The following is a 72,089-nucleotide window of genomic DNA, read 5'->3' as shown; positions in this document are numbered from 1 at the left end:
TAAATAGTTAACAAATGTAAACAAACTGACTGCAATACAGAGAGAATAAAAAAATCAATAAAGTGCAAGAGTAAGAGACCTTAAATTAGTCCTTGATTGAGTTTGTTGTTGAGGAGTCTGATGGTGGAGGGGTAGCAGTTTTTTCTGAACCTGGTGGTGTGAGTCTTGTGGCATCTATACCACTTTCCTGATGGCACCAGTGAGAACAGAGTATGTGCTGGGTGGTGAGGGTCTTCGATGATTGCTGCTGCTCTCTAATGGCAGTATTCCCTGTAGATAACCATATAACCATATAACCTCCTATACTCTATACTATGATTTATGAAGGCCAGGATACCATATGCCTTCTTAACCACCCTGTCTACATAGGAATCCACCTTCAATGAACTCTGTACCATAACCCCCAGGTCCTCTGTTCCTCCGTGTACCTCAATGCCCTCCCCTTAACTGCATATGTTCTATTTTGGTTATTTTTTCTGAAATGCAGCACTTCGCACTTGTCTACATTAAATTCCATCTGCCATCTTTCAGCCCACTCTTCCAAACAAACCAAATCCTTCTGTAATCCGAGAAAACCTTCCTCACTATCCACCACTCCCCCTATTTTCATATCATCTGCATATTTGCTTACCCAGTTAATCATACCAACCTCCAAATCATTAATATAAATGATTAACAACAAGAGACCCAGCACCGATCCCTGAGGCACTCCGCTTGTCACAGGTTTCCAACCTGACAGACAGTTGTCCACCATGACTCTCTGCTGACTATCTTTCAGCCATCTCTGAACCCATGTCACTATCTCTCTATTAATCCCTAGTGACTGAACCTTCCCTATTAACCTTGCATGCAGAACCTTATCAAAAGCCTTACTAAAATCCAATTAGATCACATCAACCACCCTACCTTCATCTACTTTTTTGTCATCCCCTCAAAAAACTCAACAAGGTTCATCAATCATGACTTTCCCTTTACAAACCCATGCTCGGTGCCCCTAATCAATCCTTGCCTATCCAGATATGCAAATATACTATCTCGAAGATCACCCTCCGTAACCTTCCCCACCACCGAAGTCAAACTTACTGGCCGATAATTACTTGGCTTACACCTACTGCCTTTTTTGAACAATGGAACAACATTTGCAACCCTCCTATCCTGTGGTACCACCCCCTCCTCCAGTGATCTTTGAAAAATCACTGTCAGAGCCCCTGCTATTTGTTCCCTGACCTCCCTTAAAGTCCTGGGAAAAATCCCATCAGGACCTGGAGACTTATCCACCTTTATTGACTCTATAAGCTCCAAAACCCTCACTTTACTAATCCCTATCCTCTTCATAACTAAGCCATTTGCCTCACTTATCTCATATAGCCCAATGTCCCTTTCCCTCGTGAATATAGATGAGAAAAAAAGCATTCAATATCTCTCCCATCTCATTCCTAACATAGTCCACCAGCCTTATCATCCAGTGGACCTACTCTATCCTTAACCCTCCTTTTACTGTTCACATATCTGTAAAAACCTTTAAGATTCACTGTCACCTTATTAGCTATGGACACCTCATACCTTTATTTTGCCCTTCTAATTTCCCACTTAGTTCTTCCTGCAATCTAAATAGCTATCATGCATCTCCTCAATTCATTGTTTCTCATGTTTAGCATAGGCCTCCCTCTTGTCCTGAACCAACTTCCTAATTTTTCTAGAAAACCACAGCTCAATAGTGGGGAGGGTTTTGCCTGTGATATCCTGGGCTGTGTCCACTACCTTTTTGATATAGCCAGTTAGCATGCTTTCCAACACACATCTGTGGAAATTTACCAGGGTTTCTGGTGCTACACCAAACCTCCACAAATTCCTGAGGAACCAGACATGCTTTCTTCATGATGCTTCATGACCAGTGTGTTGGGTCCAACAGTGACTCCCAAGAACTTAAATTTACTCACCCTCTCCTCCTCTGATCCCCCAATGATCACTGGATTGTAAACCTCTGGCTTTCCCTTCCTGAAGTCAACAATCAGCTCCATAGTTTGGTGATATTGGCGACCATTCAGCCAAGTTTTCAATCTCCCTCCTCTATGCTGACTTATCACCTTTCCTTATACCACCCACTGCCATGGTATCGTTGGCATATTTGTAAATGGTGTTATTGTCATACTGAACCACAATCATAAGTGTGAAGTGAGTAGAAGAGGGGACTAAGAACGCATCCCTGTGGTGCTCCAGTACTGGTGGAGATTGTGGAGGAGCTGCTCTAACCAATCCTCACTTATCCTTATTCCTTGAATATATTCATGATCAATATGTAGCATGCATCCTGCTCACAAATGCTGAACAAATGCAATTATCTGATAGCTCAGGATTTGAGGTGAGAGCACTCAGAAGTACATTAGAATGTTTCTGCAAATTTTGTACTGTACATAAAACACCATTTTCATTTCCTATAACCTGTTTTCATTTTAATGATTGAATTATTGCTGCATGTCAGCAGAACATACTGTTTTAGTTTGATTTTATTTAGTGTTGTTAAGCCTCAATATGTATCTCCACAATACAGACAATAAACATATTCTGCAATTTTTTCTTTTTAACAAACAGTTTAGGTTATATGCACTGTGTATGCGATCCCTACAGTGTGAAGAACTGATGCTGAGTCAAAACTGAGAAGAGCATCACAGAATTACTTCAGAAGTGTTATCTGAGATCATATAGGGCATTGCCCTAATAATTTTGAATTTTATTTTTATTTGAGATGAAAATATGCCTTTCTAGGATCTAATCATATTGCAAGGGAAGTGTCCTGTCAATTCCCTATGGAAATAGAACTGGACAGTTGTGAATATTATCAAACTTCCCATTGAATCTGCTGAGTTCCTCCAGTAGGTTGATTGTTGTATCATATTTGCATAAAATACATAAGACATAAAAATAGAATTAGGCCATTCAGCCTAACAAGTCCTTCCACCATTCCATCATGGGTGATTTACTACCCTTTTCAACTCCATTCTCCTGCCTTTTCCCCATAACCCTTGATTCCCATCCTGATCAATAAACTATCTACTTCAACCTTTAATATCTCCCAATGACACAGTGGTCCGTGGCAAAAAAAATCCACAAATTTACCATCATCTGGGTAAAGAAATTCCTCCTCACCTCTGTTTTAAAGGGATGTTTTTGTATTCTGGGACTGCGCCATCTGGTTCCAGACACCCCACCATCGGAAACATCCTCTCTACATTCACTCTATCCAGGCCTTTCAGTATCCGATAGGTTTCAATTAAATCGCCTTTCATTCTTTTTTTTCCTCAACAAGGAGTTACATTCTTTCTTTGTAGTTGGGGCAGGGAGGAGGGAGTATTAGTTGGGAAGTTCAGGAGGTTTGGGGTATCTTTTATATTAAAAAAATGATTAATCACACTATGTATGTACTTAATTGTAGTAACGATTGTATTGCTTGTGATGCTCAATTTTAAATAAAATATTAAAAAAACATGGAGTTACAAAACCAAAGAAACATCACAGATATATATATATATATATATATATATATATATAATAAAATACCAAAACAGAACAACATTGATTTACAAAGAAGGAAGAATCAGTACATTATCACAATTATCAAATTCTACACTATAGTTTATAAATACAAAATTACACACTATGCCAATTCTTAAAAGTAGGAAAGAGAACAAAAAAGATAAGAGAAAGACCCCCCCTCCCCCAAAGGAAAAGGAAAAAAAGAAAAAGAGGTAATTCTTCCATATGATATGACAAAATCATTTGTTTTCCAAAAGCATTTATTACATTTATAGATGAAACATTATATAATTCATCCACAGCTTACTTCCTCCCTTAAGGGATAAATATCTTAACATAGACATCACTAGGGATACTGGAGATGGTGGTATTGGAGACCAGATGGGGGTGGTGGTGGGGGGGGGGGATCATCAAAGGTTCACCCCCCGTAGATCTTAAATACTGCTTCCATGTTCTTAAAAACATTTTTCTGAACTCCAGTGAGTACCAGCCCTAAGTTTTCAAATGCTCTTCATATGAAAACCCTTTTACTATGGGTTCTTTTCTTTGGCTTGGCTTCGCGGACGAAGATTTATGGAGGTGGTAAAAAGTCCACGTCAGCTGCAGGCTCGTTTGTGGCTGACAAGTCCGATGCGGGACAGGCAGACACGGTTGCAGCGGTTGCAGGGGAAAATTGGTTGGTTGGGGTTGGGTGTTGGGTTTTTCCTCCTTTGCCTTTTGTCAGTGAGGTGGGCTCTGCGGTCTTCTTCAAAGGAGGTTGCTGCCCGCCAAACTGTGAGGCGCCAAGATGCACGGTTTGAGGCGTTATCAGCCCACTGGCGGTGGTCAATGTGGCAGGCACCAAGAGATTTCTTTAGGCAGTCCTTGTACCTTTTCTTTGGTGCACCTCTGTCACGGTGGCCAGTGGAGAGCTCGCCATATAACACGATCTTGGGAAGGCGATGGTCCTCCATTCTGGAGACGTGACCCATCCAGCGCAGCTGGATCTTCAGCAGCGTGGACTCGATGATACTATGGGTATCATCTTTTTAAATCACTTCTGGACCTTCACCAATGGCAACACATCTTTCCTTAGATATGGAGTCCACAATGGCTCACAATATTCTAATTTTGGTTTGACCAATGACTTATCACATCACATCCCTGCTTTTATATTTCAAAATGAATGCTAGCTTTCCATTTGCCTTCCTTACCACTGACTCTTCTTTTATGTTGGCCTTCAGGGAGTCTTGCATGAAGACTCTCTCAAGTCCCTCAGAGCCACTGATTTTTGAACTCATCACCAGCAGCCAACTAGAAAAGGCCCCGTTTATCCCCACTCTCTGATTCATGCCTGTCAGCCAATCTTCTATCCATCCTAGTATATTTCCCATAATACCATAGTCTCTCATCTTGCTTTGAAGCCTCACAAGCAGTACCTTTTCAAAATCTAGGTAAACTACATCCACCGACTCTCCTTTATCTCCCCTTCCTGCTATTTCCTCAAAGAATTCCACAGGTTTGTCAGGCAAGATTTCCCCATCAGGAAACCCTGCTGACTTTGACCTATTTACTGTGTGCTTCCAAGTACATTGAAACCTCATTCTTAAAAATAGATTCTAACATCTTGTCAACCAGCAAAGTCAGACTAACTGGTCTATAATTTTCTGTCATTTGCCTCCTTCCTTCCTTAAAGAGTGGTGTGATATTTGCAATTTTCCAATCATCTAGAACCATTCCAGAATTTAATGATTCCTGAAAGATCACTACCAATGCTTCCATAATTTCTACTGTTACCTCTTTCAAAACTCTGGCATGCAGTTCATCTGGTCCAGATGATGTATCGACCTTCAGACCTATAACATGTCCCAGCACCTTCTCCTCAGTAATACCAACTGCACACACTACGCCCTTCGACAGTCTCAAATTTCTGACACACTATTGGTGTGTTCCACAATGAAGACAGAAGCAGAATACTTATAAAGTTTATTCGCTATTTCTTTATCCCCATTACTCTCTCCCCAGTGTCATTTTCCAGCAGTCCTAAGTCCATGCTTGCCTTTCTTTTGCACCTTATACACCTGAAGAAACTTTACACTTGCTCATTTATATTGCTGGTTAGTTTATTAATTTTTCTCCTTTTTTTTAATTGCCTTCTGTTGGCTTTTAAAAACTTCCCAATCCTCTTGCTTCCCACGAATTTTTCTGACCTGAGATTGGCCATCACTGATCTGAAGTAATAATGGAGTCTGGACCTAATCTGAAATGGAGCCTACACTTGCACAGACTTCCCCTTCCCCTTGCCATTCATTTTTAATGCTAATAGAGAACTGTAATATTATTGAAACTCATCAAGCATTCTGCAGCAGTTATAGTGTCTTCAAATGTGCTTTTATGCTTAACTATTAATATTCTTCTCATCAATATTAATGCATTGTAACAGTCAGAGAAAAAGCAGTTTAAATTATTATATTTATCTTATTTCAAGCAGTGAGATCACAGCAATATTATTAACAAACGGTACAGATGGACTGAATAGTCCTCCAGATATAGAATCTAGTAGCAAGATCCATATGGAGAGCCTAGAGTGTTTGTAGATTATTCTTCAAAGGTTCTCCATTGGGGACAAACATAACATGCTTTGCGAGAGCTTATCATGGAGAGTTTGAAGTTAAGTCACTAGGGTAAGGCATTGACAAGGCAGCAGTTGGTGAATGCACACCAAAGGAACCACAGACTAGATGATCTATTTTGATGGAGACCAAAATATGATCAAGGTCACCAGATGGTTTCCCTGTTGTCAAAAGTGACTTCGGAGGAGAAGTTGCAAATACTTGCAATCAGATTTGCCATGTGTTGTTTAGTGTGCCTTTATACAAAGTAGAGATGGAGAGTGTTGGTGGGGGGATTGAGGAGAGGGGAATTCTTCAAATCAAATTTTTAAAAACCTGAAGATTCTCAAAATCTGAAATAAAAACAGAAAATGCTGAAATAAGTCAGTAGATTAAATGGCATCTGTAGAAAGAAAGTTAACATTTCAGGTCCAAGACATTTAAATCAGAAAGATTGATTTATTTCTGATCTGGGTGACAATGTGGTAAATTGGATTAGCAAGTTTTCGGATGCCACTAAGATTGGAGGCATTGTGGACAGAGAAGAATTTTTCAAAGTTTGAAGAGGGATCTGGGCCAGTTGGAAAAATGGAAAGAAAAATGGAAGATGGCATTTAATGCAGACAAGAGTTAGGTGTTGCATTTTGGAAGAAAAGGTAAAGGTAAATGTAAAGGTTCCATTGAATATTACATTTAGAATATAACATACATGAAATTCTCTGACTATTGTTTACCATAAGGGAGACAAAGAGTCGCCATTTTGTCCAGTGTCACTCACAGAAACCTACAACACCTGGTGTTCCTAGGCAGTCTCCCCTCCAAGTACTGATCAGGCCTGAGCTTGGTTAGATTCCAAGATGAGATCCTTTTACATATATTCAGGCTATTAGGTCAAACCAACAAAGGACATACACAGTAAATAGTAGGGCACTGAGGAGTGTGGTAGAACAGAGGGATCTGAGAATACAGATACATAATTCCCTGAAAGTGGCATCACAGGTGGATAGGTTTGCAAAGAGAGCTTTTTGGCATATTGGCCTTCAGAAATCAAAGTATTGAGTATAGGAGTTGGGTTGTTCTGTTAATGTTGTGCAAGGCATTGGTGAGGCCAAATTTGGAGTATTTGGTCACCTAACTACAAGAAAAATATCAGTGATCTCTAGTGCAAAGAAGATTTACTAGGATTTACTGTTGCCCAGACTTCATGAACTGAGTTAGAGAGAAAGGTTAAACAGATTAGGACTTTATTCCCTGAAGAGTAGAAGAATGAGGGGATGTTTGATAGAGGAAATTAAAATTATGAGGGAGATAGACAGAGTAAATGGCTATTTCCACCAATGGTAGGTGAGATACAAACAAAAGAACACAGGTTAACAGTCAAAGGGGAAAGGTTTAGGGGGAATATGAGGCTGAACTTCTTCACACAGTGAGTCGTGGGAATGTATAATGAGATGCCAGCTGAAGTAGTGAATATAGGCTTAATTTTAACATTTAAGAAGAATTTGGACAGGTACATGAATGCGAGAGGTACAGTGGGTGTATGGACTGGGTGCAGTTCAGTGGAACTAGGCCAAAATAATGGTTTGGCACATACTAGAAGGGCTGAAGGGGGCCTGTTTCTATGCTGTAATGTTCTATGGTTCTTTTGGTTCTAAGGTTCCCCTTGGATAGATACTAGGGACTATAATGGCCTTCCTCATGGCTCCTCATGGTTCAAGAGTGATTGACAGCATGATGTTCATTAAGGGATCCCACTGCGCACATGTGCACGCGCATGCGCGCGCGCGCGTGTGTGTGTGTGTGTGTGTGTGTGTGTGTGTGTGTGTGTGTGTGTGTGTGTGTGTGTGTGTGTGTGTGTGTGTGTGTGTGTGTGTGTGTGTGTAAATACCCCTAACTATTATAGTTCAAGCCCAATTCAAAGTTCAGTCTCAGAAATCCAGACATGAAGACTCTTAAATTGATGTAAAGAAGTGGTTACAAATGAGGTGGGAGAGATCGGGTGACAGACTGTTGTAAACTCACAAATTCCTTGTTTCATGACAATTTTCCTTTCAGATGAATGATAGTCAAAATTTCCCTTTTCCTCATGTAGGGGAAACAAAGCGAGTGACTTTCACAAAGTTTCCAGAATCCTTTCGTAGGTTAGTCAAAAGTGACCTTCACAATGGTCACGATCCAAACGCAGTATTTCTTCTGCTTCCAGAACCCAAATATGGGTCAGTTCAAGTGACCTTTTCTTTCAGCCATGGTGGGTTCAATAATTCCCTTAATGTGGTGATACACCACCGGTCGACTGCAGGGGGAAACCTCTGTACCTGCAGGAGTGTAAGGGGACAGAACAACACCTGGCCGGCTGTCAATCAGTCGGCCTGAATAGATCAAGCCCCACCCAGTCGGGTGTCAATCACCCTTCAGGATATAAGCCTGCACCGGCCTCACTCAGATTTACTGCAGCCACAGCCAGCCTGGCTCTGTGGAAGTCTTTGTGGATTAAAGCCTGTTGTACAGTCTTTACCTTGTGTGTGTCTGATTCTGGCTAACAGCGCACCACACTTAAGAAGTGACTTTTCCTTTGCCACAATGGAATTCAGCAAATTCTCTTTTAAAGTGACCTTTCCTATGGGCACTCAAAGCCACTTCAGCTCAGTAGACCTTCAAAGAGATGCTTCTCCAAGTGCTGCTTCCTTAAAATGGCCTCTGAGCAAACAGTGTACTGTTGCTTTAATCTGTTGATCACATGGTCTCTGCACTGTGTTTCCCAGCACTTCCTCTATCTTCAGAAGTATCCAATTTGAGTACACGCTGCCCCCAGCCTGTCAACTCACAGTCAATCTTGTAGATCTTGCAGCTTGGTTTGTTCTCTTAAAGTGACAGTCCAACTCAAATGAGAATGAACTGAAAAGTGTGTGTGTGTGTGTGTGTGTGTGTGTGTGTGTGTGTGTGTGTGTGAGTGTGTGTGTGTGTGTGTGTGTGTGTGCGTTATTTATATTTATATCTACAAACACTGAATTTTAATGTTTAAAATTTTTAAATTTAGACATACAGCACGGTAACAGGCCATTTCGGCCCACAAGTCTGTGCTGCCCAATTTACACCCAATTAACCTACACCCCCAATATGTTTTGAACAGTTGGAGAAAATTGGCACCCCTGTAGAAAACCCATGCAGAAACAGATTGAACGTACAAACTCCTTACAGACAGTGCAGAATTTGAACCCCAGTCCTATCCCTATCGCTGGTGCTTTAAAGGCATAGTGCTATTATCATTCAACATTCAGGTAGGTGCCTTGCTGTTCGGCATGGGTGATCAGGTCTCTCCATCCATCAAAATCTCTGACCCTCCGAATTGTAGTTGTTTACTCCCCTGTTTTCCTTCAGTGAAAGCTCCATCTTTGAGCTGAGACCATCGTCGTTGTGTTCATGATTATACAAGGGAAAATACTGAAATGATTATCCGTTGCCTTCTTCAGTTGCAGTGTCCATTGTGGACAGGTAACCCTGACCGTTCATCAACAGATTCAACTGCCCAGTATTTTTAGTTTTACAACTATAAATTCCAATTGGTAGAATCTGTCTTTAAAAACCAAACACCATCTGCAATCTATGGCTTCAGGTGACCCTGATTTGGAGGCTGAAAAGATACTGCACATTGCCCAAGGCTATCGGAGGGAAGAAGATCTTACGCTTCTTTTGCTGAGCAATTGTTCAGCACCAACACCAAATTGAACAATGCCGGTACTGTGCATGTGTGTGCGTGTATCTATCTATCTATCTATCTATCTATCTATCTATCTATCTATCTATCTATCTATCTATCTATCTATCTATATCTATCTCTCTATCTATATCTATCTATCTATCTATATCTATCTATTTCTATCTATCTATCTTTCTATCTATTTATATCTATCTATCTATATCTATCTATCTATATCTATCTATCTTTCTATCTATCTATATCTATCTATCTTTCTATCTATCTATATCTATCTATCTATATCTATCTATGTCTATCTATCTATCTATCTTTCTATCTATCTATATCTATCTATCTATCTATATCTATCTATCTATTTATCTATATCTATCTATCTATCTTTCTATCTATCTATATCTATCTATCTATCTATCTTTCTATCTATATCTATCTATCTATCTATATCTATCTATCTATAGATAGATATATCTATATATCTATATATAGATAGATATAGATATATCTATCTATATATATCTCTCTCTATATAATATATATATATATATAGATATATATAAGTAGAGGTTCTGCTGGAGCTGATGTAATGGCGTTGCTACTGCTGGAGCTGACCTGGAAGAGTGGGGAGCAGAGTTAAGCATGAAGTAAATGTTTTGATGCCTACACTGGTCTGGTCTGTAATCAAATTCCAATACATTTAAACATTGGTGTCCCACTTACTATTCCTGGCCAGGTAATATGCTCCATGGCCACACTGCACACAAGTAGGTGCAGAAGGAAGAAAATAAAGAGGAAATCATACACATGTACAAAAAGAGGAAGGGGAGAGAAAGGAGTAGCAAAGTTAAGACAGAAGGACTTGGCTTTAGGCACTCACTGGACATCCTACAAGGGCTCAATTAATCACACCACATTATTCAAAAATCTCAGGCTTTATGAGTGACTTCTTCTTGCAAGATTTTAACAGTTATTCTTAAGATGAAAATTAGCAAGTAATGTTCACTTAACTCAGAATGACAATGAACAATCATCTACAGCAAGAATAAATCTCGCCAAGGGCCAATGGAGGCATGATGATGCAATAGGTGTTGCTTCTAACCCACAACTCCAGGGATCAACACACTTAATCTTGATTTTAGCTATCTGTGTAGAGTTTATACATTTTACCCGTGGTCTGTGTGGATTTCCTTCATGTACTTTACTTTTCTCTTCCGTCACAAAGACAAGCAGTTATGTCAAATGGTATGTAAATGATATTTTAGTATAAGTTAGTGACAAAAGAATTAAACTAGAGTTGATAGAGAATAATTTGTAGTCATATATGGAAATAAGTAAAGGGAGAATGGGATTGCTCTGTTGGAAGACCTTTCCTGGACCAATATTCTAATGTTATCATGAAGAAAGCACATCAGCACCTTTATTTTCTCATGTGTTTGCAGTTACTGGTAATTAGAAATTCTGCCTGGTCAAGGTGTTATATGGAACAATTACACAATAACCACGACTCCATGATCATTAGATGCTGAACTTTGCAGTGATCCCATATCTAATGCGAATTATAACAAGGAAAAGTGGAATTTCCCCACTCTTTCATTTTCCCTCTCATTGTTTGAATTTGAGGCAGTAGAAATATCATCACTGACTCCATTTGATCACATTTTGTAACTACAAGCCAATCAAATAAGCATTTACATATTCAATCAAGATCAAAATAATGTAGAATGATTTTATCCATGGCCACAGACAGTGTTAATTGTTCATTGGCCCTTCCATTCCACTCCTATGTCATGTTCTTCCAGTGGTCAGATTACCAGAAGGATGTGAGATCCAGGGTCTGTAGGTGAGAAACAAACTCAGGCAGTTCTGGACCCAGATCATGCAAGGTGGATTCAAGTAGCTGTGGCCTGTGCAGGCTGAGGGAAATTAATTGTGGAGCTGATTGACTGGTACAGTGAAGATGTAGGTAGTTCAGCTGTTGCAAAGCTCCAGCGTCCTGGATTTAATACTCCTGATTTCCTTCTTAAGCGTTTCCTTCCATTTCTTATAATCTTGAAGTCTTTTATTTGTCCCTCACTGCTTATACCTGAAAAGCACCTCCTTGTTCTGAAACTATTTGCTCGGAAATGCGTACAAGAAGTGGATATGAGGCAGTGCTATACACAATCATCTGGAGGAACTTAGTGGTTCCAGCAGATTCAATGGGAGAAAAAGTCAATGTTTCGGGCTGAAGCCTTTCATTCCTTTTCTCCCACTGATGCTGTTCACCCTTGCTGCGTTCCTCCAGCCGACATTGTTTTAATTCAGGTTACAGCATCTGTAGTCTCCCGTGTGGAGCAGTTGTATGAAGGAGGGATGAACATTTTTAAAAAAATTTTAGTAATTTAAAAATAATTTAGACATACAGCACGGTAACAGCCAATTTCGGCCCACGAGAACATGCCACCCAATTTACACCCAATTGACCTATTACCCTGATATGTTTCAAAAGGTGGGAGGAAACTGGAGCCCCCGGTGAAAACCCACACAGACCAACATTTTACAAACAGCATGAAATTCGAACCCTGGTCTCGATCGCTGGTGCTGTAAAGGTGTTACACTTACTTCTACGTCAACTGTGCCATCCATGGTTAGTAATAAACAGTATTTATTATAAATACTAGTTAAAAATTCAGATTCATAGTGTTTGTTGCTGGATGATTTGCAGGAGTGAGATGAAAGGGGCAGTGGTTGAGACCAGGTATGTTGCTGATGGGATACTGACTTTGACCATGGATGTGAGCTAATTGAACTTCTTGTAGCACTGCATCCAATATCTTTGGAGCTCAACTCTGGATATTTATTGCCATTTGATCCCGCTCCTTACTTTTTCTGGTACCTCCACATTACAAGCTGCAGGGTGACTTAATGGAATGCAGGTTAACTTTAAGTGATAACATCAGTCCATGTAATTGTCCCCTTCCTGATGCATGCAGCAAGCAACAGTATTGACTTAAATAGGCTGCAAAATTGTTCTAAATTGTATGCCTTGAAGAAAATAGGGTCGATTATTTTTATATCGTATGACCATAAGATATTGGAGCAGAAATAGGCCATTCATCCCATTGAGTCTTCTCTGCCATTCTAACATGAGTTGATGTATTCTCCCACTCAGCCTCACTCCCCTGCCTTCTCCCCATAACCTTTGATACCCTGACTATTCAGATGCCTATCAATCTCTACCTTAAATAGACTCAACAACCTTGACTCCACAGCTGCCTGTGGCAGCAAATTCCAAAGATTCACCACTCACTGGCGAAAGAAATCCCTCTGTTTCACTATTTTAAATGAGTGCCCTTCAATCTTAAAGTTGTATCTTCTTGTCCTTGACTACTCTACCATGGGAATCAATTTTGCCAACTCTACTCTGTCTCGGTCAATCAAAATTTGAAATGCTTCTATAAGTCCCACCTCATTCCAAGTCCAAAGAGTACCATTCAAGAGAATCAAACGTTCTTCATGTGCTAATCCCTTCATTCCAGGATCATTCTTGTAAATCTTCTCTAAAATCTATTCAATGCTAGCACATCCATCCTTAACTAAGGAGCCAAAAAATGTACACCACATTCCAAGCAAGGCCTTACCAGTGCCTTATAAAGCCTCAATATCACCTGCCTGCTTTTGTATCCTATTCCTCTAGATATGAATGTCAATATTGTATTGGTCTTCTTTACCACTGATATAGCGTATCCTGCATGAGGACTCCCAAGTCCCTTTGCACCTCCAAATTTTTAATTTTCTTTCCATCCAAGTGATAGTCCGCCCTTTTTATTTCTTCTGCCAAAGTACATGACCATACACTTTCCAACACAATATTTCATTTGCTACTTCTTTGCCCGTTCTCTAATTCTATCTCTCGGAATCTTCTCTGTTTCCTTCTCACTACATGTCCCTAAAAGCCCCAAAAGTTTTTTTTTACATAATCCAAATCATTAATGTACAAAGTAAAAAGAGTGGCCCCAAAACTGACCCCTGCAGTCACTACTGGTTATGAGTAGCCAACCAAAATAGGATCCCTTTATTCCCACTCCGTCGCTTGTTGATACAGCCAATCCTTTACCCCTCAACTCCTGTAATTCCATGGGCTTTCATTTTATGAAACATCCTCACATTTGGCACCTTTTTAAAGGCCTTTTGAAAGTCCAAATAAACAATATCCACTGCATCTCCTTTGTCCAGCCTGCTTTTGGTTTCCTCTCAAAATTACAGTAGTTTTATCTTGCAAGGTTTTCCCTTAAGGAAACCATGCTGACTTTGACCAATCTTGCCATATACCTCCAGGTACTCCACAACCTCACCCTTGACAATAGACTATCAACTTCCCAACTACCGATGTTAGTCTAACATATCTATAGTTTATTTTCTGCTACCTCCCTCCCTTTTTAAATAGCAGAGTGACCTTTTCAATTTTCCAGTCCTCTAGAACTATGCCAAAATCCATTGATTATTGGAAGATCATTACTAGTCCCTCCAAAATTTCTATAGCTACTTCTTTCAGAACCCAAGGTGCATCCTGTCTGGTCCAAGAGATATATCTACCCTTAGACCTTTCAGCTTTTTAAGCACCTTGTCTCTGATGATAGTGACTGCACCCACCTCTCTTTCCTAACACCTTTGAAACTCCAATACATTGTTAATGTCTTCCACAGTGAAGACTGATGCAAAATGCTTATTCATCTACTTATCCCCAATTATAATTTCTCCAGAGTTATTTTCTTTCAGACCTATATCTACTCATTCCTCTTTTTTAAAACTTTTCAATATACTTAAAAAAAAAGATTTTAAGATCCTTTCATTATTATTTACTTGCCTCCTTTCAAGTTCATTTTTCCTTCCTAAAGACCTAATTCCTCAAAGCGAATTGAAATTAGTCCAGCATCTCTCGGAGGTGTGCTCTGATATGTTCCCTCACAAAACACTCAAAGTATTCCATATTGGTGGAATTCAATGCCACAGGGTGGTAGTTACTGAGGTACTGGGATGATGGTGGCTGGTCTTGAAACCTACGGGAATGATGGACTGCTGCAGTGAAGTGTTGAAGATGACCGTGAAGACTTCTGTTGATGAGTTTGTGCAATACTTCTGTACCTGACCAGGTACATTGTCTTGTCTTGCAGGGGTTCACCTTGGATAAGGTTCTCCTCACCTTGGTTGCGTTATGCTGTGGCCCCATTCATCAAGGGGGCACAGAGCTTTCTTTGGTATCATGCAGTTCTTCTCATAAAATCATACATAGAAGATGTTCACTTTATCTGGAAGGGAGGTGTCATTGTCCTAACTCACAGCCTTGCAGCGCTGCTATGGCCCCCCTGAGACCACATCCTGATCTCTCTATGAACTAATCTAGTTTTCTTTGCCAGCTGTCTGTACCCTGGGGTTATCAGCACAGATATATAATTCAAGTAACCAAGGTGAGGGTGATGAACAGTCTTGTACACAACATGGACATTGGAGTATACCCGATCCAGGGTATTCACTGGTGTCAAAGTTGACATGCTGTTGAAATCATGGTGAGACCATTTTCAAATTGAGGTGATGAAGTTTCCAGCAACAATCATGTCATCATCAGGGTGGGAAGTCTGGACTTTGCAGATAGCACCGTAAAGTTCCTTTATGGCTTCACTCTCATTAGTTAAAGGCAGAACATCGACTGCTGCAATCAGTGTGGCTGAGAATTCCCTGAGCAGGTAAAAATGTCTGCATTTCCACCAGCAGAAGATCTCCACCACAGAGACATTGGTGCACCAGTTCTCAATGGTGTAAATGTACCCTCCCCTCCTCGAGTCTGGCCAGAAGCAGCAGCATCTCTGATGTAAATGTGAGTCTTGGATGGTTACTGTGAACTGTTCTTTAGTCATTCTCTAGTCATTCAGCATTCCTCAGCCCAGTGGTGTTGGCTCTGATACTCCTGTATCTCTTCCCCGATAGGAGCAACTGAAATATGTTGTGTGTAGGTTGGAAAGGGTCCTCAATGATTTTGCACACCCTCTTCAGACAACGATCCTGGTAGATCATGTTGATGGGGGTGGGAGGGAACCCCAATGCCGAGGCATTTTCCACACCTTCCTTTTCCAGCAGTGCTTCCAATGGCCTCCCATGTGTCTCCCTTCATCCGCTCTGCGGTGTGCAGTAATTTGTGTTTCTTGCTTCAGTAGGATTAAACAGTATAGAATCTCACTGATCTAATCTGCTCATTTAAAAATCTGGTTTGTGTTTTGATGAGTGTTTCCCGATCATTAACACAATATAGTGGATTGGAGATTTCACCATTGCCAGAACCCAAAGTGGCTGCAGCACCATGTGCGCTACCATCTTGAAATGAAAAAAAGAAGAAACATTTCCACAGAAGATGCCATAGCCTTGTCACTTCACTCCATCCTGATCCACCTGGAGAACAATGCCTATGATCATTTCTCAAAAGCTGGTGAGAAAACTGTCCTATCTGGGACTCAACAACCCTCTCTGTAACTGGATCCTGGATTATTCATGGAAAGACCACAGTCTGTCCTGTTCAGTAGCAGAACGTCGAGCACCCTCACTCTGAGTACTGGTGCACCTCATGACTGTGTGGTCAGCCCACTCCTGTTCGTGCTACTGACCCATGATTACAGCTTCGACAGTGTTATCAAATTTGCAAATGAAACAACAATAGTTAGCCTCACACCAACGATGAGACGCACTACAGAGAAATATTGGAAAATGGTGCGAGAGTAATAACCTGAGGCTCAATGTGGACAAGACAAAGGAGATGATTATGGACTTCAGGAGAATGAGGAACGACCACCATCCAATACACATGGGCAACACTGTAGTAAAGAGAGTGGAGAGCACCAAGTTCCTTGGAGTTAACTTAACTAGTGACCTATCGTGGGCACTCAACATCTCCTCATTTGTCAGGAAGGCACAACAGTGACTGCACTTCCTGAGAAGACTGAAGTGCGCAAGGCTACTAGCCATCATTATGACAAGCTTCTTTAGGAGTTCATCTAGAGTGCCCTTGCTGGCTGCATCACAGTGTGGCATGGTTGCTGGAGAGAAATGGATCAAAATCAATCCACAGGACCATAGGAGTGGCAGAGAGGATCACTGGAGTCTCCATCCCATCCCCATCAATGTGATCTACTAGGATTGTTGTCTGAAGAGGGCGCGCAAAATCATTGAGGACCCCTTCCACCCTGCAGACAGTATCTTTCAGCTACTCCTGCCAAGGAAGAGATACAGTAGTATCAGAGTTTGCACCACCGGGCTTAAGAACAGCTTTATCCCACGGGCAGTGGGCATGCTGTATGACCAGAGGAACTGTTCACACTAGCCATCAGAGACTCTCATATTCATTAAACAATATTTAGTTATTTATTCATATTGATGAAGTACTTGACCTGCATATGTATTTTTGCCTTTATGTGTCTTATGGCTTGTTATATGTCTGCTACATTTTTTGCACCTAAGACCGGATGACAATAAACTTGACGACTTGACCTTCTAAGTTTCCTTCTGCAAACTTTTAAAATCTTCCCAGTTCTCTATCTTCCCACTAATTTTTGATTCTATGCATGCTGTTTCTTTTGGCTTTGACTTTTCTTGCCAGTCACAGTTGTGTCATTTTTACATTTGAACACTTTTTTATATTTCTCATTGACTTGGATGCTTCTCAGCATAATTATGAAACTTAATCTTGCTGCCTTGCATGCTACTGTTTCAAATGATACCCATAGCATTCTTATGTTCAGATATCAATGCCCAGAATATGATAGCTATATTAGTAAATTCATTGTTGCCGACACAATGCAATTCACAAGTGCTCACAATTCATAGGAGAAATTGAAATATGTAGAAACCTACGTTTAAATTTCCATATGAATTACAAACATTAAAAACAATTCCACAGTTTGATAGACTTGCAAGTGAATTATGAGCATAGGTAGAGCTCTGCTTGACTGAAAAATTTAGAAATTATTTATTTGACCACACTATTAATCAATTGTTTTAAGTTAATTTTTTTTACCTCTGTGTTTTTGTTCCCCATGGCATTTTTTTATTCTAATAACATCTGCACCACATTTCAAGGATCTTCTCCCTCCCAGCTCCATTCAAAGACTTTCTGGTCAACTTATCCTCATGTGGTGTCCTTTATCCTTGGAGACCATCTGCTTATTCCCCCAGGAAGATTTTCATGCAGCAGGTAGCTCACAATATGTCCTCACAATTTTTTAAATAATTAATAAGCAATATGTTCCAAACACTCAGCTTGTTTCATCATGAATTGTATACATTATGCATGTTGCTAAAACACATTGGTTATAAAATGCTAGAGAAGTAATCCTGGAGATGATGCAAATATCACTCAGTCAAAAGTGTCAGTTAAATAGAGAATATTCATGCAGGTGGTATTGTGGCCACAAATCTTGTTTTAAGTGGTCAACCATAATATTTGCTTGAAAAGCAATGTTATGCACATTGTCCTCATAGTGGAATTTTTCCAGAATAAGGATTTCAAGAAGACATTGTACCTCATTACTTTTAATTCACTTGTCTGTCGTACAATCCACTTTATGAAAAAACAAAATATAATTATATCTGAACTTACATTTGAATAAAAACTGACAATATGCATGCGATAACAATTGTTTTCAAAAGGTTTTTTTTCCTGAAAAAAAGGGCAACTTCTATATAAACACAAAGATAATTTCAGATTTGCTGTAACACATAGGGAGTTGGATTGACATTAAATGAACTTTTTTTAAAATTTAAAATGTTTAATTGCATGATTATGCTGGCACAAGCTCTCAGGCTGATTGAACATGCTGCACGACAAATGTGAGGTTTTGTCTTGGTCACCAATTTTACAATTAAAGTAGAGCTCATAAGCTTACTTAATAAGTGCAGTTATGCTCCATCTTTGAGGCTTAAGCATATTCTGACCACAACTTTTACAGAATGTATCACAGTTGTTAAAGATAAAGGTTCCATTATTGTCTAGTGATACTACATTTTTATGATGTAACATGCAGGAAATTCTTTAACTTTGTCCAGTGCCTCTCACAGAAACCAGCAGCATCTGGTGTTCCTAGGCAGTCTCCCTGACCACCAGGATGAATCGACCCCCCCCCCCCCCCCTAACCCCACCATGTCCCGGCCATAAAGGTTAACCTCCCTTCCCCCTTCCATTCATTCGAGCACATGGAGTTGGGCCAGCCAAAATCTAATGTGTATTAAAACCTATAGTTCCTCGCACAGCCTTTGGAGTCATTGATAGTGTGTATCAATATTTCAAGTCAAGTCACCTTTATTTATCTTTCATACCATGCTCGCACGTTAAACACAAGATAGCATTTCTCCAGGACCACAGAGCATATTTACATAAATATAAGTTAAAATAGAAGTTAAACACATAAAATATTAAATATTTAGAAATATAAAGGTACTCTATGCACATATGTTTTGGGAATTCAGGAGTCCAAAGGCTTAGAGGAAAAAAAAACTGTTGACCAATCTAAATGTATGGGCCCTAGTGCTACAGTAGCTCTTACCAGATGGCAGAAGGGAGAATAGTTAACATGAGGGATGTGTGGAGTCCTTCACAATGTTTATTGTCTTTGGCCTGCATTGAGTATTATAGAGATCCTTCATACGTGGAAGAAAGCTCTCGATGATCTCTGTTGACTTCACTATCCAATGCAATGTCTTGTGGTACAACAAGGTAGAGTTACCAAACCAGATAGTGATGCAGTTGCACAGGATGCTGTCCAAATATCCTCTGTAGAATGTAGTGAGGATAGAGAGTGGGAGATGAACTTTCCTCAACCTTCACCCAAAATAGAGGCACTTTTGGGCTTTCCTGGTTATGGAGTTGGTGTTGGGGGACCAGGTGAGATTCTTTGCTAAGTGCACTCCAAGGAACTTGATACGCTTGATGACTTCAACAGTGGAGCCTTCAATGGTCAATGGAATGTGGTCCCCCTGGGTCCTCCTGAAGTTGACAACCATCTCTTTTGGCTTTTTTTTTTGCGTAACATTTTCACTGAGTGCATACCCAGTCATGCTTGGACTGACCAAAACAGTTTGTTTGGTGGGCAATATACTAAAATATGATGTGAAATCACAAAAAGCAGTATATCTAAAAAAATGGTAGGTGAGAGGAAAAATTTAAGATGATCAGCATCCCAAAATCCATAAAAATATACCTAAAAGTGTTCAGGAACTCTTTGCTTTCTAGTGCAATCATGATAATGAGTTTATTGTCATACGCATCATTCCAATGTAATTATGTCTTGAAACTCACTTCTTACTTGCTGCAGCCAATCGAGGTACCTGTTGTTAAACAACTATAATAGTATGTGTTCAATTACCCTCACCCATATGGAAAACTACAATAAATGTAAAATATAGATAGATCGATAAATATTCACAGTTACATTTAGTGCAAGATAAAAAAAATAGTGGTGTTTCAATAGTTCAGACAGATCTATTTGTGGTCCTGGAGAAGTTTATGGTTAGAGTAATAAAAATCTGATGGGCATATTCTTGAACAAACATGTCCTTAACTGACTCACTGAAGGGGACTTTATAAAAGTCTACAAATGGGTCCCTTAACATGTTTCACAGGCTTTTGTTCATTCATCTTTGTTTATGCATTCTCTAAACCTACCCTTGAACAGCTTTTGTTCCTCTGGTGACTTCTTTGGAAAAAAATCTAAGGCAATGTGTTCATTTAGAATCCATATTGCCGAGATAATGAAGCCTGTTTTCAAGATTCAAGATTATTTTACTGTCATGCAATAAAACAGAAAATGTGATATTACACAAAATTTCCTTTAGTTTACCGTAAGACAGATAAAGATTCGCTTTCAGCAGAAATTGCCCAGATCCTCTTACAGCCAGAGAAAGAGAAGCAAATGATAGTCTCCCCAGGGTCACTGACGGCCCATGGCTTTGTCTCAAGCACTACCTCAGACTCCATAGCCACACAGCCTTCAGTCTGAACCATCAGTAACATGAGCTCCAGATCCAAACCTCTGACATGATCAGAGCTCCCTCACATCCCTGTTTTGATACCTGGTTTCTGTTCAACAGTCCACAACCTGGTGTAGGTCCTTTGATCACATTTGCCAGCATCCTACGTGTGTATCTCGCCTTGAGTCACAAACAGCCCAACTCCTGTGTGTTCTTTAGCCTCAATGCCCCTTACTGATCTGCCACCAAGGTCACCATCTCATGGGTCATCTCTTCTGCTTCTCTTTCTCAAAGGAGATGGGGGAGGTTTCCCTGTTTTCTGGTGCCCTGCGGCAGCCATCCGCTTCCCTGGAGTCTACAATCCCTCGTGGCCACTGTGATCATAGGTGTCGCCACATTTGGCCAGATCCTGTTGTTGCAAAAATTTCAAAATAAAGCACAATGGCCCCTTTAACAGGCCTTCTAAAGCCTGTACAGAGCCGACAGCAGTTGAACTGGGTGGTTGAACCACATGGGCAAGTGCTGAGACCTTGCACCCTGCTCTCTACAGGTCAGCACCAGTAGCAATGCTGCCTTTACAGCATATAAAATCTTTACTTCCCATTATAAAAACTGATATTTGTTCTCCTTTAAACCTGAGATCTGCCAAAGGCAATAATTTCTGCATTATCACACTTACAATGTTGTAATATTTACATAAGTACTCAATGGAAAGGGTAGAGTTCTACAGCTGTTGAACTTGCAGAGAGTTCAGTCCTGGTTTTTCGGAGTGAATACCACATCAATGGAAGTGACTGTCTTGGTCACCTCCCTCATCATATTCTCCAGTAAAGTCTTCAGTACCTTGTGGGTCTCTTCACAAGTCAAACATCAGATTTGCTTGTTCCCACTGCTCTGAATTAGATTCCAGTGACTGATTTAGTGATGCCCTGGATGTTATCACAAAGCATTTTATGATGCTGCTTGGTACTGCCCATGCCCTCTCCTCTGCTCCTTCTTCCTCTGTCTTAAATGGATGCTGAATACAACTATTCCAATTCACCTGAAAGGCATTTCCTCCTTTACTCATGGAATTGTTGGCAATAACTCACCTGGCATGCACACCTTTATGTTGTATATTTTATACCATATATTCCATATTTTATTTTATGTGAATGATTAATAATATTAAATTAATAATAACATTTCACAATAGAAGTAAACATTGAGTTTAAGATCCCAAGCTCAGAAGATTTCTATGACACCAATTATTTTTGGTTTTACTGAGAACTCACTTAAAATCTTGGAGCTATGACTATGCTATCGTAATTTATGCATCAGCTCAGGCAATTATCCTTTTGATAGTATTAACTTTACATCTAAAAAAAATAATTCATGTCCTTTTTCTGTGATGAATCTTTATGAGAATGTGAAAAGTTACATTCTTCCTTCAGGCAAGACCATTTGGAGTTCATCAAGCTGTATTTACCAGGACTTGTGTAAAATGGACGCCAAGGGAAAGTCACCATGTATTTTTTTTATATATCTATACTTTGTGATAAACCAATCAATTGTGTTTTGATGACTGAAAAAATGCAAGCACATTGGAAATATATCTCCCAATAGATCACATTCTACAATTGTGACTTAAACAAAACATTAGTTCAAGCCCACCTCACTGACAAAATGCAAAGGAGGAAAAACCCAACACCCAACCCCAACCAACCAATTTTCCCCTGCAGCCGCTGCAACCGTGTCTGCCTGTCCTGCATCGGACTTGTCAGCCACAAACGAGCCTGCAGCTGACGTGGACATTTACCCCCTCCATAAATCTTTGTCCGCGAAGCCAAGCCAAAGAAAGAAAGAAGTTCAAGCATGGATGCTAGCATCTGGATTATGTCATTGTTTACAATGATAAATTTGAGGATGAAAATGCAGAAGGATAACAACATTCTTTACTTTCAAAGCATTCGGTTGCTTGATGCCTTTTCCCATCATTAACTGCGAAAATAGACCACTAAGAGACCTTTCAGTCAACTTTGCCCGAAATGATTTTATCAGGTGATCTCAATAGTTTTTCTCATTATCTCTGACCTTCAACTCACCACTGAGTTAAGAACATTCCAGTTCAAACCTTCAACACATCTCTGTGTAGTGGTATTGTGTGGGAAAGAAACCCAAGAGTTGGTCTGAAATCCGAAATAGTGAATGAAAGTGAAAATCCACTCCAGAATAGAAGATTTCTCATGATTTTGTGCAAACACCTAGACATAGTAATAAATCTAGATAGAGAGCACAGTAACCTGCCCGCCAAATACACCAATTATCTTACAATCTCTATACCTGTTTGGTGGGAGTAAACTGGAGCACGCAGAGGAAATCACGCAAAGAAGGGGGAGAACCTTACAGACAGCGCTGGATTCGAACCTAGGTCACTGGTACTGTGCTACCATTACGCAAACTGCTACACGAACTCTGCAGCCTCAAAATAATCTCTTAAAGTTAAGGTTTGGTCAGTTGAAATGCTGTCAGAGCGGTCAAGTTTCACTGATACAAAGTAACTCTATTTTCTTTTTAATTTGCAACATCTCATGGTTGAAAATTGGTGGGGTTTACCAAACCAAAGACAAATTATTCATGCCAAACTTAAGGCATATTCAGTGCTTCAACCAATTGGATCTTGATCTTAGAGATGTGGAGAATCAAATGTTCCAATTCAATTCGACACAACATTTAATATTTATACATTTTTCTTGTTTGAATTTTTTCATTGAGAAGTCACTCAATGCAATATAGATGAGTATAACTGCATTATATTTTTTCCAAAGTAAATCCTGAGGCAAAACTGAAATTGCCCTCTGAAACCTGGAATAATGCATGGTCAACAGGTGGGTTCCAAAATCATTGCAAATGATAAACCTGCACTTTAAAACAAGCTCGCCTGGAAATTCAATTTTGTAATATTGTGTTCTTTCTAGCATTATGCTGTGAAAAATCAAACTTTCCCCAAGCAAAATGCAATAAATATCATTGATTTCACTCAAAAAATTCTACTTAGTACTCCTGGATTCAACTCATTTTGGATACCTAACATACTGTGAGTTCCTTGTCAATAATGCACAGTTTGGCATCAGTCCCTGTGCAGCAATACTTTTGGTCCATTGCTGAAAAAAATAGCCGAAGTTGAATAAATAAATAAATAAATAAAAGCAGAGCTTGTTGTCCTATGTTATACTATGCACAGATACAATGAGAGCCTCACATGCTACAGCTTCCCACATACATAAAACACACTAAACACAATTAAGGTATAATTAACACATACAAAGCTACAAATACAAAAATAATTATAGAGGAAAAAGATGCATAGCTCGTCAAGCAGGCAAGCAAGCAGGCAGACAGATAGATAGATAAATGTGCAGTTGTGAATTTATCTCTGACAGAGGTCACACCATGCATTTCTACTGCATTCTATGAAGATAGGTGGAAACAAGTGGAACTTCCAGCAATGCAAAATGAATGATGCTAAGCAATTAAAGCTGAGGTGAAAGATACAAAGGGCAGTGTATTTGAAGGAACTTCAGGGAACCATGTCATAATCATATCATCTGCAGACATTTGAGATGAACACATTTCTTTGCCAGTCTGCTACAGGGTCTGCTCCTTGATATTTTTTTTGTGATTGATAAATGCAGATTATAGGTCACATCTTTGAAATTCAAATTCTGTTGCAAGCTGTAAAAATGGGTGCTATTTACTCAAGATGACATGAAATGTTCAACTGATACTGAGCTGATGTTTAATGCATTAATGTGAATTATGCCTGGTTAACCCAAGAATGTTCTTTCGTATGATCTAATATAAATGTAATATGTATTTTGTATTTGAACTTCATATTAAAAATCACAGGCAATGGACTTAATTCCTGAGCATGTATTCAAGACAGAAGTACAAGGATGGTGTAGTCGCACTGATCACAGCGAATGAAAGCAACACACTGAGTCGAGCAGGGTCTAGTTGATCTGTTTACTGTATGAAACAGCACTTTGTGGGGCGGAAGTGACGTCATCTGCCCGCATTCAGAGTCCTCCCAGTCACCGCTGGCTGCAACTGCGGGAGCTGGTTTGCTTGCCGTGTGGGTGAGCTGCCACATGACCCCCACCCCCCACTCCCCTGAACCAGTGATAGGTGGGCTAAACCAGTGATAGGAAGTGCAGAAACTGAACACTGTCAGTTTTTTTAGCTAGCTGGCCTCTTCATTTTGGGGATGGCACTACAACCGGCTGTTCAAGGTCTAGGTGCACCGGTTTGAGACAGTTAATGTTAAAAGTCTTCACGACCATCGATGTCAAGAATGCAATTTGTCCCACTATGGTGCACCTTTGTATGGTTGCTTTAGGGGTGGTACTAATATTCACTCTGTTGTAGGTCCTTGGGCATGAAAGAGGGTGTTGTTCTGTGGTGGGACGTTGGGGCTGGGGAAAGTATTCCAAGCTGCTCCTAGTTTAGTTAGGACTGCCAAAGGTTTGTCCTCCTGGCAACAGGGTGCTGGCACAAACTCACCAGGAACTTTGAGTAGGGCGACGTAAACCAGTTAGGCCAATTATGCGGCCAGGTCCTCCTTGGGTGTCTGCGGGTGCCAAGCAGCTCCTACAGGAGATCATCCACTCATTCTGGCCCACAGAGGTGTGACATCAGGGTTGACCAGGCCATTGGACTGCAGTGGTAAGCAGTCATTCAGTGGAGCTGGGTTCCGAGGAGTTGTGCCAGTGCAGACCACAAAGCTGATGTGAAAAGCAGACCCCTGTCCGAAGTGACATGGGCTGGGATTCCGAACTGTGCCACCCGGGTGGTAATCAGGCCTCTGGCGCATGACTCTGTGACCATGTCTGTGTGATAGTACAGATTCTATCACCAACGTGTATATCTACATATGTACAGATGGTAGTGTAGGATGACTGTGATTGGCTGAGAGTGTAGCCACACCTATTGGCAGGTCTTAAAGGATTGCTCCTTGCCAGACCAGGTCATTCTGGACTGGTTGACCTACTTGTGATATGCTCCAGTCTTTTAGTTAATAAAAGCCTTGGTTTGGATCAACAAGTCTTTGGTTCTTTCGATGCACACTACAGTCTGCAATTGGGACAGCATCTGGCTACCTCATGAACTTGTCCACCATGGTAAACATGTATCTTGCTCCTCTTGAACTTCAGTGGGCCAATAGTGTCCATGTGGACATGTACAAGCCTCCTATGTGTCAGCTGGAAGGATTGCAGTGGGGCCTTCATGTGCTCTGGATTTTGGAAGTTTGACAGTGCATGCATGTCCTGGCCCAGTGCCCGACCTGTTTCGTAGACCATGCCACATGAACCTCTCTGCAATCAACTAGATGGTAACCCAGATGGGAAGGTAGGCTAAACCGTGTAAGGCATTGAATACTCGGTGCCTCCAAGCAGTTGGGACAATGGGCTGAGGATGCCCAGTAGATTAATTGCAAAGGAGCTTGTGACCTTTGGGCCCAATGGGAATGTCTTTGAGGCAAAGTCCTGAGACTACGGTTCGGCATGCCAGCATCTCACTATCCCATCATTGGGTCTCAGCTAATGTCACATAATCCACCCTCCAGAGACAGAAAGTGCCTTGATTGGATGGAGGTACAGACAGCGCATCGACCACCGTATTGTGCTTGATCTTTCTGGTGGGAGTGGCTGGCAATAAGATGTCATCCAGAGTCATCCAGATAGATGAACAGAAAGTCAAGATCTCACCCTACTGCGTCCATCAGGCACTGGAATGTCCATGCTGCATTTTTTGAGACAGAACAGCATCCTGAGGAATTCGAACATGCAAAATGGGGTAATAAGGGCCATCTTGGGTATGTCATCCAGGTGGACTGGTATCTGATGATATACTCAGACCAGGTCAATCTTCAAAAAGATGAGCGCCCCATGCAGATTGCTGTAAAGTCCTGAATGTGTGTTATCGGAGAGCAATCGGATGTAGTGGCATCATTCAGCCTCCTGTAGTTGCTTCATGGTCTCCACCCTCCCGCAGACTTGGGCACCATATGCAGTGGGAAGGCCAACAGGCTATCAGAACATAACACAATCCCCATCCCTTCCATTTTCTTGAGTTCCTCTTTCGCGAGGCACAGCTTGTTGGGAGGTAGCCTGCGGGCCCAGGCATGAAGGGGATGTGGTGCATCACACCATGCTTGGGTTCTGTTGAGGGAAACTGCAGTGTGATGGTAGATGGGAACTCTGATAACACTGGCAAACTTGCTGTCGGAATAAGTAATGGAGTCCAGGTACAGGGCCGGTAACCTGGCCTCAGTGAGGGAGAAAGTCTGGAACATCTTTGTATCAACCAATCATCTTCTCTTCAAGTCCACTAGCAGACAGTGTGCACAGAGTAAGTCCACACCCAGCATTGGCTGTGATACTGTGGCCAGTGTAAATATCCATGTAAAACAGCTGGAACCAAACTGCAAGGGGATGGTTCTTGTGCTGTAGGTGCGGATGGTGCTGCTGTTCACTGCCGCAATTCTGGTCCTGTTCTTTTAGTTCGGGTATCATGGCTTGAGGGAGTTAGAACACTGATTTCCACTCCTGTGTCCACCAGGAATCTAATCCTGGTGTGTTTGTCCCAAATGTAGAGGAAGCTATCATGTTGACCAGCTGCCATCATCGACAGTTGGTCCTAGCATTTCCTTGGAACAAGCATGGTGGTTGGCAGCAGCGGGCCTCAGGACCCCACCTTTGATAACAAAAACACAAAGACTCAAAAGTGATGTTGTCCCTTGGTGTGGATGTTATGGAGTTCACTGCTGAGGTGTGGGGGGGCTTTCCTTTGGCCGTGACGCAGCACTAATTTCGATGGTGATGCCACCATTTTGTTTGGTGTGCCACATTGTGTCCGCACGGGTAGGCAGCCTGCGCGGTTCTCTGAAATCTTCATCTGCTAACAGGAGGAGATGTCTTCTGGCATTTGCTCCAAGAAGATCTGTTCAAAAAGCAGAGAAGGCTCATAGCTTCTCCCAGTGCTAGCATGTCGCTCATCAGGGCTGATGGTACATGGTCACCCAGGCCGTACATATACAGTAATCGCGCAGCTCATTCACAGTGGGAGAGGCCAAATGTACAGATTAAAAGGGCCTTGAGTGCCTCGTACCTGTCTGTCTCCGGGGACTAATGCAGAAAGTTGATAACACAGCCTGCTGTCTCCTGGTTGAGGGTGGTGTCTGAGACAGTTTGCCTGATATGGAACTGGGCCTCTTCTTGCTTGAACCAGACTGGGGATTGGCAGATTAAGGAAAACTGCATTCTGTAGAGCCACATCATTCAAGCTGGGTCCAAATGCTGTTGGACATTCAGGGTCACAAATGTAGTTGAGCTGATCACAGCAAGTGAAAGCAACACACTGAGTCGAGCAGGATCCATTTGACTGCTTCAGAACCCACTCCCAGCAACCCCCGCGCTTTGCAGGGCGGAAGTGAGGTCAGCTTCCGAGCAGAGATTTGCCCCATACTCAAAGCCCTCCCGGTCAACACAGGCTGTGGAGTCGCCCATGACTGCTGGAGCTCGTTCGCTTGCCATGTGGGCAAGCTGCCACTATGCGATATTATACCAAGTTACATAAAGCAGTTTCATTTTCTGTCTTATTTTGGAATAGCAGAAGTTGTTTTTGAAAAATATTCATTCATTAAATAGGTCATGTTAATTTATGTAATATAGATGATTGAGGCAAGGGGCAGCACACAGTTGGTGTTGTGTTTAGTCCATTACCTTTACATCACCAGAGATCGGGACCAGACTGGGGTTCGAATCTCATGCTGTCTGTAAGGAGTTGGTATGTTCTCCCCGTGTCTGTGTGGGTTTTCTCCGGGGACTCCGGATTCCTCCCACCATTCAAAATGTACCAGGGATGTAGGCTAATGGGGTGTAAATTGGGCGGCACGGACTCATGGGACAAAAATGGCCTGTTACCATGCTGTGTGTCTAAATTTAAATTTAAAGGTTGGTTTTGAAGAATTTTTGTAAACTTTGTAACTCCCAAGGTCATTTTCAGCAACTAAACAGATTAAATTTGTGGATAAGCATTGCAGTTCACTGAGCAAAGGAAGTGAATAGAGCTAAGAATATATTTAATTGCAGTTTCAAATGCTTCCCTAAAGACAACTGAAACTGTTTCTTATAGGAATCACTGGTTAGACTACTCCTTATCTTTAACCGTTAAGATAAAATGCTGAAATTAAAGTTTAGTTTTTAAAACATATTCATTAATCAGTTAACTTAACCAACATCTGAAAATTATTCAACAAAACATCAGTAATCTTGAGATTTTTTTTTTGTTTTTGACTCAAGGCTCATGGGATTGGGGGAAAAGTATTAATGTGAATTGAGAATTGGCTGGCAGGTAGAAGACAGAGAGTTGGGATAAATGGCTCGTTTTCTGAGTGGCAGGCAGTGACCAGTGGGGTGCCACAGGGATCTGTACTGGGACCCCAGCTGTTCACAATTTACATTAATGATCTAGATGAGGGGATTGGATGTAATATCTCCAAATTTGCAGATGACACTAAGCTAGGAGGGGTTGTGTGCACGGAAGAGGGGGTCAGGAAGCTCCAGTGTGATTTGGATAAATTGAGGTACTGGTCAGATACATGGCAAATGCACTACAATGTGGATAAATGTGAGGTTATCCACTTTGGTAATACAAACCGGAGGGCAGATTACTATTTGAATGGCAATAGATTAAGAGATGGGGAAGTGCAGAGAGACCTAGGGGTACTTGTACACCAGTCTCTGAAGGCGAGCATGCAAGTACAGCAGGCGGTTAAAAAGGCAAATGGTATGTTGGCCTTCATATCAAGAGGGTTTGTGTATAGGAACAAGGATACCTTACTGCAGCTGTACAGGGCCTTGGTGAGACCACACCTGGAGTATTGTGTGCAGTTTTGGTCACCTTATCTAAGGAAGGATGTTCTTGCAATGGAGGGAATGAGGAGGCGATTCACCAGGCTGATACCAGGAATGGTAGGAATGACTTATGAGGAAAGGTTGCGCAAATTGGGATTGTACTCACTGGAGTTTAGAAGATTGAGAGGGGATCTCATAGAGACATATAAAATTCTGGCAGGACTGGACAGAATGGATGCAGATGGGATGTTTCCAATGATGGGAAAATCCAGAACCCGGGGCCATGGTTTGAGGATAATAGGCAAACCATTTAGGACCGAGATGAGGAGGAATTTCTTTACCCAGAGGGTGGTGAATCTGTGGAATTCATTGCCACAGAGGGCAGTAGAGGCAGGTTCATTAAATCTATTTAAGAGGGAATTAGATATATTTCTTCAGTATAAGGGTATTAAAGGTTACGGAGAGAAGGCGGGGATGGGGTACTGAACTTTAAGATCAGCCATGATCTCGTTGAATGGCGGAGCAGGCTCTAAGGGTCGAATGACCTACTCCTGCTCCTATCTTCTATGTTTCTATGTTTGTCTTCTGAACATTCTTGTCTAATTAAACCCTCTGTTCAAAGATCATTTTTTAAATTTTATTCAGCTCAGTAACAGGCCATTTTGGCCCATGAGCCCAGGGTGCCCAATTATGTCCAAATGACATAAAACCCCGGTACATTTTGAATGGTGGGAGGAAACTGGAGACCCAGGAGAAAACCCATGCAGACACATACGAACCCAAGTCTGGTCCCGATTCCTGGTGATGTAAGGGCATTGCACTAACCACTACACCAACCATGCTGCCCCTTCCCTAATCATCTATACTACATCCATTAACATGACTTATTTAAACAATCAATATCATTCAAAAACAATTTCTGCTATTCCCAATTACAATAGAAAGTGAAACTGCTTGGTGTAATATTGCATCCTTATACCTCTGTCTTGAATACATGCTCAGGAATTAAACTCATTGCCTTTGATTTTTAATCTGAAATTCAAATATAAAATATACATTACATTTATATTAGATCACATGAGAGAACATTCAACCAAGAAAAGATCCAGACACAATTCACATTAATGCATCAAACATCAGCTCAGTATCGGATGAGCATTTCATGGCATCGTGAGTGCATAGCGGCCATTTCCACAACTTGCAACAGAATTTGAATTCATAGACGTGACCTACAATCTGCATTTATCAATTTAAAAAATCAAGGAGCAGACCTTGTAGCAGACAGGTAAAAATGTCTTAAACGCAAAAGTCTGCAGACACTGAATGAAAGATTAAAAGTGTCAGAGTGGGGTATTTGCCTCTTCAACCCTGCTCTTTTATTCAATATGATCAAAGTTCAAAGTTCAATGTTGAAATTTATTGTCAGAGTACATATGCAACATCACATACAGCTCTGAGATTCTTTTTCCTGTGGGCCAGGCAGAATTTTTAATTATTGGTAATTGTAATCTGTACTCAAGAAGAAAGAAATATAAATGAAAGAAAGAAATGTAAACAAATTAACTGTGCAAATACTGAAATATAAATATACAGTATAAATAATGCACAAAATACAAGTCTTTAAATTAGTTTCTGAATGAGTATGTCCTCTGAATGAGTCTGATGGCACCTCTACCTCCTTCCTGATGGCAGCAGCAGTAACAGAGAATCTCCTGGGAGGAGTAGATCTCCAATTGTAATGTTTCATGTAAATGTTCATTTTTTTGAAAATTTTATTTAGTTATTTGTATCATTACAGAAAAAAACCCAATGAATAAAACATTAATAAAATATCAATATCAAAAACACTTTTATACTTTTTCTCCCCAACCCCCCTCCCACCCAAAAGAGAGTAAAAGTAAGAAAAGCACCTACAATTTAATATACAATGACACTAGTATATACAATCATTAATTATTATTAAAATTTCTGATTAAGAGGAGTGGATAGGTAGAATTTTATGAAAATTATTCATAAAATCCATATATGGTTTCCAAATACTATACAATTGTATGCAAAGGTATAAAATTTTGCATCTCATTATACTATCTTCTTAATAACACCTCCTTATCATCTTTCCATGATATCACTATATATTTCTTTGCAGTTGCTATTTCAATACTTCAATATTTTTCTTGATATTTATCCAATTTCAACGTTGTATTCTTTTCCCGCGCTGTCTGTGAGGAGTTTGTACGTTCTCCCCATGTCTGCTGGGTTTCATTTGGGTTCTCTGGTTTCTTCCCACCATTCAAAACATACCCGGGGTGTAGGTTAATTGAGTGTAATTAGGCGGCATGGGCTCATGCGCTGAAATGACCTGTTACTGTGCTGCATGTGTACATTTAAAACTTCAAAAGTTTTTGAATCTGAATCTAAACTGTCCACTTTTTTTCCCTCATCCCAATATTTGCTTGTGGATAAGGGTCTTGTTTATTTTTTTAATTTAGAGATAAAGCATGGTAATAAGCCATGAGCCAATGTTGGCTAAATACATCAATTAATTTATAATCTCTATATGCTTTTGGATGGTGCGAGAAAATTGCAGCCCCTGGAAAAAACTCATGTAGATACTGGAAGAATTTATGAACTCCTTAGAGATGGTGCCAGATTTGAACCCCAGTCACTGCAGCTGTTATATCATTTCACAAACCCCTATACTAACAGCCTCTTTTGTTAATTACCAAATATATAAGTTCTAAAAGAATGAAGAAGAATTGATTTCTTTAGCCAGAGGATGGTAAATCTGTGGAATTTGTTGCCACACGTGGTTGTGATGGCCAAGTCATTGGGCATATTTAGGGGAGAGATTGATGGGTTCTTGATTAGCCAGGGCATCAAAGGTTATGTGAGAAGGCTGAGCAGTGGGGCTGAATAGGAAAATAGATCTGTTCATGATTAAATGATGGGGTATATTCAATGGGCTGAATAGCCTATTTCTGCTCCTACTGTTATGTCTAATGACTTGGAAGCAGTTTGGTCTGCAAGGATCCAGCCTGGACTGAATGGCCTCATTTTGTGGTGTCATAGGTAGTCTAAGTCAGTCATCCAAAGATATCACCAGATTGAAAAAGAAAAAAACATGATATTTTCAGAGCCTCCTTGGTAAGAAGAAATGTTCTCATCATGAGAAATCAAGACAATATCTGATCAATGACTATTCAAGCACTGTAGTACTAGGGAAGACCTCACCGCAGCCTAGTGTAAGGAACAGATCACTTCAGCAGCTCCTAAGCTACCCACCAAATCAAATATCTCTACATTCATTTGTGACAAGTTCCACACTGGCCACATTGGCATCTCGAAATCCACCAAGCTGGACTGAATTCATCTTGAAACCGCAACAGCTGCCGAAGAAGAAGTCACTTCCTCAAAAGATTTTACACAATAAGTCTATAATGCCCCACCCTTTGAAAGTTCATGCTGACTCAGTTTTAAAAAATTACTAATGAGTGAAATGAGTGAATCAAATGTTGCTCACTGGCAAATGCATTTTTTTTAATTGCTCTTTAGAAAAATGATCTCAATTAATTTAGAAGCAGCCTGAATGCACAGACTGGGCACATGACTTTCCACTGCTAATTCATCATAACTATACTCATGTTATGCATGAGAGCGTAAAGCATTCTGTCATGGGAAATTATAAAAGAATGTAGTACAGAAGGAAGTTATTCAGCACATTGGGCCAATACTGGTTCTTTCATGTTATGATTCAATTTTTCTCACTTCCCTGTGCTTATTTTAAATTTTAATAAAAGCAAAGAAAATTGAAATTGTCGAAATATCAAGCAAGAAAACCTAATTGATAAGATTTGGTACAAAATGACACATTTAAACAATTGTTTCCAACATTTGACCTCAAATTCTTTCAACAACTTAACAGCAAATCATAAATCACAAGATACTGGTACAAAGTCAAACAGTAATTTTCTATTTCCATTTTTTTTTAAAGAAAACTGATTTATTTTTAGGTTTACTTGTACTGTCAATAATTTTTTCACACCACTGAAAAATTGCAGACAAATCATGTTAATCTAACTGCCGGTTACTTCCTTAATGTCAATTGCAGGCACATTTCCATCTGCCTTCAATTTGCTCTCATTCTACTTCACTGATCATTTTCTCTTAATATATTTCTAAAAAGCTTTTGCACTTGGTGTTGAATGTTTTCTTTTATATTTTCTTTTTCAGATTATGCTACTTTTTTCCCCGTTGATACTTTATGAAGACTTCGCATTCCCCTTGAGTTCCACTTCTTGCAATCGACATGATATTGGCACATAATCATTTGTCAACCATAAACCTTTCAGTTTGGAAATGAAAAATTTGCCTTTAGAATCTTGCACTGATGTTATAACATTTTAGATATATTTTTGAGCCCATTGTCTTGTCACAAGTTCAGCCACCACCAGTTTTTGCCTAACCCAACAGCAGAAGAGGAATTCAACCTAAAATAATAGGTGTGAAGGAAGAAATTTAAATAGAATTATGACACTATATTTGTTTTAATGACATTCAGAAAGCTACTCCATCGTAGAGAGATTATTCAGAATCCTTGCAAACTGTAATTTTCTATATAGCGGTTGCTATGATTTAATATTTTGTTTCCAGTTGGAACAGATTTTGTGCCAATTTCAATTTAGAAAACCCCTTGTGAACTGACTAATGGCCTTTTAATGGATCACAAGATGTGCAGACGGTCATACCCATTTATAATTGCCTGAATGATAAGATTTGTTGTTCAGCTTTTCAGTTTTCTTCATCACTAGACAAGAGCCACCTGTACTGAAAGGCAATGAGAAGACCAGCTTCAACAGGAAATTAACCATCAAAATGGGGATGTTTAATGGAGCAAGACTGAAAAACCGCCTCCATGTATGTGTCAATGTCAAGTGCAATTAGTGGTAGTTTTCATTTTTCACTGCAAAATGGAATTACATGCTTGCACAAGAAAGGGAAAGAACTGTTTTCATCAGTCAGATTGGGCAATTCTTATCTATCTAAAGACAACTATCCAAGGAAGAGTTATCTCACAGAAACTAGTATTTTAAATTGTGATAACTGCATTAAAATTCATGGTTTTCAAAAGCTAAAAAAAAAAATAAAATGGTGAGATTTTGGTAAAGATAATGGTTGTTGGTGCAAAGTTGCCCTGGTGCAAATCATAAGGGGCAGAAGAGTGGTCTGAAGCTCCATAATGTCTCTAGAGATCCACCCTTTGAAATGCATGCACTAATTTAGCGAATGTACAATCCACATCTGTGTTTAATTATCAAACACCCATTACTTTGGCATAACCAGGGGAACGATGCATTCCCAATGATCAGAATGAACATTTTAAATCACAATTTCATCAAATCCTCAGAAAATTATTAAAGTATGCAGAGATTAAAAATGTGAAGATGAAGATTAGACCCTCCAGCACAATGGTTTCCAATACTTCTTCCCATACTTATTCATTAACTACAAAATAGGAATTCAGTTTGTAACATCTGGCTATCTTATCAGCCAAATGAAAAGCAAAAACTACCATAATACAGAAGGAGGTCATTTGATCCATGCAATGCAATCCCATCAGTCCCATGAACACTTTCCTTATTTCTTTGTACCCTGCAAATTATGCTCTGTCAAATGTCCTTCAACTCCCTTTGATATTTATGTCTTTTTCTTTCTTTCTTTGGCTTGGCTTCGTGGACGAAGATTTATGGAGGGGTAAATGTCCACGTCTGCTGCAGGCTCGTTGGTGACTGACAAGTCCGATGTGGGATGGGCAGGCATGGGTGCAGCGGTTGCAAGGGAAAATTGGTGGGTTGGGGTTGGGTGTTGGGTTTTTCTTCCTTTGTCTTTTGTCAGTGAGGTGGGCTCTGCGGTCTTCTTCAAAGGAGGTTGCTGCCCGCCGAAGTGTGAGGCGCCAAGATGCACGGTTGGAGGCGAGATCAGCCCACTGGTGGTGGTCAATGTGGCAGGCACCAAGAGATTTCTTTAAGCAGTCCTTGTACCTCTTCTTTGGTGCACCTCTGTCTCGGTGGCCAGTGGAGAGCTCGCCATGGAACACGATCTTGGGAAGTCGAAGGTCCTCCATTCTGGAGACATGACCCACCCAGCGCAGTTAGGTCTTCAGCAGCATGTGCCTTTTTATGATACAGTAAATCCCCTGGGCAGAGAGTGGGAGGCGGCGGCCCCAGTCCAGGCACAGGGTGAGCTGCGGCGGCCTCGGCCCCGGTCCGGGCAGTATGGACCGACCAAGGAGGGGAGGCAGGCCCCTCCAGCCCGGGCAAGAAACCTGCATAGGAGAAGGCCACACCGATATAAAACCTACGACCCAAGGACCTCGCTGCCACGTCCCAGCTTGCTTGGCCACGGCACACGAACCATGGGTGTAAAGGGTGGGGCCAGTACTGCGCGCACTGCACTCCACCTAAAAGCTCCTTTGCGCAGGCCCGAGGAAAGGTCCACGTCCTCCCCCTCCACGTCCTCCCCCTCAAAAGATGCTCACAAACTCAAGCTAGCATGCTGGAACATCAGAACCATGCTAGACAAGGCTGACAGCCACCGACCTGAACGTCGGTCTGCCCTCATTGCACATGAACTCCTCAGACTTGACATCGACATAGCCGCTCTCAGTGAAGTCCGCCTGGCAGATGTAGGCAGCCTCCAAGAACGCGGCGCGGGCTACACACTCTACTGATCTGGCAAGCCCTCGGATGAACGACGCCTATCTGGTGTAGGCTTCATGGTCAAGAGCTTCATTGCCTCCAAACTCGAAAACCTTCCGACAGGCCTCTCGGACCGAATCATGTCCATGCGACTCCCCCTTCAAAACAAGCGTCACATCACCCTCATCAGTGTCTATGCTCCAACCCTCCAGGCGGAACCAGCAGAAAAGGACAAGTTCTACACCGACCTGCGCAACCTCATCCAACGCACCCCTACAGCCGACAAGGTTGTCATCCTGGGCGACTTCAACGCTCGTGTCGGCAAAGACTCAGAAACCTGGCCAGGAATCCTGGGCAAGCATGGCGTCGGCAAGTGCAACGATAATGGGCGCCTCCTGTTGGAGCTCTGCGCAGAACAGCGGCTTGTCATTACAAACACCCTTTTTCAGCAGAGGGACAGCCTTAAGACCACCTGGATGCATCCCCAATCCAAACACTGGCACCTCCTGGACTACATCCTGGTGTGAGAAAGTGACAAACGAGATGTGCTCCACACCAGGGTCATGCCTAGCGCGGAATGCCACACTGACCACCGGCTGGTTCGCTGCAAGCTCAACCTTCACTTCAAGCCAAAGCCCAGGAACAATAAAGCCCCCAGAAAGAGGTTCAATGTTGGAAACCTGCAGTCAGACGAAGCAAGAGGAAACTTCCAGGCAAACCTCAAAGCAAAGCTCGACGATGCAACCCGCCTCACGGACCCATCCCCTGAAACCCTCTGGGATCAGTTGAAGACTACCATACTGCAATCCACTGAAGAGGTACTAGGCTTCTCCTCCAGGAAAAACAAGGACTGGTTTGACAGCCAGGAAATCGAGGAGCTGCTGGCAAAGAAGCGAGCTGCCCACCAGGCTCACCTTACAAAGCCGTCCTGTCCAGAGAAGAAACAAGCCTTCCGTCGCGCATGCAGCCATCTTCAGCGCAAACACCGGGAGATCCAAAATGAGTGGTGGACTAGCCTCGCCAAACGAACCCAGCTCAGCGCGGACATTGGCGACTTCAGGGGTTTCTACGAGGCTCTAAAGGCTGTGTACGGCCCCTCACCCCAAGTCCAAAGCCCGCTGCGCAGCTCAGACGGCAAAGTCCTCCTCAGCGACAAGATCTCCATCCTCAACCGATGGTCAGAACACTTCCAATCTCTTTTCAGTGCCAACCGCTCAGTCCAAGATTCCGCCCTGCTCCAGCTCCCTCAACAGCCACTAAGGCTAGAGCTGGATGAGGTTCTCACCCTGGATGAGACATATAAGGCAATCGAACAACTGAAAAGTGGCAAAGCAGCAGGTATGGATGGAATCCCCCCAGAGGTCTGGAAGGCTGGCGGCAAAACTCTGCATGCCAAACTGCATGAGTTTTTCAAGCTTTGTTGGGACCAAGGAAAACTGCCTCAGGATCTTCGTGATGCCACCATCATCACCCTGTACAAAAACAAAGGCGAGAAATCAGACTGCTCAAACTACAGGGGAATCACGTTGCTCTCCATTGCAGGCAAAATCTTCGCTAGGATTCTACTAAATAGAATAATACCTAGTGTCGCCGAGAATATTCTCCCAGAATCACAGTGCGGCTTTCGCGCAAACAGAGGAACTACTGACATGGTCTTTGCTCTCAGACAGCTCCAAGAAAAGTGCAGAGAACAAAACAAAGGACTCTACATCACCTTTGTTGACCTCACCAAAGCCTTCGACACCGTGAGCAGGAAAGGGCTTTGGCAAATACTAGAGCGCATCGGATGTCCCCCAAAGTTCCTCAACATGATTATCCAACTGCACGAAAACCAACAAGGTCGGGTCAGATACAGCAATGAACTCTCTGAACCCTTCTCCATTAACAATGGCGTGAAGCAAGGCTGTGTTCTCGCACCAACCCTCTTTTCAATCTTCTTCAGCATGATGCTGAACCAAGCCATGAAAGACCCCAACAATGAAGACGCTGTTTACATCCGGTACCGCACGGATGGCAGTCTCTTCAATCTGAGGCGCCTGCAAACTCACACCAAGACACAAGAGAAACTTGTCCGTGAACTACTCTTTGCAGACGATGCTGCTTTAGTTGCCCATTCAGAGCCAGCTCTTCAGCGCTTGACGTCCTGCTTTGCGGAAACTGCCAAAATGTTTGGCCTGGAAGTCAGCCTGAAGAAAACTGAGTTCCTCCATCAGCCAGCTCCCCACCATGACTACCAGCCCCCCCACATCTCCATCGGGCACACAAAACTCAAAACGGTCAACCAGTTTACCTATCTCGGCTGCACCATTTCATCAGATGCAAGGATCGACAATGAGATAGACAACAGACTCGCCAAGGCAAATAGCGCCTTTGGAAGACTACATAAAAGAGTCTGGAAAAACAACCAACTGAAAAACCTCACAAAGATAAGCGTATACAGAGCCGTTGTCATACCCACACTCCTGTTCGGCTCCAAATCATGGGTCCTCTACCGGCACCACCTACGGCTCCTAGAACGCTTCCACCAGCGTTGTCTCTGCTCCATCCTCAACATCCATTGGAGCGCTTTCATCCCTAACGTCGAAGTACTCGAGATGGCAGAGGTCGACAGCATCGAGTCCACGCTGCTGAAGATCCAGCTGCGCTGGATGGGTCACGTCTCCAGAATGGAGGACCATCGCCTTCCCAAGATCGTGTTATATGGCAAGCTCTCCACTGGCCACCGTGACAGAGGTGCACCAAAGAAAAGGTACAAGGACTGCCTAAAGAAATCTCTTGGTGCCTGCCACATTGACCACCGCCAGTGGGCTGATAACGCCTCAAACCGTGCATCTTGGCGCCTCACAGTTCGGCGGGCAGCAACCTCCTTTGAAGAAGACCGCAGAGCCCACCTCACTGACAAAAGGCAAAGGAGGAAAAACCCAAGACCCAACCCCAACCAACCAATTTTCCCCTGCAACCGCTGCAACCGTGTCTGCCTGTCCCGCATCGGACTTGTCAGCCACAAACGAGCCTGCAGCTGATGTGGACTTTTTACGCCCTCCATAAATCTTCGTCTGCGAAGCCAAGCCAAAAAAAGAAAATCCCCTGGTAGTTTCCAGTTGCTTGAGACTTACTCTTATCAATATATCTGCATTAAGAATGAACAGTTCTAAAGACAAAAATACTTACACTGAACAAACTTCACTTGCATGAATATATAAACCATAAAGCATTTTAGTTTATTTTCAGTCTCATTCTTTGAAAACATTTAGCGGTCTCTGCATATGCTGGATCCTCTCCCTCTATGAAGCTGCCTGAAAGATAAACAATAACATTATAGATAATTAACCCTTCCTCCCCAAGTTTACAGATAAAGTCTGTGAAGGAGCAGTGGTGGATTAACTATCACCTGGGCCCTAAACTGACCTTTAGTAAGGCCACCCTGCCCCCTTCCATTGTAATGGTTCATCTCAGGAAAATAGTGCCTATGGCAAGCACTGAAATTGTGCCTTGTTAAAACTTACTTACGTCAACCCTTCACCCCCACCCCCAACATTCCCTTGTTGCCACCACACCATCCATTTCACCTTTCCTTTCTGTCCTCGCCACTGTAGAATCCTAAAATAGTCATATCCAACATTCTGTTGCATATATTGAAATATTAGAAAATAATCTGGACCTTGAAAAACATGACATTTGTTTCAATTAATAAAATCGCTCTGCCTACTCCAAAGACCAGTGTTCTCTGAATTAAAGCAGCAAACAGTTTCCCCTGAGCTGGAGTGGAGCAGCCAAAGTTAAATGTTTGAGTGGCTGTCGCCATCCCCATGGGCGCCCTCTCTTACCTTCGGTGGAAAGGTGACTCGGCGCCGAGCACCTGGTGGGAAAGAAACAGGAAGATGTCAAAGTCCACACTCAAACTCATCCTTCAGCACACACCATCCTCGGCCCTGGCTCCAACAGGGGTAGGGGAGGGTTCGGAGTTGAGCATAGGGATCTCCAGGGTAGGTCGAGGGGAGGGTTTGGAATCAGACATCAGGAACTCCAGTATAGGTCAAGGGGAGGGTTGGCATCAGGTGCTCTGATGTAGACCGAGGGGAGAGTTTGGAGTTAGGTGTCGGGAGCTCCAGTGACTGGAGGTCTTGACACTGACTCCAAACCCTCCCCTCAGCAGTCAGCCTACAGCCGCATTCCTGAGCTCCCAACACTGACTCCATTGTTACCACCCCCACACCCTCTAGAGTCTACTTTCATTGGCCAAATGTCATGTCCTCCATGTGGATTCCAGTACTTCATTGGCCTGTCAGATGATCAATCAAATCACAGACTGGCCTCCTTACCTTCTAGTCCCCTAAGCTTCAGCCTAATGGGAAATCCGCTACTGGACAAGGGTGATTCTTACTAAGCAGGGATAAGGAGATACTTTAAAAGAGTCACCCCAATGGCGAGTGGCATTAATTAGCTCTTCATCTGGGCAACATGATTTTATTCAAACACAACTTTATTTAAACTTTTTTCAAACTGCTGCTATGAGCAAAGCATGACCAAGGTACATTGTTTGCAGAATATTTCCTCCCATCTTCACCAAAGGTTTATGTTTTACTTCAGACAACATTAATAATTTTAAATGTATGTATTTTTTACTTATTGTTTTATTCATATTTATTTTTATTTTTTAATGTATTTTGCTCGATTTTATTGCCAGTTGCTTGAGGCTGCTGATTGCTTGAATTCCATTACCAGGAGTTTTACTGTAATATGGAGCAATTTTTGTGGTGAATTAACCCATCAATGTTTCTTCAGTAAGTGGGAATGATGAATACCCATCAAACCTCAAAGAGAAGACACACAAACCTCAAAGAGAAGACACACAAACCTCAAAGAGAAGACCTCAAAGAGAAGACACAGAGGCAGCTCTTTAGGTTAAATCTGAACCATTTCTCTGGAGTAATGAGGCAGCAGTATAAACTGCCTTCCTGAAATTATGGAAATGTTCAGGAGGTTAGGCAGCATCTACAGAGTGGAAACTGAGCCAATGTTTCAAGGCCATGGACTTTCATCAGAACTGAAAAAGTGAGAAAACAACTGTTGTTTTTCAAGTTGCATGGAAGCGAAGAAAAGACATTGTCTTGTGTAAGGGCAGAGATCAACATTGACCGGGTGAGAAAATTTGTTTGATAGGATCTGAGAGAGGGAGGTGACTGTTTATCACAGCTGATATGTCTGGAGGTGAGCAGATAAAGAATGAATGACAGGGACAGAGGAAGAAAATATTGTTCTGGAACTCCGAATTGCAGTACCAAGTGGTTGCTGGAAATTAGAAGTTAAGAAAAATGCTGGAAGTACTGGTATAGAGAGAAGGAAAAGTGAGAGAATATTATGAGGATTAACGTACAATTTCAGCAACAATTCTGACACAAATGAGAAAGGCTTATCCCACAGCTTCCCCTCTAGTACAGCTGACAGAGCTCCTAACACTTCATATGCCCCATTCCTGCTATCACCCTTTTCTTTTGCCCAGAGAAAGGATAGGTTTCTCTTTATCCTCACCTTCCATCCCATCAATTCCCACATTCAATGGACAGTCCTCTATAATATTCTGCCTCCTCAAACAAGATTTCACCAATTGATATCCCTCCTCCAACCATCCCCTTCAGCATTCCCAAAAGGATCATTCCTTCTGTGACACCTTGGTTCACTCTTCCAACTACACTACTTACCCCCTTCACATAAAACTTGTCAACACACTGCAGGCAATTCAATATCTGCCCTTCCTACCTTTTCTTGTCTGATATCTTCTGATATACAAATAAGAATTTTGGTGCATACATACATTGTGCAAGGTGAATTACAATATTATGCTTCTTTTATTGTAATAAAGAAACGGGTTCTTTTACAACAACTATAATTTATTAACTATAATACTCACGACCTCATGGAGGCATCCATTTTGAATCCACTCCTAGCTGCAACTACTCATCTCCAACTCCCTCTAGTGATCAAGATTATCAGCAGCACTCTATCATGACATCCTCTTTCATTGAGATATTTAATCTAACAACAGGACACACTAATGCAGTATTTATTCCAATTTAAAATTAATGCAAACATGTGCAGTTTGTGCACATCAGTAGCACAAACTTTTTAAGTGTGCAGTTCTTTTTCTTTTAGAGATTCAGTCTGTCAGGTGCTTTGATAACACATGTGGATCTTCGTAACACAGGTGCTTGAGTGGCTCTCCAGGTCCACTACTGTCTAGCACTGGTAGTGTTTCCTCTGTTGCCATGGAGGCTGGATCTTCTGTATTTGTCTGTTTCTGCGGTGTCTCTTGTACTTTCAGCAGGCTGTTTAATTCTTCCTCAGTGTTGGACCGTCCTCTTTTCTGATTTACTTTCTCTAGAACAGGGCCTTTTTGTCCCAAGTATTGGAATCTCTGAGTCTCACTGTGTCATGTTGTGCTTGTGGCCCTAAGCTTCTTGCTGACTTTTCATAGTTTTCTTTTTGTCTCCATTGGAGACGTTTTTCTTTCCATTCTACATCTATGTTCTTGTTTGTGTCTGCAGAGTGGGGAAGTGTTGTGCGTAGTCTACATCCCATCAGAAGCTCAGCAGTGACATGCTAAATTCAAGCGGTGAAACTCTGTAACTCAATAGAGCTAGATACTGATCTGACCCACTGTCTAGTGGTTTCTTAAGCAACTGTTTAACTATGTGAACTCCTTTCTCTGCTTTACCGTTTGAGTGTGGATGCACATGTCAAAATCATACTCTTCTGCAATGTTCTGGAATTCTCTAAATCTATAGCATGGTTCATGTTCATTGTAGACAATTGGAGGAATTCCATGTCTTACCATAGAGCATAGAGCATTACAGCACAGAAACAGGCCCCTTTGGCCCTTCTAGTCTGTGCCAAAAACATAACAAACAAATAGACAAATGATGCAATGCAATAAAAGAATATTATCCATACAAAAAAATATTGATTCATGAATATGAGAGTCTCAGATGGTTTGTGTGAGGAGTTCCTTGGGTCGATTCTCGCCCCACATTTGGAACTCGGGTGAATTCCACCCCTCAACCCAGAGTGGGAGCAATCCAGCCTCGATGCAGGCCATTGGCCAAAGGACGAGATGGAGTAGCTGGAGGGACTCAGCGGGTTGCAAAGATAAATTTCATATATTTGATCACACAGGCAACAGAGATATTAGGAAGCAGCGCAATCTCAGACAGTTCGAAAGATAGTAAATTACCGTCCATGTGGAACAGATCAGTCCCAACTTTTGGCCATGGTTCCAATGGTAAGTCAGTTATTACCATCGGTTTCTATGCCTGCCTTGAGTGATTGTTCAAACAGGTCTCTCAGCTTGAGACCATTCTGTCAATATCAATGTTTATCCCTGGCTAATGAGCAGCAGTTCTGTCCCTCCTCTTACATTTCTCCATTTCAAGGTGCCCCTGATGCAGCCTTTTCAGCATCTCTTGTCACAGTGATTGAGGAATGATAATTCTGCTCTGTCTGAGAAGAAGCCCATTGACAACACTCAACTCATCTCTGATGTTGTCACATGGCTGACATTCACGTCTAGGCCATCCTTCATTCAGATTCTTGACCTTCTGTAGAACGGTGTACTTTTCTATTTCAGCTGTGATCTGCTTGAATTTTATGTCAGATATGGGAAAAGATTCAGTGATCAGTTTCACATAGAGATTTACATCTGTCTCTGTGGAACTCTCATTGCATACTCACTCTGCGTCATTGCTCTGGATAACGCATCAGCCAGCAAAATATGTTTCTCTGGTGTGTATACCAATTCAAAGTCATAACATTGTAGCTTCTTCATCAGTCTTTGTATTTGCAGTGACATTTCACTGAGATTTTTCTTGATTATGGCTATTAATGACTTGTGGTCTGTTTCTGCCATTTATGGTGATAGACCATACACGTAACAGTGGAATTTCTCAAATCCATAGACTAGACGTAAACACTCTTTCTTGATCTGTGCATATTGACATTCAAATGTTGTCATCGTCCTTGATGTGTATGTTACTGGCCTTCCACTGCCTGAAGTAGTACGGCACCTAGTCCATCTTTTGAAGCATCCATAGATATTTTCATCCTTATGAATGCATCAAAGAACGTCAAAAGCACTGCTTCTGTAGTTAGAATGGTCTTCAGTCATCCCCATTCTTCCTCATGGTTGTCTGTCCACTTGAATTCACATTTGTCCTGCAACAGCTTCTATAGGTATATTGCTTTAGAAGACAAGTTTAATATGAATTTACCAATGAAATTGATCATTCCCAGCCCTCTCAATATGCCTTTTATGTCAGTGGTGTTGGACATCTCTAAAATTGCTTTAACCTTGCTCTTATCTGGCTCCACACTTGCCTCTGACAGCTTATCTCCCAGAAAGGTGAGTTCCTTCACACCAAACTGACATTTTTCTCAGTTTAACTTTAATCCATACTTCTTGATGTATTGTAGCACTTTGATGAGCCTCTAGTCATGTTGTTCTTGTCTGGATCCCCATAGGATCATGTCATCCATGTACACACATACCCATTTATGGCTTTGATAATGTACTCCATTGTCCTGTGGAACACTTCCACAGCTGCAAAAATTCTAAAAGCCATCCTCAAACAGGAGTATCGACCAAATAGTGTATTAAATAGACTGTATTTTGTGGTTTCATCATCAGTTTTATTTGCCAGAAGCCCTGGGGATGCATCCAATTTGGTGAAAAACTTTGCAACAGCCAACCTACGTCCCTATTATGTTTAGGCCAATCAGTCTTATCTCAGAATGGCCATATGTCAGAATTGCACTGTATCTGTGTAATAGATCATCAAATTCAACATGGCAGCCACCAAGGTCAGCTCCCATGAGAGGAGACATTTTCCATAGATAGGCCTGGCTTTCACCAGTAAACGTGTAATTTTAATTTTTTTATTTTAAAAAAAAATTGGTCACATGTATTGATCCCGTCAGTCACATAGGTGGTAAGTCGGGGAATACCTGTATTAAATGTACAGTACTTTGTGCTATTTTCATGCAGTTTATTTTCTAGAAGCCCTGGATTCTTCCACTTTGGTGAAAAACTTTGCACTTGTAGTTTCATCCCTGGTTGGAATATGATAATGTTCTCTCTTTATATTGGCATTCAAGTCTTTTGGGTCCATGCACATGAGTAGGTCACCATTCTTTTTGACACACCCCATTAAATTTACCCATTCTATGGGCTCCTCGGCTTTCTTTATGGCCCTAGTGCCGTTATTTTTCCAAGTTCCTGCTGAAGCTTTTCTTTTAGCGGAGCTGGAACCTATCGTGCAGCAAGTATTATTGGCTATGCATCCTCCTTTAACTGTATCTTATATATGAATGATGGAACTCCAAACCTCTCGAGGATATCTGGAAATTGATCCAGAATTTCCTCTATGCTGTTAATTTGGTACACCCTCTTTTCTAGGCTTCAGTTTTCTTTCTTTTTAAAATATTTTTTTGAGTTTAACATATAAGCATAAACACAAAATTGACAATTACATATTAATTAATTTGTATACAGGCAACCACACACAAAAGAGCCAATGAAAAAAAGTAGATAAAACTACATCAATAAATGCTTATAATTCCCCAAAAACATTTAATTGAAATTATTTATGCCACCATATTAAACCCATTTGTTGAAATAACATAAAATAAATGGTAAAGAAAAAAACTAAAAACTAAAACTAAATCTAATCTATCTCCTCCCTCTCATCAAAATTACCTTATAAATTAATGGAAAAAATCAACAATGTGGAACCACTGACGATTCCCAGAGAACAGGCAATGAACCATCAGAACATACAATAATTGTTAATTCTTCCAATTATAAAAAAATTCTAAGAATAGGCCCCACAATTTCATAAATAAAAACTTTCTACCTTTAATATTATATCTAATTTTCTCTCACCTTAAATAGGACATTACATCATATAACCACCATATCTTCACAGCTCCAGCTAAGGTAAACTCTTTCTCTCGCAGCAACCTCTCTCTCACTTTCATAGCAATAATCCTGAACACAATTTGATCACAGATCATTGAATCTTGCAGCAGTCTGAAATTGCATGCTCTTGCTTTTAATTTCGTCCATTAAAAAAAAAGTATCAAAGCTCTCTGCCTGCAGCTGTATGCGTGAGCAAAACATGTACCTCTCAAAATTTAATTTTTGTTTGGTGAACAGTGTTAGTTAAACATCTTGATAACCTTGTTGAACTCACCCTGGTCAGCTGCCTTGGCAAAAATAAATATGTTGAGAACCTCTAGTGCTTGAGGTCCCACCAAGGTAAGTAGCAGTGCAATCTTCCATGCATCAGGTTTGCCATCGAGTCCAATAGCTTGTGGTTGACATTTCCAGTCCAATTTACAATGTCAGGAGCTATCGACTGATTCTCACTCTGCACCCTCCAGGTGTTTCTTCCACTCCCGTTACCATGCACACTCCAGGAACCATGTGATGTTTCTTTTATTGTAATAAAGAAACTTGGGTTCTTTTATAACAATTGTACTTTATTAGCTATAATATTCATTCACAACCTCATGTAGGCATCCATTTTGAATCCACTCCCAGCAGCAACAATTTGTCTCTGACTCCCTCTAGTGGTCAGGATTATCACTAACATTCTATTATTACAAACTCATCATCATTATTCATGACACCAAACAGCCTTTCTGGTGAAGCACTAATTCACTTGCACTTCTGGCAATTTACTCTATTGCACTCAGTGCTCATGGCATATTCTCCATTACCTCAGAGAAACAAATACTGGTACCACACTTCAGAGCACACTGATCCAAGTTTAAGTTGCTTGTCATTTTTATTCTCTATCACATTCCTCTTTCTGTTTTTGGACACCTATATTTTTCCAACAGAACTCATTATAAACACAAGGTAAAGCATTTCACCTTCTCAGCATTCATGGTGATCCAATACAAATACAAAATCTAGTGTTTCCTGATTATACCAGAATTGGGTCACTCAATTGTAAAATCATACTCCTGTCTCATTAACTCAGTCTGTCCCTTTCTCTCTCACAGTTGATAACCGATGATAGAACTCCCACATCTATCTTTATTTCAGATTTCCAGTAACAGCTGTGATCAACATCATGCAATTCCAACATTGCTTCTATTTGATCTTCTGTCATTATTAATTTCTTCATATTTACACTCCTCCAGATTGATCAGCTAGGAGTAAGTTTTTATTACCCTCTTTTAGACAGCATCAAAGTTATTTGTGTCACTTGAACAATTTTAGTTTTCACTCAGTCACAGATTTTCTTTTTTATCGCTCCATCCTCCCTCTCTGGAATTATCTAATCTTTTCCAGTTTGGATGGAAGATTACAAACCTGAAATGTTAACTCCGCTTCTCTCTCCACAGGGGCTACCCAAACTATTTTATTTCCAATTAGCTCAGCTTTTGCTTTGTGACAATTATTTTAGTAAATTTTTGTTTAGGATGTCCTGATAATGAAATGTGGGTTTAATATGTCATGTTTTATTTCATTATTTTGGATCATGTGAAACTACTCTGGGTTGTAATCTATGGATGAAGACTGCAAAGTACATTAATTGTAAATATGCTTGTTTATCAAACAGTTTTCGAGAAATAAGAGAAGGCACTTGTCCTGTGGCAGGTTGAAGGGATCCCTCTTTTACTTCTAGTTCAAGCAAAACTTGGCTCATTCTCATCACTGCATCAGATTACTAAATCTTCTAACAGCACTCCAGAATTTAAATGCATTATATGAACTGATTTTTCAGTGCTGAAGTACTGAAAGGGTAATCTCTCAACAAATTAACCTAAACAGTGCTGGGACCTGAATCATGTAACTAGGGCTGTGGATAGGGCTTTAAACTAAATAGAAGAGGGGTGTATGAAACAGACTGGAAAAGTCTGGATAAAGCTAAAGGGAAGGAGTGCAGGACAGGTTACTAAATTTCTGAAATAAATAATGAGATAGAAAGTTTTGAAAGTGATCAGGATTTAACCTCAGACAATATGAGGAGAAAAGTGGAGAATACACTGCATGCAGTGTACAAAACAGGGTAGATGAACTGAAAGTGCAGTTGAAAAATTGGCATAACAAAATTGGGACCGAAAGAGGATCATATCTGGGAGCTTAACACCCAAGGATATACGTCTAATCAAGTGACGGAACAGTGGGCAGAAAGGGTGGGATGGATCTATTGTAAAAATGAAATCAGAGCCCTTGCAAGAAGGGACATCGGATCAGAAGATGTGGAATTCTTATGGGTAGAGTTCGGAAACTGCAAGGGTAAAAAGATCCTGATTGAAATCATATACAGGCATCCAAATAGAATCAATGATGTGGGGGACAGGTTAGAACAGGAATTAGAGAAGGTATGTAAGAAGACAATGTTACCTTTGTCATGGTGGACCTCAACATGCAAGTAGACTAGAAAATTCAGAATGACACATGATCCCATGAGAATGAATTTGTAAACTATCTATGTGATGGCTTTTAAGGGCAGCTTTCCCACTAGGACAAAAGCAATTCTGGATTTGGTGCTGTTGAATTAACTAGATTAGATCAGAGAACTGAAGGTAAAGGATGCCTGAGAAAGCAACGATCGTTATATGACAGAATTCACCTTGCAGTTTGAGAGGGAGAAGCTCAAATTGGATGCGTCGGTATTACTGTTGAATAAAGGTATGTTGAAGTTGATCCGCGCTGTAATAAAACAAACAATGGCAGAACCAAAGAGTATACAATCACTTCTTTATTATACTCCATTAGCAAGAGTGAGGAATACAAAGAAAGAGTAAACAATGCAACTCATGCTTTGCACTGGTCCCCACTCAGAGTACATAGTATTCATGTACAACTTATATAGTCTTTTAGGCAGATGTGTAGTTTTACATATTTTTTTACTAATGGCAATCTAATATTTTTGCTACTTCTGACCTTTACCATTTCTGTGACTTACAACCCAAAAACTTTCTGATACGCTATATCTCTTGCTTTATAAAAAATATTTTATTTTGGCTTTTATGGACTCATAAACCAATTCAAACAACCAATACCATCTTTTCCAGCATTCATATAATGTACAGAGTCTGAATTTATCCACCCTCCTGCCAACAAATATATAATCAGTCAAATTATACAAATACTAGTGGGGTTCACAGCCCCCACCAAACCCTAAGTAAAAAACAACCTAGCTAACAAAAGAAAGGAATAAAAGAAAAAAACTTTAAAAATTCATGTTGCATGTGCCATGCCCCATTTCCTTAACTCTACTCCTTTCCTTGCTGGGACAGGTTTTTATAGTGTTCATATTTCACGGGGAGAGGGCAACTCGCCAATCTGTGTGCCCATGTATTTCAGAGATTGTTGCCACAATTTAATGAATGTGTCATGTTTCCCCCTTAGATTGTAAGTGATTTTCTCTAAGAGAATGCATTTCTGCATTTCCATATTCCATCGTGTGGTATTTAATTGGGAGTCGGACTTTCATGTAACATTCATACACTTTTTGGCTTCCGAAAGGGCGACCTTCATGAACTGAATTTGATATTTGGAGAGTCTAACTTTCATATCCCCAGTGTCTCCCTGAAGGTACAGCACCGGATCTTGTGGAAAATCCACCTTTGTAATTTTTTTCAGGATGTCCCCCAGGTCTTCCCAGAAAGATCTCACCTTTGCACATAGCCAGGTGGAGTGGACAAAGGTTCCAATCTCCACACCACACCTAAAGCACATTTCTGAAATTTCTGGCTTTGATTTATGTAATTTTTGTGGTGTGAGGTACAGCTGGTGCAAGAAGTTATATTGCATCAACCTGTATCTGGCATTAATGACCCCAGTCACACTATTCAGACACAGGTCTTGCCACCACTCTTCATTGATTGTTGTGCCCAAGTCTGACTCACATCTCTCCCTTGACATGTGGAAGCTCAGTTTCGAGCCCTCACTTTGCAATATGTAATACATTCAAGAAATAAATTTACACACATTCCCCTGTTGAATTAAAATCTCCACATTTTTTTCCTAAGGAAAGATCTAATTTGTTCTATTAGACAATCCATATTTGTTCCTCAACTGCTCAAATGACATGAGGTACCTTTATTTGTTACACTCCCTTTCTGCCATCGGTGTCCAGGATCTCATTACCCAAAATCAAGGGTATCAACTTGTTCTGTGTCAAAACCTTCCATCCAAAACATTCATTTATTCTTTGCCATATCTGAAGTATATGCTTTAGTATGGGGTTATCTGTTTTATTTGAAATTAATTTAGTCTCCCATTTATATATAAATTCTCCTGCTATCTTTTCACCTGCCGTGTATAGACCAATTCTCAAAGAGTGAGACAATAAACCTTGCCTGGGCTGCCCAATAATATTTTTTGAAATCTGGTCATTTTAACTCCCCCCCCCCCCATTATAATTCCATGCCAATTTTTCCATGGAGATTCCAGCCACCTTACCATTCCACAGGAACCTTGTGACAGATGGAATTTAATACTGATAAGTGTTAGGTGCAAGATTTTTGTAGGACTAATCAGCAAAGGTCTTACTGTGACAGATTATATTATATTTCATTTTGTATATAGATATGTTTTAAAGGATATAAATTGTGACAGGTTTTTTAGTGTAGGTCACATACAAACACTTCAAAGCAGATATCATTTAAGATGCCAGAGCTCTGGTCAAGCCAGACAGTTCCGGCTCTGAGTGCCTTTGCAAAACCTTTGAAGGATGCCTATAAAGACTTCACAAGTAGTTGTTAATTGGTCATGCTGTGGAGTAATGGATTATTGTTTTAGAAAGCAACAGATGAATTAACTCGGAAGATTAGGTCTAGAGCCGCAGTTTGCAAATTTGGCAAACTTGTAGAAAAATCCCATTTTGAAGATGTGATTTTCCAGCTTCCAGAGAGGTCAGGGACCATGCAATCTCCTCTTTAGAGAAAGGGGCATTCATCCTCTCTATCTCTTCCTGATCCAAATTTGGTTGGTCCAATGAAAGCAAAAAGTATTCAATTTTGGTAGGATCACCCCTTGATTATGATTTCTACAATTCCTTGTAAATCCTTCCAAATCTATCATTTATTTATTTTGGTTTATATGAGATTTTGCCTTCCTCTGTTTGAATCACATTAATTGCTCTTGAGGCCTCTTCCACTCTCACCTGCCAGGACAAGACGATGCAGGCCCTTTTCCCCAGATCATAATACTGCTGACTAGATAATAAAATCAACTTTTCTCTTTTATATTTTTGTAACATATAATATTTGAGCTTTTTAATTCACCAAATTTCTGTATTTTTATGTACTAAGAGTAGACTTAGTCGCCCTAGCCCTTGTTCCTTTCTTTGCTGACTTATCTATGCCCAGATCCAGACAAAAATTTAAATTCCTTCCAGTGAAGACATTTTCACACCCTTCAGTAACTTTCAAGTATATATCTTGTATAATTTTTTTGTTATCAACATTCAGAGCATATATATTCATAAGTGTCTAAGTTTCTGAGTACATTTGGCAATGTATCATTACAAATCTCCCCATCAAGTCCATGACTACATCCTTGAAGATCACTGGAACATTTCTCCCTATCAAAATGGCCACTCTCCAGCCATGAAATTGAAGGAGGACATCGGCACCTTACCCACCCACCCCCTCTTTAACTTTTAATGCTCTTGTTCTGTAAGGTGATCTCCTGAAAAAAAAAACATTATTCCCACTTGCATCTTTTTTAGGTTTATCAGACTCTTTTTTTTCTAGTAATCTACCCATTTATCCCATTTACATTAAAACTCACAAATTTAATTTACTTATCCATTGCCCACAGACCACTCCATCTTGTCCCCTAATACTTAACCTCCATCCTGATTCTCCTCTGTAGATCCTTGGCACAAGTGATTGTGCTCCAAATAAAAGGTAAATAAGTTAACAAAACTAAAAAATACATTCCAAAACCAAACATAAAAACCCTTCAGGAAAAAATCCTCTTCTTCCTTCCCCCCCACCCCAATTTACCTTTCCCCACCCATAACAAAGCTATTGGTGCCAATCACCCCTATTTTGAGAAGAGCCTAATGTACCCATCTGTCACTTATACTTCCCTGTCTTTCTGTAAGTTCCCCATATCTCTTCTTTACTTAACATATACAATCCCCTTCAAACATTAATATTATGTAAAGAAACATATCCCTTCCATGGTCCTTACACTTTCAATATTTACAATCCATTCTTCCCCTGAATCCCTCTTTCCCCATCATTTATATTTATATTTAGTCTCGTAGAGGTGGCAGGGTTCTTACAAAGTCCATTGCCTCCTTTTGGTCTTTAAAAAACCGTCTTTCCCCTCCTGCCCTTAATATCTTCAGTGTGGCAGGTGAAGGAGGGTAAACTTTTTTTTTGTTTCAAGCTCTTTTTTTTATCAGATTAAACTCCCTCCTGTGCTTCAACACTGCCGCACTTATGTCCGAATAGAATAAGACCTTCAAATTCCACCAGATCCCCCCTTTGCTTTTACCCCCACCATTGCCAGATGCAAAATCTTCTCTCTATCATCACAGCGCAGAAGTCTCACCAGGATAGAGCACGGCCATTGGTGTGACACCGGGTATGGGCTGAGAGGCCAGTGGACCCATTCTATTTCCAAATTATTTCCAATTTTTTCCTTCCCCTGTATATCCAGGATCCATTTTTCCAGAAACTCCACCATGTCTCTTCCCTCCACAATCTTAATCATGTTCTTACTATTATCATGTCTATCCTTTCCCATATTTTTACCCTATCTCTTTCCCACACAACCATTTTGTTCTCCCCCTGTTCAATCTTTCCTCTACCCTCTCAATTCTATCCTCTGTTTCCATTATCCTTTTCATTAAGCTGTCCATCTTTTTTAATTGCCTGTTGCCCTGCCACCAGTGTCCTTAAAGTCCTTTTTATTTGTCCAATGGCCTGCAATATTTCCCCTGGCAAAAGGCATCAAGCCCTCTGCTCCTTTATCAGCCTTCCACTTATATGTGCTATCTTTCTTTTGCCCCCCCCCCCCCTCTTCCTCCTCCTCCACCTTGCTCTCTGACTCCAGGCCATCCCACCACATGTCTTCCCTGCTGGATTCCCTCAGGCTGCTTTGCCCCTGGAGTCCACCAGGCCCAATGCCTTGGTCCTAACATCCTAACATCTGCCGATTGGTGCAGTCTCACCGGGTAAGTTTCTGTTCTCTTTAATACTTCTCCTCCCTACCGATGGGGGTCCTTCCCTCTGCCAACTCCATCTCAGCCCAGCTCCCTTGACCTCAAACGGCTGATATTGCCACCATCTTCTTCTCAGTCCAGCCCCTTTTATTTTGAGTCACTGAGCTTCCCACCACCACCGCCTTCTCCATCCCAGCCCAACTCCCTCGATCTTGAGCCTCCAAGCTTCCCGTGCCCGACAGCACTCCCACTACTTTGCTCATAGACCTTTCTGGGCATCATCCTGGGCTATCTTCTCCGGAGCTCCTGTCACTCACCTTCTCTGTCATATTCTCTTCCCAATGGCGGGCCCCTTACGCAAGTCCCGATGCTCTGGCTGCCACTATTCTCAGCCTGTGAGTAGGTCCCTACTTGATCTCCTTCTCTTTGCCTTGAGGTGAGTTCTTCTTGCTCTTACATATTAAAAGATAACCACTTATAGCAAGTTAGTTTTAAGGCATAGATGGATCATACAAAAGAATCACAGAACCACACAACCAATAGAATGATGGCTAGGAGGCATAATCCCTGAATAAATGTTGTCCACCATCCCTTAAAAGATGATCCCGGGGTGGGGGGGGGGGGGGTGGGGAGGGTGTAATTGTGGAATTGTTTTCATGTTTTCTGCACCTCATAGAGTTATATATCCCTTCTTTGACGTGGTTTGCTAAATAGGCAATATTTTCTGAAGTACCACATTTCTGTTCTGCTACTGCACATATAACCATATAACCATATAACCACTTACAGCATAGAACAGGCCAGTTCGGCCCTACTAGTCCATGGCGTAACAAATCCCCACCCTCCTAGTCCCACTGACCAGCACCCGGTCCATACCCCTCCAGACCTCTCCTCTCCATGTAACTATCCAGTCTATCCTTAAATGTAACCAATGATCCCACCTCAACCACGTCTGCCGGAAGCTCATTCCACATCCCCACCACCCTTTGCGTAAAGAAATTTCCCCTCATTTTCCCCTTATAATTCTCCCCCTTCAACCTTAAACCAGGTCCTCTAGTTTGAATCTCCCCTATTCTTAATTGAAAAAGCCTATCCACATTTACTCTGTCTGACCCTTTTAAAATCTTAAACACCTCTATCAAGTCCCCTCTCAATCTTCTACACTCCAGAGAAAAAAGCCCTAGTCTGCACAACCTTTCCCTGTAACTCAAACCTTGAAATCCTGTCAACATTCTCGTGAACCTTCTCGGCACTCTCTCTATTTTGTTTATATCTTTCCTATAATTTGGTGACCAAAACTGTACACAGTGCTCCAAATTTGGCCTCACCAATGCCTTGTACAATTTCATCATAACCTCCCTACTCTTGAATTCAATACTCTGATTTATGAAGGCCAACATTCCAAATGCCTTCTTCACCACACCATCTACCTGAGTATCAGCCTTGAGGGTACTATCTACCATCACTCCTAAATCCCTTTGTTGCTCTGCACATCTCAATAGCCTACCATTTAATGCATATGACCTATTTTGATTTGCCGTTCCAAAATGTAACATCTCACATTTATCTGTATTAAATTCCATCAGCCAATTCTCAGCCCACTCCTCCAACCTTCCTAAATCACCTTTTAATCTACAGTAATCTTCCTCACTGTCCACAACACCACCAATCTTTGTATCATCCGCAAACTTGCTTACCCAACTCTCCACCCCTACTTCCAGATGGTTAATATATATAACAAACAATAGTGGACCCAAGACCGATCCCTGAGGAACTCCACTAGTCACCGGCCTCCAATTGGACAAACAATTTTCTACCACTACTCTCTGACACCTCCCATCCAACCATTTCAGAATCCATTTCACTACCTCCTTATTTATACCTAATGGCTCCACCTTTTTTCCTAACCTCTTGTGGGGAACTTTGTCAAAAACTTTACTAAAGTCTAAATAGACAACATCCACAGCTTTCCCTTCATCAACCTTTTTTGTAACCCCCTCGAAAAACTCAATCAGATTTGTCAAGCATGATCTACCCCTGACAAAACCATGCTGATTACTCCCTATCAATCCCTGTACCTCCAAATATTTGTAAATACCATCCCTCAGAAAACTTTCCATCAACTTACCCACCACAGACGTCAGACTCACGGGCCTATAATTCCCAGGTTTACATTTGGACCCTTTCTTAAACAGCGGAAACATATGCGCAACCCTCCAATCCTTTGGCACTACTCCCGTGGCCAGTGACATCCTAAATATCTCTGTTAATGGCCCCACTATCTGTCCACAAGCCTCCCTGAGTGTCCTTGGGAATATTTTGTCCGGTCCCAGAGATTTATCCACCTTTATCTTTTTCAACGCAGCCATCACTACCTCCTCGGTTATCCTTATATGCTTCATGACCTCCCCACTATTTTTCTTTACTTCAAATGGTTCAATATTTTTTTCCCTAGTGAATACCACGGCAAAGAAATCATTCAAAATTTCCCCCATTTCCTCTGACTTCTCACTCAGCCTACCCTCACTATCTACAAGGGGTCCAATTTTATCCCTCACTAATCTTTTACTTTTAATGTACCTATAGAAACCCTTTGGATTTATTTTTACTCTGTCTGCCAAAGCCTCTTCGTGCCTTTTTTTGGCCTTTCTAATTTCTTTCTTAAGATTACTTCTAAACTCCTTGTAGTCCTCCTTCAAATTCTCAGCTCCCTGCTCTTTATACCTCTTGTACACCTCCCTTTTTCTCCTAACCAAATTTCCAATATTCTTCGAAAACCAAGCCTCCCTATGACTTCCAGCCTTTCCTTTGATCCTCACTGGGACATATCTGCTCTGCACCCTCAAAATTTCTTTTTTGAATATCCTCCATTTGTCGTTTACATCTCTACCTGAAAATATCCTGTCCCACTCAATACTCCCCAAATTCTTTCTTATTCCTTCGAAATTTGCTCTTCTCCAATCCAGAACCTCAACTTTAGGCCCCTCTTTGCTCTTCCCTAAAACTAACTGAAAACTAACAGAATTATGATCACTAGACCCAAGTTGTTCTCCAACATTAATGTCCCATACCTGACCTAGCTCGTTCCCTAACAGGAGATCCAGTGTTACACTGTCCCGAGTCGGTTCTTCTACTAATTGATTTAGAAAACAACCTTGAACACATTTAACGAACTCTAGCCCATCCAGCCCTCTAACTGTGTGGATATCCAAATCAATGTGAGGGAAGTTAAAATCTCCCATGATCACTACCTTATGATTCTCACACATACACGTTATCTCCCTACAAATTTGTTCCTCTAATTCTCTTGGCCCATTTGGCGGTCTGTAATACACCCCTATTAGCACCCTTATGCCTCCTTCACCCCTCAATTCCACCCAAACAGCTCCACTGGACGATCCCTCCAGACCATCCTGCCACCTCACGGCAGTAATGTCCTCCTTAACAAGCAGAGCAACTCCTCCCCCTTTTTTTTACCCCCTGATCTATCACATGTACCTCCTTTTTGTGCCAAAAGTAAATCTGAAGCTATTTCGTATTGTAAGGCCACTGTTCATATGGCCACTACTTCAGTAGCGAGTTCACAAATTTGGGTTTATGTGTTCTCCTCAATCCTAGCCATTATAACTCTCAGAGTCCAGTTGGAGTGACATCTCCATGTTAGATGTTCTGTATAGTTAAAGGGTATAGGAATCCTTGATGACTCTAGGTTGGTAAATGGGTACAGGTATAACACAGCAGGACACATTCATTATTTCAATATACATTAAGGACATGTAAATAAGTATTGCCACGCCATTCCCATTTAAATATCTGGTTTGGAGTCTCCTTCTCCTCTATCAAGTTACTCCCTACTAGAATGCGCAAAACAAAGCCAAAAACACCCATAAGTGCATTAATTGTCCTCTCTTGCACCATACTGTCCTTTTTCCAGGTCCAATCTTTTTACAGACTGTGTGATGTATCCACTGAGGTTGACCATCAATCTTTACTGCCATGGGTGTGGTGAGTAATACTTGGAAGGGGTCTTCTACCTTGGTGTCAACTTTTTCCACTTCCAATTCCATATCAAAACATAATCTCAGGCTTGGATTTTTGGTAAGGGTTCTTCTATGTTGTCCTCTTTTCTTCTCTGAGCATTACATAACCACGAATACAAAGTCTTAAGAATTTCAATTAGTTCTTTTACATAATTAATCATTCTTTCAGTAAGGGCATGTAGGTCAAGACATTCTACGTTTCTATCTGCTGACCAAGGTGTATGCAGCAGTTTTCCAAACAATATTTCCACTGGGGTTAGTTCTGTGCTAGTGTGGTGTAATTCTCATTTCAAAAAGAGCCAGAGAGAGTATTTTCAACCCGTTTAGTCCTGTTTCTTCAGTTAGTTTGGCAAAATGTTCCATTTGCTCTTTCCACAATTCCAACCAACTGTGGGTGATGGGCACAGTGAAATTGCTGTTTTATTCTGAGATGCTGGAATAGTTCTTCATTTGCTTTAGAGGTAAAATGAGGCCCATTGTTTGCCCTAATAATTGTAGGGAGTCCAAATCGGGCTATTACTTACTGTAATATAATTCCCACCGTTGCTTCTGCTGTGACATTTACTGTTGGTATTGCCTCTATCCATCTACTAAAATAATCAATAATAGCAAAACCATACTTATAACTGTGTACTCTAGGCAATTCTATAAAATCAGTCTGTATACACTTAAACAGTCCCATTGGCATTAATGTCCTACCCGGAGGGCACTTAATTGCTTTACCAGGATTATTTTTCTGACAGAATACATTCCTGTGCCTTTCTTTATGCCTCTTTTCTTAAATTAGGGTGCCACTCCTACCATTCCCTCCTTTCCCAAATGTGTCATTGCATGTATATAATTAAAGAACACAGGTAAAAATGCATCAGGTACACAAACCTTCCCGGCAGGAGTGGTCCATAACCAAGTCTCAGGATTTCTGGTGCACCACTGCTGTTTCCAAAGATCAATTTGATTTGCAGGGGCACCCCCCTGGAGTTTTAATACACTCTCCATGTCAGGCAGGGCCAGACTATTCAACAGTTATTTAATTCATCAGAATAGACGGTTTGCGGTCCATGGATAGTAGCAGCCTTTGCGGTTACGTTCGCATGGGCATTCCTCAGGGACATGTTGTCCTGGGCTTTAGTGTGCGGATCACGCTTAATTATTGCCAGGTGGGAAGGTTGGAACAGAGAAGCCAATAGGTTCAACCCAAATATCACATTTTAAATATGGGCACCCGAGGAGGTCAAGTATCCACAATGATACCCCGACGCACCAAAATCATGGGAAACTCCAAACACGTATAGTGAGACCGTGTAAATGTTAAAGGATATATTCTTTCCTTTAATGCAGACAAGTGTTAGAGAAAATTGTTTAGCTTGTTGTGTGGAGACGGGGTGATAGAAGGCTGCAGCCTCTACCCATGATTCAGTATCTCTTTAGGGAATGACATGTGTGATCTGTTTTCATGCACCACCAGTCGATCCACTTCTTCTTTCTAGAAAAGCTGGCCCTTATCTTCTGGTGGCACTTGTTCAGGTACATGCATCCCTGCTTCATTATCAAAACTAATTTTCTCTGTTTTGCTTGTGAGCATATTTCAGTACTGCCCCTACTTGCTCTCTTAGCCTAATTGCTGCACTTGGCATTGTACTATAAGCAATTGTTCACAGTCAAATTAAAATCTTCTTCATATTGGTCAAATGTCTGATATTGATAGCCTACAAGCAGTTTCTTCAATGTTAGAAAGTGTATTGGCTTTTTGATATGATCCAAATAATCTGGTATCTCTTTTAATGGCACAGACTCATCAAAGATGCCTCCTGTGTCTTTCTCCTGAAGCTGTTCTAATGATTTTTGGAGATGTTAGAACAGGAAGAGAGTCAGCTATAGTTCCATTGGACTGCTGTACGTTGACCTTGCCAAGCTTCAGCTTTTCCCTTTTCCCTCTTCGTTCTGCAAGAATAGGGTCGCCATGCCTGACAACAGGTCCCCAGGGTCATCTTGTTCCTATTATGTTTGGCCATTTTATTGATCAAATAGCATTGCCATATATTCCTCAACCTTCAGATGTACCTCCTTTGTACATTCCACTACCCCTCTTCTACTTGCATTGTCCCTCCAACTATGTTCCTTTGTCCTCTGCCAATTCATTAAAACCTTGCTCCTTCCATTCCTTTATTTTTTCCCACTTTTTCCCTACATCCTTTTTCCCCTAATAATTTTTCTGATTTCTCTATTACCCTCACAGATCACATACCACTGAGCAACCACTTCCTCATTGCCTAACCTTTATGTTAATGCTGCTGACAATTGTCAATATTCCTTTGATGTTTTGGATGCAGATAATACATTTGTTGCTCCGGGGTCCCCCAATCACTTTTATCTAATGCCTGTCCCATTTCTTTACACATCTGCTTCTCCAAATTACGATTTATCCTGGCCATCTCTGCCACCATCGAATTTTTAATTTAACCCAGACTCTGCTCACTTCATGCAGATTCCAAACAAACTCTATAGTATTTCTGTAATCTTCCAAAGGAACTTATTTCACATGAACTCTTATTCCAAACAAACTTATTATTCCAAATGAACTCTTATTATTCTTCTATACAAATCATCCATGTATCACAAAATGAACATTTGCTAACTTGTATGCTTCCTTGTTAAGTCTTCTGATTCTTTTTCGGATCTCGGCAGGGAACCAAGTCTACCTCAGATGAGGGACCATAGTGCTTTCAGAGGTCAATGTAGGAGTCTGACACAAGGGATCTGAAGTCACCTTTATTTTTCCTTTCGGCCTCCTGAACACTATCTGCCACTTACTCAGTCTGATGATACCAAGATGTCTGAGTGAGATCCTGCTGACTGTACCAATGTTGAAGTTGACCTATGCTGTAATAAAACAAACAGCAGCTGAACCAAAGAGCATGCAATCACTTCTTTATTGTATTACGCTAGTGGGGGTGAGGGGTACAAAGAATGAGTAAACACTGTAACTTGTGTTTTGCACTGATCCCTATTCAGAATACACGGCATTCTTGTACAACTTATATAATCCCTTAGACAGATGCCTACATGCAGTTTTACATAATTTTTTTACTATTGGCAATCTAATATTTTTGCTACTTCTGTCCTTCACAGTTTCTGTGACTTAAAACCCAACAACTTTCTGATAAGCCACTTGTTTAATACTTTCATCCCATTCTAGTCATGCTATGCTCTGCAGCTGTGGACTGCATAAACTACTAAAGAATTAACTCTTTGTTGACCTTCTTACCACAGCAGAAGCCTCCTTCCCATAATTTTTTACAGGTAACTATGATGGCATGGAGAGAGAAGATGGCCAAAGTTGATTGGAAGTGGTCCCTAGCAAGGATAACAGTAGAGAAGCAATGCCAGAAGTTTTTTTGGGAGTAATTCAGAAGTTGTAGGATCATTTCATCCCAAAGAAGAATCATTCTAAATGGACAATCAGACAACCGTGGCTGATAAAGGAAGTCAAAGATAGCATTACAGCAAAAGAGAGAGCATACAGCCTGGAAAAATTAGTGGGAAACTAAAAACTGTGAAGCTTTTGAAAAATCAAAAGAAGCCAAATAAAAAAGCAATTAGGGAAGAAAAGATGAAATATGAAGTAAACAAGCCAATATATAATACAAAGATGATACCAAAAGATTTTGTTCCTTATATATAAACACATATCGGGACCATTACTGAAAGAGGAGGAGCGTGGGACTCAAGAGAGCTGGGAGTTTCGGGACCCAGCTTGAGGTGAGTGCGTTTAAAAAGCAAGTGGCGTGGGACTCGGGTCATAGACATCTCCCAACCATTATTGAAAGAGGACGAGTATGGGACTTGAGAACGCTGAGAATGTCGGGAGCCAGCTTGAGGTCAGTGCCTTTAAAAACCGAGTGGGGGGCAAGTTAAGTGTTACACAGAATGGTGATTGGTGGGAGGAATAATTAAGATAAGGGGCAGTGACAACTAAAAAGAGAGGGGCTCAAGAGTAGTGGCCAGTGTGCGAGTAGCTCAGGGTAGGAATGGGACTTAGAGACTTTGGCTTCTGTGATCAGAGGCTGAGGAGAAGCTTGATTCCAGTAATGAAAGGCCAGGTAAAATCTTTGAATTTAAATGAGGAAGAGTTCATTGTGACCACAGCTGGGGCAGTGGAATGCTCTGATTTCAGGATGTGGGAAATCTGAGGCAGCATATTTGTGTCTGTTGACTACACCTGCAAGAGATGCATCGAGCTGCAGCTCCTTGGAGGCTGAGTTAGGGATCTGAAGCTGGATGAGCTCTGGATTATTTTGGAGGCAGTGATAGAGAGGAGCTTCAGGAAGACAGTCACCCATAACGTCAGGAAACTGGTAACTGGGTGACTGTTAGGAGAGGGAAGGGGAAGAGACAGAGGGTGCAAAGCACTGGTGACAGAATATATATATGTTTTTGGCGGATAAATTGGGGCAGAGTTTGTTAGTGTATGTCACATACAAACACTTTAAAATACTTAAAATACTGGAGCTCGGGGCCTCGGAATCTTTGAAAAAGCTTTGGAGAGTGCCCAAGAGACTTCACTAATGGATTGTTCCTTATGAAAAGACAACAGATGAAAGAGATTGTCGGAGCAATATTCTATCTGCAGTGGAACTTGCTGTTCCAAGAGGGTCATGTGGTTTTGCAAACAGAGAGAGTCAAAGAGGTTTTTTCCTCTGAGACAGAGAGGCACACAGATCAGTTCTACAGTGTTACAGTCAGCAGCAGCAACTGGGACTGGAACAGGACAAGCTGGCAAGCTTGTGGAAAGTCCCATTTGGAAGATGGGTTGTGAGTGCTTAGTTCAGCCTGGTCAAAGCCCCCTTGTAGTTCATGCAAGAGGAGAGGACTGGTTATCTAATGTTTCATTTGGAATAAGAGAAACAAAAAGGAATTCTGTGGTGACCTGAAAGAAAGAGGTTATCATCTGGAGAATCCTGAGGGGGCAAGTTTTGCAACAAGACACTAAAGTGACTGATGGAAGTAAATAAGTTGTGGCTGTCCTGGAACAACAAATCTCTCTCTCTGAAACCCGACAAGAACCTTCCCGAGTGGTAACCATTTACCTTTCAAGCACCAAAGCCTGGTGAACGTCATAAATGTTAAATTCCGTGCACAGTATAAGAATTGTCTGCAACCAGTGAACTTGGAGGAATGAGAAGTGAGATTGGACTGTGAACCAAAGAACTTTTCTAAACTTACACACACATTACATACATGTGCACTGAGAATTAGAAGTGTGTTAAGTTAGGTTAGTTAAATCAATAGTGATAAGTTAAAGTGTGATTCTGTTTCATGTTTAAAGATAATTAAAAGCAACTTTACTTTAAGTTACCATTTGTCTTGGTGAATATCTATTGCAGCTGGGTTTTGGGGTTCTCTGTGCTCGTAACACATCTCTGTAGCTTTTACCCTTAACAATAAGTATACTGTTTGGGGGGCAGTGGGAAGTGGAATGATCTACCAGGGTACCAGGGACAAATGTGGTGGTTTCATCTCTGGCTCAGGGGCTGACCCTTCAGCTTTAAAGAGAAGTAAGGGGAGGAGAGCTATGATAATTGGAGACTTGCTGGCTAGGATAGCATATAGGAGATTTTGTGAATCAGAAGGAGGCTCCCAGATGGTATGTTACCTCCCATATGCCAGGGTCAGGGATACCTCTGATCAAATTCACAGCATTCTAGCAGGGGAGGGGGAGCACCCAGTTGTCATGGTCTATGTGGGGATGGATGACATAGATAGGAGTAGGGACAAGGTCCTGAAGAGTGAATATAGGGAGTTGGGAAAGAAGTTAAAAAACAGGATCTCAAGGGTGGTAATCTTGGGATTCCTGCCAGTGAGTAGGAATAGGAAGTTGTAGCAGATGAATGCATGGCTGAAGAATTGGTGCAGGGGGCAGGAGTTCAGATTTGTGGACCATTGTGATCTCTACAGGGGAAGGTCTGACGTATACAAAAATGACAGGCTGCACCTGAACTGGAAAGGGACCAATATCCTGATAGAAAGGTTTGCTAGAGCTGTTGGAGAGAGTTTAAACTAGTTTGGCGGCTGGTGGGGATCAGAATATGAATGCAAAGATTAGAGAAGAAGATCAAAAGCATGATGCTATGTGTTCTGAGTTTGTAAGAAAGGTCAGGCAGGGGACAAAACATAAATGTTGCTAGTTAGAGGGGTTGAAATGTGTCTATTTCAATGCTAGGAGTATTAGGAATAAAGAGTATGAACTTAGAGCATGGATCAGTACTTGAAACTATGTGGCTGTTACTGAAACTTGGCTGGAGGAAGGGCAGGATTGGGTGATGAAGGTGTTTTAAAAGGAATAAGATGGGAGATGGTAGCATTACAGGTCAGGAATATTATCTCAGCTCAAGAAAGGGAGGATGCTGCAGAGGGAGCGTCCACTGAGTCAGTGTGGGTGGAAGTCAGAAATGGGAAGGGAGGAATAACTGTGTTGGGAGTAATCAGTGGACCCCAAAATAGTTCTTGGGACACCGTGGAGCAAATAAGCAGGCAGATTTTGGAATGGTGCAGGAAACAGAGGGTTGTACTTATGGGTGATTTCAACTTCCCTAATATTGGCTAGGACCTTGTGGCTGCCAAAGGGATGGGGCCGAATTTGACAGACTAGATTCCTGTCATAGTATGTGGACTGGCTAATGAGAGGAGAGGACATACTGGGTTCATACTATTTCTGGGTAATGAACTTGGTCAGGTGTCAGACTTTTCAGTGGAGGAGCATTTTGGTGAGAGTGATCACAACTCTCTTAGCTTCTGCATAGCTGTAAAAAAGGATAAAAATAGACCCCTCAGGGTTCTCCAGATGATAACCTCTTTCTTTTAGGTCACCACAGAATTCCTTTTTGCTTAATTGGGGAAGGTCTAATTTCGAAGGGATAAGGCAAGAGGATAAATTGGAAATAGATGTTCAATGGTGAAACCACAGACTAATGTGGAGGAAGTTTAGTGACCACTTGTGTTGGGTTCAAGATAGGTTTGTCCCATTGGGACAAGGAAAAACTGGTAGGAAAAGGGAACCATGGCTAATAAAACAGTTGAGGCAAGTAGTTAAAAGGAAGAAGGAAGCAAATATTAGATACAGAAGGAGCTCATGAGAAGCATATGTTAGCCAGGAAGGAGCTTAAGAAATACTTAGGAGAGCTTAAAGGGGGCATGAAAAGGCCTCAGCAAGAAGGATTAAGGAGAATCCCAAGGTGTTCTATTCGTATGTGAAGCACAGAAGGATGATGGGTTGAAGGTGGGGCTAAAAGAGGCAATATGTGCCTGAGGCAGAAGAGGCTGGGCTGGTACTAAATTAATATTTCCAATAAAACAATAAAATAAACATTTCAACAAGTAATCAATGTTTTTTTAATGAAAGATGTATTACATGATTGAATGATTTCCTTCAGTACTCCAGTGGAAGCTTCATTTCAAAGAATCTGGTTATCAGGGTAGTACAACCATGATATATATTTGAATAACAAAAAATGTTCACATTAGCCTGTAGCGGCCCGCCACCATGGCAATCGGGCTGGCGCTCTGGGTGGTGAGCGCATCCAAGAGCCAGTGGCACTGGCCCCAGCAAGCGAACCGGCAGCTAAGGCAGCGTAGGGGCTTGCATCCCCAACATGGCGCTGGCTCCATTGCACAGCCAACTGGTGGGGACAGCGAAAGGGGAAGAATGCATTGTCATGTAAGAAGGTACCCGCACACAGTAAACCCGCTATTGTTATGCGGGCAGTGATGTCAGCAAATGGGGGCAAACAGCGGGAACACAAACAGTATAAAAGTCGACCTTCAACCCCAATAGACGAGAGCTATACCTGACTAGACTCGTGTGTGTGTGTGTGTGTGTGTGTGTATGTGTGTGTGTGTGTGTGTGTGTGTGTGTGTGTGTGTGTGTGTGTGTGTGTGTGTGTGTGTGTGTGTGTGTGTGTGTGTGTGTGTGTGTAAGACATCAATAAATTTTGGAAAACATTCATAAGGTATTATAAATCCTATTCCTTAATTGATCAGCCCTTCTACAAGCAGGTCTCATCCAGTGAGCTGAAATGCTCTATTATCCAATGCTATTACTCGTGTAGACACAAGAGCCAGAAGATGGCCATTAAGAGAAATCATTTCAGAATGAGAGTCAGAATATGAACTCAAATTTAAATCCACCAAATAAATTTAATCACTCCATGGGTGCAGATCAAGCATTACTGCCTTAGAACTACCGGTATCTCATTTTCAGAAAGTGGATTCAGTTATTAAAGCATACATTTTGCTGACATTAAATGCATCCTAATGTTGAGACTGAGCAGAGAAAAAAGTTGTGAAGAATTTTCTCACTAATGGAATTGCATGGAGTTTAAACCAGCTGTCACCGATGATGCAAACAATGGAGACAGTAATGTACATTGAAATTAAGACGTTATCTGGAAAGAAAGCCCCTGTTTGTTGTGCTTGTTAAACAGTATTTAATGCACTATATTAATAATCTGTCAAAACAGTATAAATTCTTAAGGACACAGCCTAAGTATTTCCGTCCACCTCCCAGCACATTGAAGATTTTTAAGAATTTCCAAGCTCTTTTGTGCAGTACCATGACTGTTGCAGCAAATTAAAAATAAATAAATGATTTAGTGGAAGTTAAATCTTTGTAGTTTTGATATTTATATTGCCCAGTTCCTTATCATCCATCATCTGACTAGATGTAATGCATCAGGACATCTGAGATAATAAAAATTGTAATGAGTTTATCTAAAGAACAACAAAGACCCCAATGTGAGTTCAGAAGCTTCCCCCAGTCAGAGGAAGGTAATCAAACATCACGATACTTCTAATACATTGTGTTAATGTACTACAGCAATTGTCATGACATCTTAAGACGGATGACCCCTGAATGCAAGATTATAATGAATTTGCATACGTCCACCACATTTTTTATGGGAAAAAAGCAAATAATAAATTAAGACTTTTGTTTTTGGGAATGAAAGCAATTTTAATAGTAGCTTTGCAGATGTTAACAAATCTGAACAGCAATTATATCCATACTGGGAGGAAAACTTGACACCAGGCAATAATGTCGAACAACAGATGAGATTGAATCAGCCACCAATTACACACTTCACCCAACTCTCATTCCCTAAACTTCAAAATGTTTGCATCCTATGGCTCTACTTGAGGAAGACAAGAAATACTTTGCTTAGCCTATACGAAACATTTGCCGGGGTTTGTATCTGGAATGTGATCGCTGAAGTTATCTCAAGAACATTACTTTGTGCATTCCATTAAGTAATTAATGATATTTGGAGTACATTGAGAGGTTGTTCTGAAGCTTGATAATGAAGTCTGTGAAACTGGTTCTTTATTTTAATAGTTTGTGTTATTTTCCCTTTGTAAAGTAAAATGAATATTAAAATTTGAAGCAGTCAATTGTGTTAGATTCTTTCGCATTTTAGATTAAGATATCATTTTTGATTACAGTCTAGAATTGAGTTTGGGAAAGATATAGGGTCTTTTTATTGAAAAATAGAAGAACATGGCCCCTATAAAGCTGAATTCCAGCAAAGATTCAACTGCTGGTCCACCATGACTGAGATGTCTGCTGTTCTTTCATCTGTCATATATTGATTAAAGATTTGTAAATCTCTAATACCTATGAAATCAATAAAACTTTCCCTTGGACAGTAAAGTGGCTAAAGTTGAATCTCTTTTTATTTAACTATCCAGGTACTTGGTTAAGCTGTGACAGACAAGAAAAATAATGGGAAATACCCCAGTGCTCAAATTGTCTGTGTGATATTACTGCACAACAAATCTTTTCAGAATGAAAAAAAATGGGGATTATGACAGACAACTTCAAGCTGAACACAAAGATAATTTCAGAACTCCTGTATCATGTAAGAAGTTGGAGAAACATTAAATTAACTTATTGAATTTAGCATGTTTAATCACATAATGATGTTGACACACATTCTCAGGTTTGCTGCACATGTTTCACAGCAAATGTAAAGAGCCCAGAATTTGTCTTGGTCACCAATTTTACAACCAAAGTAGAGCTCAAAGGCTTTTTTATTAAGTGTAGTCATGTTGTGTCTTTGAGCCTTAAGAATATACTCGCCACAAATGTAACAGAATGTATCACTGTCCACATCTATCCTGGTTAAGCATGCCTAGGCTTAAGACAATATCTGCATAGCACCTGCAATGAGTGTATGCCCATACCTGCTTAAATTGACTAAAACAGAAAACGTTGTGGGCAATATACTAGTAGACTTAAAATGTCAGGAAATCACAAAAAGAGGTTATATTTTTTTTTAAAAGATACATGATAGGAAAGTTTTAAGGTGATTTTCACAATCAGCTGCCCAAAATCCATAAAATACATGCCCAAGTGTTCAAGAAGCAAAATCTTTATTGTCAAGTGTTATAATTTGTTATAATTTTAAATTAGTTTGTTTTAATTTTAAGTTCATTTGCTACTGTTAAGAGCCCAGAGGGCCCCAAAACCTAGCAGCAATAGATATTCGCCAAGACAAATGGTTACTTAAACAAAAATTGCTTTTAATTATCTTTAAACATGAATCACACTTTAACTTATCACTATTAACTTAACTAATCTAACTTAAGCCCCTTCTTATTCTAAGCGCACATGTATGTAATGTGTGTGTAAGTTTAGAAAAGTTACTTGATTCACGGTCCAATCAAAATACTCATTCCTCCAAGTTTACCAGTTGCAGGCAATTCTTATACTGTGCATAGAATTTAAGATTTATAAAATTAACCAGGTTTTGCTGCTTGAAAGGTAAATGGTTACTGCTCAGGAAGGTTCTTGTCAGTTTTCAGAGAGATTTTTTGTTTGCTGCACACCCACAACTGATTCTTTTTAATCAGCCACTTCAGTGTCTTGCCGAAGAAACTTGCCCCCTCAGAGTTCTCCAGATGATCATTTCTTTCTTTCAGTCACCACAGAGTTCCTTTTTATTTCTCTTATTTCAAGTGAAACATCCTCTCCTCTTGTATGAACCACAATTTGGCCTGGCTGAACAAAGCAATCACAACCCTTCTTCCAAATGGGGTTTTCCACAAGCTGGTCAGCTTGTCCTGTTCCAGTCCCAGCTGCTGTTGCTGGCTGTAAAACTGCAGAACTGAATTCTCTCTCTCTCTCTCTCTCTCTCTCTCTCTCTCTTCCCCCAGAGGAGAAACTGTTTTACTCTCTCTGCTTGCCAAAAACTACATGATCCTCTTACAACAGCAAATTCCACTCCAGACAGCCTGTGGTTCTGATAAGTTCTTTCATATGTATTTTAAATAAGATTTCTTTTAAAGTGTTTTTATGTGACCTACACTAAAAAGAACCTGCCCAATTTATCGCCCAAAAAGATATCTATATACAATACAAACACAACATAATCTGTCTAGTACAGTGAGAAGGTTTCGTCTGCAAACAGACCAATGAGTAACCTTTTACATTACATACAATTATATAAAGAGCACAGTTTAAAGATTGTAGGATTACAATGAAAGGAAGATCAATTAGAATCAACAAAGGGCAGCATGAGAAGACTTATTGGGTTCATTCAGGAGCCTGATGGCTACTGAGAAGAAGCTGTATTTAAGACTTTTGGTATGTGCTTTCTCACTTTTAAGCCATCCCCCAATGGGATGAGGGAGAAGGGTGCATGTTTGGGATGTGATGAGTTATTAAGTACATTGGCTGCCTTTCCAAGGAAACAGGACATGTAGGTGGAATCCATGGATGGGAGGGAACTTTTCATAATATTCTAATTTAACAATGGGATAGAAACATATATCCACATTTCCCAACAAAACAAAGAGTCCCTTCAAACAAAGTTAATAGACGCAGCTCAACTTAAGAGTTTGGATGACCTTGATTGTGGAATGGAGGCCACATAGGCTACACAGTTTCTCATTAGTCCTGTAGAATAATTCTGCTCCAGTGGGAAGATCATGAGAAATGAACTATGGCATTGTACCATTAAGGCTGAGGGAAGTGTTAAGGGAATGATGCAGTTTTGCTTGACGCCAACCAGCATTGTGTGTGTGTGTGTGTGTGTGTGTGTGTGTGTGTGTGTGTGTGTGTGTGTGTGTGTGTGTGTGTGTGTGTGTGTGTGTGTGTGTGTGTGTGTGTGTGTGTGTGTGTGTGTGAGAGAGAGAGAGACAGAGAGAGTTCATGTGTGCCCTAATACAAGCAAACAAACAAATTCCTCCAATCAATGGGTTCAAAAGTTTTATGCAAGGCATTCTGATAAAAAGGGATAAAATTACTCTCTAAAACTTTCAAATTCCAGCTTTAGTTTTTGGAAGAGCCGTGGGACTTACTATCCCATTTAGAGGGATATTTAAGAGTCAACCATAGAGAGACCTGACTGTAAAAGATCTGAAGCACATTATAAAAACATGTAGTGGGCCGCATAACGGCTGAATCTTCGCCCTTGTGGCTCACCGAATGGCCACGCAGCGCCTCAGGCCTGGTCACCACTCACTCACCTGGCTGGGGGGCCATGTGTGGCACTGAGGAGTTGAGTACTCACCTTCAAGATGGTGTAGGGCTCCCGTTATCTTTACTTTGTGCACTCTGCAGGTGAGTTGCGGGTACGGGGTGATGTCCACAAGTGTTCGGGCCAGAAGTGATTTAAAAGAGGAGGAAAATTTAAATAACAGTCTTTTTGCTGACTAACACCATATCTGGTGAATTCATTCAGTAGCTCTACTGGAGTAGTCGCTACAATTGTTGACCCCGACTGCAAGATTCAGCTGAAGGTTGAATCCACAGTCAACGTGGACGCAGCAACAACAGCCAGCTGCTGCCAGAGCAGTAGTTAATATAGTAGGCGTTCACCTGCCCCCCTTCTGAGCCCACTAGCCATGAGTGTGGCTGAACTCGGCTAAAACCCAATTCTGCCTTCATGGAATAACAGCTGAAGATATGAAGTTTTGGCAAGTCGTCAGGGCACTGGACGCCGCTACAACAGCTAAAGTAAGTGAATTTATTGGCCACCCCACGGCAGAAAACCAATACACTAGGTACTGGCAGTTCCTCCTGGACAATCTGGAATTAACCAGGCATGAAGGGGGCATGCGGTTTTTAAATATGGGGGGCTAGGCAACAGGAATCCATCCAATTTAATGAATGAAATGCTCATGGGAATTGCATTTCCCTTTCTCAGTTGGTCATTCCAATTGCTTTTTTTTTGAGACCTTATTCCTGGTGAAGCTCCCAGGTCATGTCTCCATACCAATAGCAAGCATGGATTTCAGTTGTCCCCATGACATGGCCTAGGAGGCTGACAGACTCTACCACACATCATGGCAAGAGTCTGCCCACATACAGCCCAGGTTCTCAGCAGAGACATCTCCCGTGGCCTGCGCACCACCCATAGCTGCTGTTCAAACAAAAAGGGACAAACGTATCGACAGGCGTCAAGAAGGGCTAATGAGGAAAAATGCTCATAAATGCATGCCCCAGTGTGGCTACCACGGTGGCAGTGGCAAGCCTGAAAAGTTGTCGGGAAACAACAAAGCCAGCTGCCAGTAGTGACCTAGGCAGCTGGTACGAGTACTGGCCTCCTGTAGCTTCATGATGATGCTTATAAGCACAAATTTCTCATGGACACAGGCGCTGAGCTCAGTTTGTTCCCATCAACATACTTCAAAAAGACGCATTAGCAACAAGGACTCGTCCTTCAAGCTGCAAACGGGACTTCCATCCCCAGCTTTGGCATGCAACGCATCACAATTAAGATAGGAGAGGCAGCGTTCCATTGGAATTTCATTTTGGCTTTTGTCACACAGTCCATCTTGGGTGCAAGTCTCCTATGGGCCCATGACCTGCTAGTTGACGTTAAGTGAAAGAAAATAGTCAATGCCACTACCTTCCAAACGTAACCTCTGATAAGCAGCATACGACGAGTCTACCTACTCAGGGTGCTCTATGCACTGACACCTATACTGCCCTGCTCAACAAATTTCCTGGTGTGCTCTCTCCTAAATTCAATTCCTCATCCACGGCATGTCCCATTACATTGACACTTCAGGCCTACCAATTTATGCCGGAGCTCGTGGTCTCCTGCCAGATAAACTATAGCAGGCCAAGGCAGAATTTACTCCTATGAAAGAATTGAGTAACATTCAGCATTCCATTACACATGGGGCCCAAGAACAACGGTGGGTGGAGACCTTGTGGCGATTACCGCAGGCTCAATGATATAACTCTGCCTGATAGATACCCTATTCCGCATATATAGGATTTTTCTGCATGCCTGCACAATTGCCGTATCTTTTCAAAGGTCGACCTCATCAAGAGATATCATCAAATCCCAGTCCATCCCGATGACATTCCCAAAGCAGCAATTATTACTCTTTTCAGGCTTTTTGAATTCCTCGGGATCCCATTTTGTT

General features: G+C 41.2%; 1 long non-coding RNA gene across 2 annotated transcripts; it reads right to left on the bottom strand.

Moving 5' to 3' along the window:
* Positions 1-39,650: 39,650 nt before the first annotated feature.
* On the bottom strand, positions 39,651-71,397 carry LOC138737694 (uncharacterized). Of its 2 annotated transcripts, none has more exons than XR_011341154.1 (4): positions 71,340-71,397; positions 60,471-60,539; positions 40,249-40,280; positions 39,651-39,717 (listed from the first exon to the last, which is right to left on the bottom strand). It is a non-coding gene; the product is annotated as an uncharacterized lncRNA (long non-coding RNA). The 2 variants fall into 2 exon arrangements; XR_011341155.1 differs by lacking the exon at positions 71,340-71,397 and adding an exon at positions 70,223-70,287.
* Positions 71,398-72,089: the final 692 nt, after the last annotated feature.

Source organism: Narcine bancroftii, chromosome 6, assembly GCF_036971445.1.
Source record: "Narcine bancroftii isolate sNarBan1 chromosome 6, sNarBan1.hap1, whole genome shotgun sequence".
Classification (NCBI taxonomy): Eukaryota; Metazoa; Chordata; class Chondrichthyes; order Torpediniformes; family Narcinidae; genus Narcine; species Narcine bancroftii.
The sequence above is the reverse complement of the archived record's forward strand: the minus strand, read 5'-3'. Positions and strand labels throughout refer to the sequence as shown.